This window comes from Plecotus auritus (assembly GCF_963455305.1).
Source record: "Plecotus auritus genome assembly, chromosome: 2".
NCBI lineage: Eukaryota > Metazoa > Chordata > Mammalia > Chiroptera > Vespertilionidae > Plecotus > Plecotus auritus.
The window spans coordinates 974,869-1,041,274 of NC_137771.1; the positions used below are offsets into that span (position 1 = coordinate 974,869).

The window sequence follows — 66,406 nt, forward strand, 5'->3', positions numbered from 1 at the left end:
CTTTGGGGGCCACCACAAATGGCCCCCTGCGTCCTGCTGCGAGGGGTCCCGGGGGGCAGTGAGGTGGGTGCTGGCCTGAGGTGGGTGCAGCCCCCGCCATGGTCACGTTCCTGCCCACCTCACCCTCTGCCTCACCCCTGGGAGCCAGAGTCAGGGCCCATCCCACAGCTCAGGGCCCACAGGGACTGGTGCTCGGCTGGTCCGCCTCCTTCCCCTCCCGTCTCTCCTGGGGCCAGGCTCTGCAGGACGTGGAGGCCAGCAGGTCCTGGGGGCCTCCCCCTCCCTCAGATCCTCCCAGCCGCTAGTGACCGCCCCCCCACGGGAGGTGGCAGGGGTCTCCCCACTCCCTCTCATGAAAGCAGGCGCCTTTGCTGGGGGGAGGGGGTCGCAGGGCAGGCCCAGCAGCAGCCTCGGAGCCCCAGGGCCCTGGCCCGGCTCTGACTCTGACGGTCCTTTCTGCCCCGGCCCGTGTGGCCCTGGGCGCGCTGAGCTGTGGCGCGGGCCGCGTTCCCCGGGGCGTGGAGAGCCAGCCTTGGCAGAGGCGCTCTCGAGGGAGGGCCCGTTGGAGCAAAGTCAGGTTCAGTGTTTGGAGAGCGGACAGCTCGGACAGTGCGGGGTTCCAGACAGGCCCTCGGTGAGGCCCGGAGCCAGCCCGGCACCCCTGCCCTCGACCAAGGGCCTGAGGAGTCGGGTGGCACTGTGCTGGGGGGGAAGTGGGGGGGAGGCCAACAAGAGGCCTCACTCCCCGAACACTGGACCCATCCATCTGTTCTAAACTGCCCCCGCCCAGCCCAGTCCTGCTTCCGAGCCGAGCAGGGGCCCCTGAGGGTCCGCCTTCCGGAGCCGATTCCCCGAGGCCAGCAAGGAAGCCAGCTTCATGGGGCCCACCGCCTCCCGCACGCGGCTCACAACCTCCATCATCCCCTTCACAGATGAGGTCCCTGAGCTCAGGGAGGCTGGTCTCTGGTCCAGGCCCCACGCCTGAGGCTCGCCGGGACGGGGGGGGGGGGGGGCAGTAGGGGGTGTGGGAGCCGGGCCCTGTGGCTCAGGCTCAGAGCCCGCTGCAGAGGCAGCCCCACACCGCTGGCCGGCCCGGCTGTGGCCGCCTCTCAGGCCGCTGGGAATGGGGTCTGATGGCCGACCCCAGGCTTCCTGACCAGGATGCTGGGGTGTAGGGCCCAGCAGGACCCTGGGCCTCCCCTGTCCGATGACGCCCCTGGATTGGGGGAGCGAGGCCAGTGGGCACCTGGACCTGAGTTCAGGCTCCTCTGGAATAGGAGCCACCAGAGGCCTGGCAGGCGCCCCATCCACCTGCCCTGCCCGGACACGCGCCCCGGCCTGGGAGAGGCCCGAGCGGGGGTGGGGGGGTGGGGGGCGCGGGCTCCCACCACCCTCCACCGAGCCCGATAGGCCCACCCCGCCTCCCGGGGGAGGGGGTCCCCACGCTTCAGTAGTTCACAGGCTGTTTGCAGGGCTGGCAGGGGGAGCACAGGTGAGCAGGAGAGGGGGACCTCGCCCAGGTGGGGGAGGGGCGAGGGGGGGCAGGTGCAGCCTGGGTCCCCCCCCTCCCCCACAGAGGCAGCTCCTCCGGCTCACCCGCTGGGAGAGCGCTACTTCCTGAGGTCCTGGGGCCGGGGCAGTGGAAGGACTTGGCTGCAGAGGGCGTGCAATGCAAAGGGCAGAGGCCTGAGGGCTTTGGGGGCACCCGTCCCCTCTTCCCCCGTCGCCCCCACCTTCACCCCACACCTGAGAGCAGCTGTGGGGGAGGCGGCCTGCTGGTGGGAGGCAGGACTATTTGTGTGTTTTTGAAGCGACTGCAGCTGTGCATGCCTGTTCCGCTCTCTGGGGGTGCAGTGGGGCGCTGTGTGAGGCTGTTTGGACTTGGGGTGCTCTGTGTAAGGAAGGGCACCCCCGGGATCAGCAGACTGAGTTGGGACAGCGGGGCCCAGAGTGGCGGAGCCCGGGGCAGTCTCTCTCTGGGGCTGCCCCCTGCCGGCCTGACTTGCAGGGGGTTCCCACAGAGACCTGGGGGCTGGAGCTGGGGGCCCCCCAAGTAGCTGGGACAGGACAGGCTCAGCAGTGCCCACTCCTGGGGGCTTTCTCAGGAGAGCGGGCGGGCAGACAGAGGGATGGGGACTGACGGAGGCCCAGGGAGAGTCAGGCACAGCCACCTGTGGACATGGGGCACAGGGAGCCCCCCACCCCCGCTCACCCCCCTTGGGGTTACCAGTCACTGGAGCAGATGTCGGGGACACTGTCCCCTGAGCTCTGGCACCGGCACGGGACACTCTCCTGGCCGGATCTGATTTGTTCGGGACAGGACGGGAGTGGGGTGGGGGCTGCCAGGACAGGACACCCCCAGTCCCGCAGCAAGAAAGACCCCTGCGCCCCAGGCCAGGGAAGGAGGCCCCTGGCACATCCTGCCTCGGGGGGCACCCTCCCCTGCTCCACCCGCCCCCACGTTGTGCTGCAGCCCCCGTCCTGCAGGGGCGGCCGACGTCACTCGGACCTGCTCTCCGCCTCCTGCTCTCCCGTCTCATCAGAGACCCAAGCTGCCCCTGGGCCCCTGAGCCCCAGAAAGCCCAGGCCGGGCTCAGCCAGCACCAGGCGCTGCTCGGGACCCGGGAGGTACTGGGTGGCGTGGCCAGGTGGGACCCAGCAGCCCGGCAGGGCCTCCCTGCGCTCACTCTGGCTGAGTCTCCGGGAAGGTGGCTTGGCAGGGGGAGGGGGGGTGTCGCCAGGGCAGCACCCCTTCCCCCTGCTGGCCCTCCCTGCCACCTGGGTCTGGATCCCGGGGCCACTCAGGAAGCGCTGAACAAGAGCGAGCTGGGTGCCGGGCGGGACTCGGCACTGGGTGGCAGTGAGAGGCTCAGCTCTGTCCCCAGAGAGTCCTGAGCCCGCAGGCGGGCTCCAGGCATGGCCCTGAGGCTGCGTTTAACTCCCGGCGCCGGCCGCTGTGCTCCGAGTCTTGCTGGCTTTCAATATCTGCGCTTACGCAACCGCCGCTCCTCTGGCGCGAAAGTGATTAAATCCGGGACGTGGCGAGCGCGGTGTGTGCGGCCTCTCCGGCACCGGGCGCCGCTCCCGGGCTGCTTGGCAGGATCACACGGCACCCGGGGTCCCGGCTGCTGGGCGCAACGCCACCCCCGCGGCGGCCCCTTCGCCAAGTCAGCCTCAAGCTCCCTCCTGGGCACCTGGTCCTCCTGGGCTCCTGGTCCTCCTGGGCTCCTGGTCCCTCCTGGTCCCTCCTGGTCCCTCCTGGGCATCTGGTCCTCCTGGTCCCTCCTGGGCACCTGGTCCCTCCTGGTCCCTCCTGGTCCTCCTGGGCTCCTGGTCCCACCTGGTCCCTCCTGGTCCCTCCTGGTCCCACCTGGTCCCTCCTGGTCCCTCCTGGTCCCTCCTGGTCCCTCCTGGTCCCTCCTGGGCTCCTGGTCCCTCCTGGTCCCTCCTGGTCCTCCTGGGCTCCTGGTCCCTCCTGGGCTCCTGGTCCCTCCTGGTCCCTCCTGGTCCCACCTGGTCCCTCCTGGTCCCTCCTGGGCTCCTGGTCCCTCCTGGTCCCTCCTGGTCCCTCCTGGTCCCTCCTGGGCTCCTGGTCCCTCCTGGTCCCTCCTGGTCCCACCTGGTCCCTCCTGGTCCCTCCTGGGCTCCTGGTCCCTCCTGGTCCCTCCTGGTCCCTCCTGGTCCCTCCTGGTCCCTCCTGGTCCCTCCTGGGCTCCTGGTCCCTCCTGGTCCCTCCTGGGCACCTTGTCCCTCCTGGGCTCCTGGGCTCCTGGTCCCTCCTGGGCTCCTGGTCCCTCCTGGTCCCACCTGGTCCCACCTGGGTGCACAGTTCTGGAACCTCGCAGGTGCCGGCCGCTTAGAGCTGCCCCTTCACACCCCAGATGCCCCACGGGGGCTAAACCGTGGCTGTGCCCCCCGTGGACCCTCCCAGGGCGCCTGGCCTTGCCCCGCGTGCGTCCTGGCGACAGAGTCAGTGAGCCCCGGCCTGTGACGGCTGATCCCGTTCTGTTGGAGATGCATGTACCTCCGGTCTGAAGATGACTCGTGTGGACACCGGTGAGGGGCACCCAGCGTAGTGCATTTAGGAATAATTTTACACAAAACGCGTCGTCACGAGAGACCAGGCCGGCAGCGCTGAAGGACGGTGTCAGTGGCCGCCGTGGCCTCCCCTATTGGCCCCGTGAGAGGGGCAGGCGCGGACGTCCAGAGCGGGGCCTGGCGGACAGCCCCTGACCTTTGCCCTTCTCCCCTCTGGCTCCTTCCCAGGCGGGCAGATGGGCCCCCGCTGGCACGCTTCCACCCTTTCCTGGTGCCCTCAGCCCCTCACCTCCTGCTCCGGCCCAGCCTGAGGGAGGGGTCTGCACGCCAGGCCGAGGCCCCCAGCCCCCTGAGGTCCCGGTCCCCGGTGCCGTGGTCTGGTCTTCCCGGGCTTTGCAGATACTGTGACCCTCCCAGGACCCCGCCGCTGCCCACCCCCACCCAGGGCTCCCCAGAGCCACAGGCAGGGGCTGATTGGGTACATCTGCATGCACACGCTTTTGATTTCAAGGATTTATGCTTTTTAATCAGTGCAATGGCCCAGCGGCTTCCCACCCAGTGCCCAGGCGGCACAGCAGGAGGTCAGCGGGGCTGCGGGGCTGCCGGTCCCCGGGCTGCTGTGGGCCCGGGCTGTGGGAAGGGGTGGGGCCAGGTTACGGGCAGCTCCCGACTGACCTTGCAGGGGCACTGAGGGGAGGGTGTCCGTGGCTGGGCGGGGCTGGTACCTTGGGGCTGTGCTTGCCCTGGAATCGGGCCTGCCTGTCTCGGTGCCAGGCTGGCCGTGGTTCTGCTTGGCTGCTGCCCGTGGTGTGGAATCTAGGTCACGCTGGCATAGGGTGGCGGGGCCAGGCGGTGCAGGCAGGGCCTGCTCCCGAGGGCTCCCAGCAATGAGGTCAGAGCGGCCACGGGCTGGGCCCTGATCCTGGGACCTGGCCAGGCCCCTTCGGCTGAGCAGGGGCCTCAGGGCTGGGCTGTGGGGAGGGAGGTGGGGGGGGGAGTGACGAGAGTTGTGGCTGAGGGTGCCACCCGCAGGGTCTGTCCCCGTGGGGCACCCGGTCCCTGGACACCAGGGGAAATGGACATGGGGGCTGTGACCATTCAGACAGAACCTTCCGGAAGCCCTATCCCTCTGGCTGTCTGTGGCCTTCATTCCCTGACCTCTGTTATCCCGAATCACCCCGTTTTCCCAGCCTCCTCCTGGCCTCCTCCTGGCCTCCTCTCTGGTCTGGCTGGGGCCTGGGTCCCTGGGCTGAGTCAGTCACCATGGCGGGGCCTCAGCTCCCCTCCGCCCTGGGCCACCCTCAGGGCAATGACCACCCTGGCCAGTGGGGCTCCACCTCACCTGCTGCCCGCCCCCCCACTCCACGGACCCCAAATCCAACCATTCCTTCTTGCTGTGTCTTCTTTTTAAAAATATTTTTATTGATTTCAGAGAGGAAGGGAGAGGGAGAGAGAGAGAAACATCCACGATGAGAGGAAATCATGGATCGGCTGCCCCCTGCACGCCCCACACTGGGGATGGAGCCCACAACCCAGGCCTGTGCCCTGACCGGGAATCGAACCCTGACCTCCTGGTTCCTAGGTTGATGCTCAGCCCCTGAGCCCTGCCGGCCGGGCCTTCTTAGTTGTGTCTTTATTGCATTCTCTTGGGGAATTTAGCCATTTTTAAAAATATATATATTTTATTGATTTTTTACAGAGAGGAAGAGAGAGGGATAGAGAGTTAGAAACATCGATGAGAGAGAAGCATCGATCAGCTGCCTGCTGCACACCTCCTACTGGGGATGTGCCTGCAACCAAGGTACATGCCCTTGGCCGGAATCGAACCCGGGACCCTTCAGTCTGCAGGCTGATGCTCTATCCACTGAGCCAAACCGGTCAGGGCGAATTTAGCCATTTTTTAAAGCTCTGTGGGGAGGCAGGTTCATGCCCTGTCTGAGGCTGGCCCAGGTCCTGGGGGTGGTCTGAGGCAGGTGAGAATGCCCCAGGGCCGCACCCCTCCCATCCATCCATGGCCTCTGCGTGGGGGGTCCCGCGGCCGTTTGCCCAGCGGGCCATGTCTGTCCAGTTTCTGGGGTTTGCTTAGGTCCCACTTTCTTGGGGCTCTTCCCAGACGCCCCCTCTCTGCAGCTCGGCCTGCGCTGGCCACCCTATTTGTGGTGGGACCCCCTCACTGAACCTTGCGGTCCACCGGGCCTCACGCCGCCTCACCCTCCGAGCTGTGGCCACTCGGGGCGCTGGGACCAGGCCGGCCCCCCTCGGTCCATCCCACGCCCGGGCCAGGCCATGAGCTCCTCTGGGACCTCACCCCTCACCCCCAGCACCGAGCCCGACCCAGCTCACCACTGGGGTGAGTCCACACGGGGATGGCCCGGGGCTACGTCCCTGCCTTGCATGTGCCCCTTGCCGTCCCCTCCCCAGCCGATTCCTGAGGCAGGAGGCTGCTCAGGCCGCAGTGGCCTGTTGGAGTGTGGGGGTTGGGGCGAGGCCCTCCAGAGCGCCCCAATTCCTTGCCAGGAGCCGTGCGCTGCAGAGCTGACGCGGGGCAAGAAAGCAACCGCGCATTGGCTCCGACGTTGAATATTTAATGAGCCTCCAGGCACGCCTCCCTCCCGGGCCGTGTCTCCCAGCGGCAGAGTTGGGGGGGTGGGGGTGAAGGGCATGGCAGGGCTGTGGGTGCCACCTTGTCCCCCGAGGGGCTGCCCTTCCATCTGCGAACACACACTCACCCTTTCGGGGGGTGATCAAGACGTGCCGTGTGCTCTGTGGGGGAGGGGGCGGGTGGGGGGGCCAGTGTGACCCCTGGGTGGCCCCCCGAGGAGGAGCTGTGGTGTTTGTGGCTAGGGATCAGGCTCTGGGTCCTGGCCTTGGCTCTGCCTCTGCCCGGCTATGAACCAGGGCAAGACCCCGGCCTCGGTTTCCCTACCTGACAGGTGAGGAGTGCGGACCCGGGGCCCCCGGCGCAGCCTCTGAGGAGCACCCAGGTGCCCAGCGGGTCCTCTGTCCCTGGCTCTAGCGGGGGCTGGCTTTCCCTTTCAAACTGTGCTGTTCGTTCTGGGGAGGCCGTGCGGGTGGCGCTCCCCCAGCCCCGGGCACACCCATGGGTACACAGATGCACGTGTGCACACACACACACACACACACACACACACGCAGGCCCGGGGGTCCCCACACAACCTGGCCCGGCCCCTCTCCGGCTCCCTGCCCTAGGCGGCGCTGCTCAACAGGGCCGGGCGGCGCGGGGCCAGAGCCCTTCCTGTAAACCGTGACCCGCTCGGGAATCGGACTCGAGTGGCAGGCGGTGGTGGCGGCCAGGGGCCCTCTCACTGCCCACCGAGCCCGGGCAGCCCCTGCCTCTCGGGGCCGCTGTCGCGTCCATGGAGCAGGAAAGCACCTCCGGCTGAGACAGAGCCCGATGGACGTGCCGTGGGTGTTGGCACAGCGCCGGCGTGAGGCAAGCGTGGGAAACGAGGGAGGCCCAGGAGCCGGACCCTCGGGCTCAGCTCTGGGTGGGGAGGGACGGGCTCTGCAGGCCCCACGTGGTCATGGCTGTGGGGACCTGTGCTCCCATTGCACAGGCAAGAACGGAGGCAGGAGGGGGACAAGCTTTGCCACATGCAGGCCTGGCCAGGAACCCGGGGCTCTGGGCCCAAGGTCCAGGCTGGTCCCGTGTCTTAGGGCACAATCTCCTCCGGGCGATGCCTGGGCACAGAAGGACAGGCCCCCACGGAGCTCGGGCCAGACCCGGCCTCAGGCTGGCCCCGCCCAGTCTCAGCTTTAGACGTGGAGGGTGAGGGCTCAGTCCCAGGAGCGGGGAGCGGGGACCACAGCTCTGGGCGCCCTCTGCCTTGGGCACACCCAGTCCGCTCACCCGGGGTGTCCAGGCCTGAGCTCCGTCCCCAGGGATGGGACGCCCCCCTCCCTATAACCCGGGGCTCTGTGCTGTCGCCCCGAGGCAGGAATCGAGTCTGGTCGGTGCAGAGGTGAGGGCACCTGGGAGGGAGGCAGGGGAGAGGTGGCCGCTGCGGAGGGGCAGTGCGCCTGGCGGAGGAGCAGGACCTGGAGGGCAGCACTGGGGCTCCAGGGCACGGGCACCCCCCGCCCCCCCCACCCCCGCCGCCGTGAGGGGCTCAGGCAGGCGCCACAGGCTCTCCCCGCCAGCACCTGACAGGGTCTGTTATTCCTCTTCCAACAAGAAAAGCACTGAACTCCTGGGGCCCAGCACAGATGCGCAGCCCCGCCCACCGCCAGCCAAATGCTCCCAAAGACAGAATTTTGCTTAAATTCCCAGAAAGGAGATTCAGGAGATGAGACTCTTAAGCAAATTAACGCGTGCGGCAGGCGGTTTTTAATCACCGCCTTTAATCGCAGCCGTGGTAACGGAGGGCCTCTCCCGGGGCCGCGGGCGGGCGGGGGGCGGGGCCGCGCACATGGATTATTCATCGGAACTTGAACTTGAGTCTCGCGTCACCGCAGAGGAGTGTGGGGCCTTGTGTCCACGCCGGGGACACGGGCACGGCCCTGTGGTCCCCACACCCCGGGTCCATCTGGTTTCACCCCGCGTCTCCTCTCCCTCCCGGCTCCCTGCCTCAGTTTCTCCTCTCCGGCCCTTTCCCGGAGGGGACTGTCCGAGAGGGCTCCCTGACCCCGGCCCCCTCTTGGCCTGGCGGACTCCACCTTGGCCTCCCGCTCAACAGGGTGCAAGCCAGGCATTCAGGGTGCGCCCCCCCTTCCAGGACGGAGCGGACAGGTGACCAGGGTGGACACGAGAGAGTCACAGGTCAGCTCACGAGGGCAAGGCCCCGAGTCCAGGCAGTGGACGCTCTGACCAAGGGGCCGGGCCTCCACCAGTGGCGTGAGAACAGCTGCCCCTTTAAGGGAGCTGGGCCGCGGGCCCTGGGCATTCCCAGGGCAGGACCCGGGTGTGGTGGTGAGACCTGGCCCAGCCCCGCCCTCTCCGCACCAGGGGCCTCACGGGCAGGAGGCGGGCATGCCTTGGGTGACACCGCCTGCCTGCCCATCTCAAGCTCTGACTCCCGGGTCCCCACAAACCTCCCAGCCGCCCTCCGGCTGCAGGTCGGGCTCGTGGGCAGCGGCGGGCAGAGGTCAGCGCTCCCTGCGGCCCCCGAGGGCGGCCATCTCCCCCTTGGGTGCCAGAGCGGCAGGGCCGCCCAGCACTGCTCCCTGAGGAGGCCGGCGGGGATGGGGGGCTGCTCAGCACACGCTCCCCAGACAGGGAGCGGGTCAGGGGCTCCCCTGCACCTGTTGGGGCCCCTGGACCTGGTGGAGGGACCAGAGGAAGCAGGGAGGGGGCACAGGAGGGACGTGGGCTCCTGGGCCCTGCTTTCCCGCCCTGTGCGCCCTGACAGGCAGCAAGGGGGCCGCCACCCTAACCACCTGACGTGCTGGGTTGGGGGGTGACTTGTCCTGGATCCAGCCCATGGGGTGACTGTAATGATAGAAGGGCCTGCCGTTGAGTGGGGGCTGCCAGCACGGGGGGGAGGGGGGCATGCAGCTCTGGGGGGCCGTGCAGCAGGCAGGGAGACCTGGAAGGCAGGAACGGGGGGTGGGGTTGTCCCAGGAGCCCCAACAGGGACAGTGGCAAGGCCCCCCAGGCTGTCCTCTGAGTGCCCCCACACCCCCCTTGGGCCGAGCTGCCTGAGCGGGCGGGGAAGGGTTAAGGAGGGCGGGGCTCCCGAGGGAGGGGCGGGGCTCCCGAGGGAGGGGCGGGCCCAGCCGCTCAGGCAGCCTGGGATGTTAACGGGCATGGGCACAGGCAGGGCCAGCCTGCCGCCCGGGCCCCCTCGGGCAGTGCCAGCAGCGGCAGGGGTGACACCCACAGGCCATGGGAGAGCCGGGGGACCCTGGTGGGTTCAGCCGGGACCAAGGTAAAGGGGAGGAGAGGGGCTCATGGAAGGGGCTGTGGCCACCCCTACGGGGAGCCCAGGGCGGCCGCTGAGCTGCCCATGGTGACCCACTGACCCCACAGGCGGTGCTGGGCCCCTCCGCAGGGGTCTGGGAGGACCCGTCCGCCTGCACGGGTGGGGACGGTCCTGATGGGCAGCTCACAGGGCCCTGACCCCCAGCCGCCCCCAGCGACACCAGCCTCCGTTGGGGTTCAGATATGGGGTGTCCTGACCTGTGGGACCCTGGGGGCTCGCCGGGTCCAAACTCCCCTCCCCCTAATTCCTGGCGGGTGGAGGTGCGGTGGCTGAGCTCCGGTCAGCACCATGGACAGGGCAGCAGCCGCCTGGCCAGAGCGGGCGGACGCCGGGTGTAGCAGGAGTGACTTGGGCCAGACAAGCAGACGGACTTCCTGGCTAAGGGCTGGGGTCCAGGCGGGCAGGAGCCGGCCTTCTGGCGATTCGTGTGGACCCGTTTGTCCCGGCCCCGGTTTCCGATGCCCTCGGATTGGCGTGGCCTTGGGAGGGGCTCGGAGGCTTGGGAGCGCGTGTAGGACGCAGGGGCCGTGTGCCCAGGAGCTGTGTGGCCTCGAGCAAGGCACCGGCCCTCTCTGAGCCTGTCATGCAGGAGAGGACAGCTCCGGGGCACACGTCCCCCGCCGTCCCCCCCCCCCACCCCCGGCCGAGCTGCCCTCTGTGACCGGGCGGCGTGGCAGCTGTGGGTGGGCTGCCCATGCAGACACTCCTGGCTCGACTGGTGCTGGGAGGTGCGTCCGCCCGCTCCCGGGAGAGCCGGTCTTGGATGTGCGGCCGAGGACGAGCAGATGGCCCGAGTCTTGTCCGGCCTCCATCTGCCCAGCTAATGAGCTGATGACGACAGTCTCCTGCCCCTGGCACCGTCTCCGGAGCCTGTGGACGGAAGCGCTGCTCTCGGGGGCCAGGCGTGTGTCCGGGGGGCCGCAGGGGGCCGCCTCGGTGCCAGGGCTCTGTGCACGCGGGCCGCGGGGAGGGGCGCGAGGAGGGGCTGAGTACTCAGAGTGTCTGTTTCTCCCTGGGTCTGCGTGCCCAGCTGGCACACGTGGGCTCCCGCTGGCTGGACCCGCTTCCTGCGTGGGCTTCCGTGGGCGTGGCCTCCGGCAGGGCCACGGGCACTCCCCTCCCCCAGGACCAGGACAGGGACAGGAGGTTTTCTCAGGTCCTGGGGAGTGGCGGGGAGAAGTGGGGCGGGGAGAGGAGGTCGCTGACTTGGACAGCCCCCCACGGGGCCCCCACCAGCCGTGTGTTGGGCTGGGAGGTTGGCAGAGGGAGAAGGAAGTTCACCTGCTCGAGCCGCCCCAGGGGCCCGAGGGCCCTCGAGCACTGTGTCTCGAGGGTGGGGACCCAGGGGGGTGCCCACGGAAGGCTCCCTCCGCAGGCAGGTCCTGGGAGCCACCCATCCTGTGGGTCCCTCAGGGCACCCAGCTCAGCGAGCCGCAGGCTCACCCCCAGGGACTCAGGGCGCTGTTCGCGGAGATTCTCGCCGGCCTTCAGGCCCCGGGACGCGCACCTGAGCTCCCGGTGGGTGTGTGGGGCGTGGCACCGAGGAGGGTCCGGTGAGGCCCGAGGAGGCCACCTCGGGGCAGGAGGCAGAGGGCGGGCTGGGGTCCTGCAGGAGGGATGGGGACAGCAGGGAGTGAGACTTGGAGGCCTGGCCTGGCCTCTCCCCGCGAGGCCCCGGGCTCCCCAGGAAGCTGCTCTGCGGGCCGCTGCCCCGGAGGAGGAGCTGAGGCTGCGGACGGATGGAGGGGTTCGGCCTCCTCCTGCTTCCTGTCTCCTCGAGGCTCTACCGGCTCTGCCAGGCCAGCTGCTGCCCGAGGGCCCGGTGGGGTGTGGAGCCTGGAGGACCCCTCCCTGGCACTGTGCCCCCCCCCCCCCCCCCGCAGGAGCTTCCTCTCCTCCCAACAGGCTCCATCTGGTGACTTTTCAGGAATGCGCCCCCGCCCTGGCCGCCGCTGAGCCTCGCTTCCTTTCCCGCTGCTCCTGGGGCTCCCTGGGGCCCGTTCCCACAGGCTGGGCAGCTAGCTCCCTGAGGGGCTCTGACCGAGGTGGGTGCCTGTGGGCCCTTCCAGCCTCTGAACTGGGGCCTGGCCAGGAGCCCCCTGAATCCACAGACCAGGGCACCTGCGAGGGCAGAGGCTGGGTAGCTATTAATAGTCTTCCCTGCAGGACTATCACCTGTGATAATGCCATGGAGGTAGTGGCGGGGGGGCCACAGGGGGCAAGGGGGCCGGGGAGGGGCTCTGAGGGGGCCCTCCTGAGGCCAGACTACCCCTGGTGGGGTGCAGGGAGAGAGCCTGTGGGGAAGGCCAGGTGTGGGGCCTGTGGGGGTAGGACAGGTGTGAGGCCTGTGGGGGAAGGACAGGTGGGGGGCCTGTGGGGGAAGGACAGGGGTGGGGCCTGTGGGGGAAGGACAGGTGTGGGGCCTGTGGGGGAAGGACAAGTGGGGGGCCTGTGGGGGAAGGACAGGGGTGGGGCCTGTGGGGGAAGGACAGGGGTGGGGCCTGTGGGGGAAGGACAGGTGGGGGGCCTGTGGGGGAAGGACAGGGGTGGGGCCTGTGGGGGAAGGACAGGTGTGGGGCCTGTGGGGGAAGGACAAGTGGGGGGCCTGTGGGGGAAGGACAGGGGTGGGGCCTGTGGGGGAAGGACAGGGGTGGGGCCTGTGGGGGAAGGACAGGTGGGGGGCCTGTGGGGGAAGGACAGGGGCGGGGCCTGTGGGGGAAGGACAGGGGTGGGGCCTGTGGGGGAAGGACAGGGGTGGGGCCTGTGGGGGAAGGACAGGGGCGGGGCCTGTCGGGGAAGGACAGGGGTGGGGCCCGTGGGGGAAGGACAGGTGTGTCCTCCCTCCCAGCTGCCCCCCTCAACCATGCCCAGGCTGGGCTTTGCAGACCCTTCCAAGCTCCCCCAGGCTGCACTGCCCGTGTGGCCCCTCAGGCCAGCCCTGGCTCCCGCCCCCGGGGAACTGGGTCCTGGGTCCCGGGGTGAGAAGCCGACTCACAGGCTCTGATAAATAAAAGCAGTTGGGGAGGAGGCCCCAGACCAGGAGGGGAGCTGCTTCTCAGAGGTGTGAGTGACCCGGCGTCCGTCCGTCCGTCCGTGTGTGTGGGCCTGTCCCTCCCCCTTGAGGTGCTGGCCAGCGGCTGGCTGGTCCGGCTGATCCGAGCAGCCTCTGCCCTCCCTCTTCCCCACCCGAGCACAGATGAGCGCCTGCTGTATGCTGAGCGGGGCCCACCGCAGAGCCAGAGGAGGGGCCAGAGGAGGGTGCGAGGACGGGGAGCGGGAGGCAGGGCCACGTGTCCCACTGTTGCTGATCATTCCACGTAAAGTGGGATCAGCAAGTGGCCACTTAAAGGTCCGTCAAAGGCCAAGAAGTTTGGAGGAGGAAGGGGCTGGGGATGGGTGAGCAGGGCCGGTGGAGGGGCTGGCGGGGGTCAGGGAGGCGGGAATGTGTGCCTCACGCCGCCCGGGAAACGGCCCCCTCGTCACCGCCGAGCGTGCTGGCTCAATGAAGGCACCAGTGACTGGAGGCGTGAGCCCGTGGTGCCGAGGGTGGGAGGGGCAGCGTGTGAGTGCGACCCGAGAACCTGGGGGTGTCCCCTGGGGCTTTGGTTGAAGATTGAATTGATTTCCCAGCCTCCCCGGGGGCAGGGGGAGGGGAGCAGGCAGAGGTGCTGGCTGCGCTGTCACATGAGGGCGAGCTCCCCGACACCACAGAACGAACCCAACTCCTGGCTTCTGAGCGAGGGCTCCTCCTGCTGGGGCGCTGCGTCCTCGGGGGCTTGGGGAGGAGGAACGAGGGGCCTTCGGCTGCGGGGGGGGGGGGGGGGCCTGAGGACTCCCCTTCCCATGGCCAGGAGAGGGGGGAGGCCCAGGCTGGGACAGAGAGTTGGCAGCAGCCTTGGGGTCCAGTGTGGGAGAACCGTGGGGAGACCGCCCCCAGCAGGGCCTGGGGGTGCACCCCAGAGGGTGCTGTCTGGGCCTCCATGCCCCCCTGCCCCCATCTGTCCTGCCTGACGTTACTCAGCCGGGCTGCGGGGGGCGCGGGGCCGGGGCCTGGAGAGTCCCTGCTGCCTGTTCGGTCCCCTCCCGGTGCCGGCTGGGTGTCCCCTCGGCCCCAATCCTCGGGCCAGCTGGGCCGGATTAGCTCAGGGATCGGACAGAGGCTGGTCGGGCGGGTGGAGGCCAGAGGCTCCCCATCCACGGACGCTGAGTCTCAGCTCTTTGTTGGATCTGTCCCTAGTCCTGGTGGGGTGGCGGGGGGGCTGGCCTGGGGGCCTTCGGACATCAGGTGACAGGCAGGCCAAGGCTGGAGAGGCCTAGGAGCACCGAAGGCCTCTTTGGGGGCGCTGACAGAAGAGAAGGGGGCCTCGGGGAGCCCCTGTGCCTGCCACTGAGGTGCGCTGGGGTGCCGGCCGCTCTGCCCCGGGTGCCCACCCCTGGCCATCACCTGGGCATGTCCATCCCCTGGTCATCAACCTCCAGCCGGACCAAGGGAGCCTGCCTGGCCTGCCTGGCGGAGGCCGTCCTCTGGGCCGGAGGGAGCGTGGCAGCTCGGCCCAGGAGGTAAGGGGCAGGGACCGCCTGCCCGCCCTGGCCACAGCCCCGCCCAGTCCAGGGCCAGCGGGGCCCAGAGGCGGTGACAGGCCTGTGGGTGCCCACCAGCCTTAGCCTCAGACCCGGGGCCTCCTCGGGCCTGGAGGCTGAGTACAGGCGGGCGCAGGCAGGTGGGGGTGGCCCCGGGGAACGTGCTGGCCGGGCACTCGGGCGGCTCTGAAGCTTTGGCTCAGGGCGGGGGTCCCTGGCCCAGTGGAGGCGGCAGTGCCTGCAGCCTGGGTGCCGGTGCCCGAGCCATGGCCCTTCGCAAGCCCCTCTCCGCCGGCCGCCCCCCATCCCCAGGGGGCCCGTGTCCACGCAGCAGCAGCCCTGGTCCTGGGGGTGCGAGCGGCAGGCAGCAGCGGGGTGCAGGGGGAGGAGGGGGGGAGGGGCCGGGGGCTGGGTCGGGGAAGGCTCTGGCTTTAGAGCCGGACCTGTGTGGGCGGGGCCTCCCCAGGAGCAGCAACAGGGGTGGGCAAACTTTTTGACTCGAGGGCCACCATGGGTTCTTAAACTGGACCGGAGGCCGGAACAAAAGCATGGATGGAGTGTTTGTGTGAACTAATACAAATTCAAAGTAAAGGAGCGGAGGGGAGAGCAAGAGAACCCTCCGCTCTTTCGGCTCCGCGGGCCGGATAGAACAGCCGAACGGGCCGGATCCGGCCCGCGGGCCGTAGTTTGCCCACGGCTGTGCTATGCACAGGAGGGCGGCTTCCTGAGCATGCCAGGCGGGGGCGCAGGCGACTGGGAGCCAGGCTGGTGTCGTGAGGGGCCCCTGCCTGTGCGTGGCACCCAGGCTCCTGCCAGGAGCTCAGCCATCGCGTCTGTGTCTCTCCTGCACAGGAGCCTTCGGGGCGGTCCAGGTGGTGGGCGGGGCGTGGGCAGGGGTCCTGTCTGAGGCCTCACGGGGACCACTGGGGGCGGGGGGCAGCAGGCCGGCTGCAGGATCGCTGTGTCTCCGAGGGCTCTGGCCCCTGGGCAGGGTCCCAGGTGGAAATGGCACCCGGTGCCAGCACCTGGGCCACAGCAGCCCTGGGCGTCTGAGCTCGGCCCCGGTGGGCGTTGTGGCGGGTGGATGAGCGGTCGGGGCACCACCTTAGCGCGTGGGGCTGGGGACGGGCTGCTGCGTGCTCATGGCGCCCTGTCCACCTGTCTCCGCCCTCGCCCGTCCACCTCTGCCGGCCGCGTGTCCAGTGGAGCGCTGCATGAGCGCCATGCAGGCGGGGACCCAGATGGTGAAGCTCCGCGGAGGCGCCAAGGGCCTCGTGCGCTTCTACTTCCTGGACGAGCATCGCTCCTGCATCCGCTGGCGGCCCTCGCGCAAGAATGAGAAGGCCAAGAGTGAGTGTGGGGGGGCTCCCAGAGCAGCTGGGAATGGGGGGGGGGCCTGCCCTGGGGAGGCTGTGACGCGCTCCCCGCCCCCCAGTCTCCATCGACTCCATCCAGGAGGTGAGCGAGGGCCGGCAGTCGGAGATCTTCCAGCGCTACCCCGACAGCAGCTTCGACCCCAACTGCTGCTTCAGCATCTACCACGGCAGCCACCGCCAGTCGCTGGACCTGGTCTCGCCCAGCAGCGACGAGGCGCGCACCTGGGTCACCGGCCTGCGCTACCTCCTGGCCGGCATCAGCGACGAGGACAGCCTGGCCCGCCGCCAGCGCACCAGGGACCAATATCCTGGCAGGGCACGGCCGGGGGGGGGGGGGGGGGGCGTCCACCCTGCGTGGGGCCTCCCGCCCGGGGCCGGTCGCACATGGGGGGAGCGGGAGAGGGAAGGGGTGCGTGGGCCGGGGGCTGGGGGCTGGGGGCGTGCGGGCCCTGCGAGACTGTGTGGCCCCCTAACTCGGCCCCAAAGTGGCTGAAGCAGACGTTCGACGAGGCCGACAAGAACGGCGACGGCAGCCTGAGCATCAGCGAGGTCCTGCAGCTGTTGCACAAGCTGAACGTGAACCTGCCGCGGCAGCGGGTGAAGCAGATGTTCAAGGTGAGGGCACGGCGGGGGCAGCGCCCACGTGAGGGCTCCACGGCTGCAGGGGCGTGTCTGGGGAGGGGCGTGTCTGGGGAGGGGCGTGTCTGGGGCAGGGGCGTGTCTGGGGGCAGGGGTGTGTCTGGGGGCAGGGGCGTGTCTAGGGCAGGGGCGTGTCTGGGGGCAGGGGCGTGTCTAGGGCAGGGGCATCTGGGGCAGGGGCGTGTCTGGGGCAGGGGCGTGTCTGGGGAGGGGCGTGTCTAGAGGATGGGCGTGTCTGGGGAGGGGCGTGTCTGGGGAGGGGCGTGTCTGGGGAGGGGCGTGTCTGGGGAGGGGCGTGTCTAGGGCAGGGGCATCTGGGGCAGGGGCGTGTCTGGGGCAGGGGCGTGTCTGGGGAGGGGCGTGTCTAGAGGATGGGCGTGTCTAGAGGATGGGCGTGTCTGGGGAGGGGCGTGTCTGGGGAGGGGCGTGTCTGGGGAGGGGCGTGTCTGGGGAGGGGCGTGTCTAGGGGCAGGGGTGTGTCTGGGGCAGGGGCGTGTCTGGGGAGGGGCGTGTCTAGGGGATGGGCGTGTCTGGGGAGGGGCGTGTCTAGGGGAGGGGCGTGTCTGGGGAGGGGCGTGTCTGGGGGCAGGGGCGTGTCTGGGGCAGGGTGTGTCTGGGGAGGGGTGTGTCTGGGGGCAGGGGCGTGTCTGGGGCAGGGTGTGTCTGGGGCAGGGGCATGTCTGGGGCAGGGGCATGTCTGGGGCAGAGGCACGTCAGCGGCAGGTCAGTCCTGGGGGCTGCAGCAAATTGCAGGGGACACAGCTTGGCCAGCGGAGCTAGGCACTCGGGGCAGGGGCTGGTCAGTGAGGAGACCACCCACAGGAGGCTGCACCCCCTTTCCCACCTAATGGGGTGCACTTTTCCTGGTGGGATTCCGGTGCCACATGCCCCTGATGGACAGCAGGCCTGGTCACCTGCCCTGCGCAGCCTCCTGGTCCCCAACCACCGGGTGTGAGAAGCTGGGAAAATGCACCCTTCAGCCTGTACTGTCTGTAATGAGGGCCTCATTCTCACTGAGCCGGCACCTCAACAGGCCCGTGGGCCCCTCATGAACAATCGGCCTCAGGGGGCATCTCTGCGGGGCCAGGCCCTGGGGACGCCGAGGCCCAGGTGGTGCCATGCCCCAGGGCTCAAGGCCAGGGACAGCCCAGAGGACAAGGGTGCCCAGCGACAGGCCGGGCTGCCAGGACCTGAGGTGCTATGAGCTGGGAGTCCCTGCCTGTGGGTAGGAGCTAGCTGGAGTTTGCAGGGGTGGGCAAACTTTTTGACTCGAGGGCCACAGTGGGTTCTTAAACTGGACCGGAGGGCCGGAACAAAAGCATGGATGGAGTGTTTGTGTGAACTAATATAAATTCAAAGTAAAGGAGCGGAGGGGAGAGCAAGAGAACCGGATAGAACAGCCGGATCCAGCCTGCGGGCCGGATGAGAATGAGGCCCTACACTAGGCCCCACACACATACCCACACAGAGACACATGCTTGCACACACACATGCACACATATGTGCACACGAGCACACATAGGTACACACAGGCAGATGCACATACATGTGCACATCTAGGCCCTTGTTGGCACATGGATGCACACACGTGTACACACATACACATGCACCACTTACGCAGCCTGACCGCTATGCCAGGTGCAGCCCTGGCGCTCCTGCCGGGCTCTCGTGACAGACGGTGGTCACGCTCGGCTGGAGCCGGGGGAGGGAGGCCGAGCTCCCCAGGCCAAGCGGCTCTGCTCGGCAGTGTCAGCATCGCGATGCCCTGTCCGCCCCTTGATCGCCTGATCGGAGGGGAGACCGTGTGGAGGACGCAGAGTGGCTGGGCGTCACGTCACTGTGTCTGAGACAACAGTGGGTGTGGGCAGGGCCAGCAAGCCCTCGGGCCTCAGGGCCTACCCAGCACCCGGCCGGCTCCCAGGCGGGTCCCGGGCGGGTCCCAGCACGGCTGCTGGTCCGTTTGTGGGGAGCAAAGCAGCCGCCTGACCCCGGGGAGGTGGGGGGGCTGTTTCTGGGGCTGGGAAGTCGCTCTGCCTATCAGGTCTCACGGAGCATTTTTATTTTAAAAAATGTGTTTTTATTGATTTTCTAGAAAAAGAGGAAGGGAGAGGGATAGAGAGATACTAGTAAAAACATGAATGAGAGAGAAGCATCGCTGACCGGCTGCTTCCTGCACAGCCCCTGCTGGGGATGGAGCCCACAACCTGGGCATGTGCCCTGACCGGGAATTGAGCCGTGACCTCCTGGTTCATAGGTCGACGCTCCACCACTGAGCCACACGGGCTCATGGAACATTTGTAGTCACTGCTGGGGACAGCAGCTGGGTGGAGAGCAGCCCCCGCCCCCCCAAATCCGGCTGTGATGCTGAGGCAGAGCCCAGTGGACACACGGCCACCCTGTGCGCCAGACAGATGGCCTCTGTGCTCGGCTCCAGCTGCCCCTGGAGGGCTGCCAGACTGGCCCTGTCCGAAGGGGCCTCTGACCTGCACGGCCTGTCCTGGCAGCTCAGACGCCGGGCTGCCCTCAAACCTGCACCAGGCACGCCAGGCCCTTGGCATCTGCTGGGCCCATCCCACGTGGCTCTGGCCCGTCCCAGCCTTGGCATGGGTGCCCGGCATGGGCACTTGGGTCCTGGAGTGAGACGCTGGGGCCCCGCCAGGCGCCCGCCTCAGTGCCAAGCCACAGTGCCAAGGAGGCAGCCACCAGGAGCACAGGCGGGGACCCAGCTTTCCCGGGAGCCCTACTCTCGTTGGGGGCGGGATGTGGGGGTGGCTGTGACCTCCTGGCTCATGGGTGATGCTCCTGATTCAGAGGGGCCTCGGGGACCTGGCCCCCACCCGGGCCACCCTGCCTGTGCGGCCACAGGAGGAAGCACTTAGCCAGCTGGTCTGGGTCAGGCGAGCGCCGCTGTCCATGGTGCTGCCCGTCGCTCGACTGGGGTCACCTCCAGCCGGTCATGTTCCCTTCCTGTCCCCACCTGCACCCCGCTGGGGCAAAGAACCATTTTCAGCACTCAGAGTATTTTTAAAAATATTTTTTTTACTCATTTCAGGGAGGAAGGGAGTGATAGAAACATCAATGATGAGAGAGAACCATTGATCGGCTGCCTCCTGCACGCCCCTTACCGGGGTTGAGCCCACGACGTGGGCATGTGCTCTGACCGGGAATCGAACTGTGACTTCCTGGTTCATAGGTCAATGCTCAGCCACTGAGCCCCGCCAGCCCGCTAGCACTCAGGGTGTGAGCAGCACCTTCTAAGGGTCTAGACCAGCCTTGGGCAAACTACGGCCCGCGGGCCGGATCCGGCTGTTCTATCCGGTTCTCTTGCTCTCCCCTCCTCTCCTTTACTTTGAATTTATATTAGTTCACACAAACACTCCATCCATGCTTTTGTTCCGGCCTTCCGGTCCAGTTTAAGAACCCATTGTGGCCCTCGAGTCAAAAAGTTTGTCCACCCCTGCAAACTCCAGCTAGCTCCTGCCCACCGGCAGGGAGTCCCAGCTCATAGCACCCCAGGTCCTGGCAGCCCGGCCTGTCGCTGGGCACCCTTGTCCTCTGGGCTGTCCCTGGCCTTGAGCCCTGGGGCAGGGCACCACCTGGGCCTCGGCATCCCCAGGGCCTGGCCCCGCAGACATGCCCCCTGAGGCCGATTGTTCATGAGGGGCCCACGGGCCTGTTGAGGTGCCGGTGGCCTTGCTCCTGAGGGTTCCCGTGGGCGCTGTGTGAGCCACTCTCTGCAAAAGGCCGGTAGTGGCCAAGACCAGCATCCTCTCGCCTCTGCTGAGGAGCCGGGACCCGTGCACGCTATGGCCTGGCGCCCGTCTGCTCGGCAGGCACCCATTGACTCCAGGGCTGCTGGCCCTCAGTGCGGGTCACGGGCTGGCTCAGCTGCGGGTCGCCTTGAAAGGCTCGGAGGCGGGGAGGGTGAGAGGGGGGCTCAGTGGTCTCAGTGCTGAGTCAGAGGGGAGCCGGGGAGCAATCGCGGGCCGTGACGTGGGCGGTGGCGTTGGAATGAGGAGGGTGGGTTTGCGGGGACGACTGAGAAGTGGGGGTGGGACCCTAGCTGGTTTGGCTCGGTGGACAGAGCGTCGGCCGTGGACTGAAGGGTCCCGGGTTCAATTCTGGTCAAGGACACGGACCTCAGGGGCCGGCTCCTCCCCAGCCCGGGCCCTGGTCGGGGCACGTGCAGGAGGCAACCAATGGATGTGTTTCTCTCACATGGACATTTCCCTCTGTCTTTCCCTCTCTCTCCCACTCTCTCTCTAAAAACCAACGAAAAACGTCCTCGGGGGAGGATTAAAGTAAAAGAAGTGGGGTGGGCCCGGGGCACCCCTGTGGGAGGGGCAGGGGTGGGCGCCGGGACCCACGGCCTCGCGTTGCAGGAGGCGGACACGGACGACCAGCAGGGCACGCTGGGCTTCGAGGAGTTCTGTGCCTTCTACAAGACCATGTCCACCCGCCGGGACCTCTACCTGCTCCTGCTGGCCTACAGCGACCACAAGGACCACCTGGCTGCCGCCGACCTGCAGCGCTTCCTGGAGGTGGAGCAGAAGGTGGGCCCCTCAGGGGTGGGCCCCTGGCAGCGGGCACCCCGGCTTCCAGAGGGAGCCCCCCACGACCACGGCAGGGTCTTCAGTGTGGGGCCCCGTGGGCCTGGACTTCCCCGTCCGGCCTTCCCACCTGTTCCTGTCCCCACCACGGGGGTCTGGCTGGCTCCGCCCCCCAAGCTGGAGGCCTTGGGTGGCAGCAGGGGGGCCGGTGATGGGCAGGAGCCTGGGCCCTGGGCTCCTCCGGGGGATGTGGGCCGGGCTCTGCTGCACCTTCTCACCCGTGGGCCCTGCTGCTAACACGGCCACGGGGGTGGCCCAGCCGATGGGGCCCAAGAGCCCTTTCCTGCTTGAAGGATCCTAAGAGACAAAACCACATGACCCTCTGGTCTGCTGGCCACCGTCCTGTCACGTGATGCTGGAGGTGGCCAGTGAGCCCCGGGCAGGGGAGCCCAGGGCAGGGCCAGAGCCACGCCTGCTGTGGGCAGCCCTGACCTGGCATCAGCGCCGGGGGGCGGGGGGGGGGGGGAGGCGGAGACCCGGCGGGTGACGCGCTGGCCCGGCTCTGCCCCTTCTCCGGCCCAGATGACGGGGGTGACGCTCGAAAGCTGCCAGGGTATCATCGAGCAGTTCGAGCCCTGCCCCGAAAACAGGAGTAAGGGGGTGCTGGGCATCGACGGTGAGTGGGCGTCCCTGTCCCACCGCCATCCCAGGCGGCCGGGGGGTGTGGGGGCGCCGAGGGGCAGCCCGTGGGCCTGGATGGCAGCCTGAGCGGCTGCTCCCTGCTCTGGGGGGGTGGGGGGGCAGGGCCGGGGGGCGAGGGGGTCCCGAGACGGCCCGGCACCAGGGCTGAGCCCCCCACACGCCCCTAGGCTTCACCAACTACACGCGCAGCCCGGCGGGCGACATCTTCAACCCCGAGCACCACCGCGTGCACCAGGACATGACGCGGCCGCTGAGCCACTACTTCATCACCTCCTCCCACAACACCTACCTCGTGGGCGACCAGCTCATGTCCCAGTCGCGGGCGGACATGTACGCCTGGGTGCTGCAGGCCGGCTGCCGCTGTGTGGAGGGTGCGTGCGGGGCTCGGGGCCGCCACCCCCAGGCCACGGGCCGGCGTGTCCTGGGTGGGGGTGGTCCCAGGAGCCCCGGGGGGGGGGGGGGGTCTCTGGGCAGGGTGTCTGCCCTCGGCCCGGCAGGTTGGTCACGGAGCCAGGAGCCCCCCCCTCTGTCGGAGCTCACGGCCGTGGGGCTCCGGGCACGGCGGCCGGACGCTGACCGGGTCTCCCGCCCACAGTGGACTGCTGGGACGGGCCCGACGGGGAGCCCATCGTGCACCACGGCTACACCCTGACCTCCAAGATCCTCTTCAAAGACGTCGTTGAGACCATCAACAAATACGCCTTCGTCAAGAACGAGTGAGTGGCCCTGGCTGGGGCGGCTCGGTGGATAGAGCGTCGGCCTGCGGGCTAAAGGGGCCCGGGGTCGATTCCGGTCAAGGGCACGTACCTCGGGTGCAGGCTCCTCCCCGGCCCCGGCCCTGATCGGGGCGTGCGCAGGAGGCAACCCATTGATGTGTTTCTCTCGCATCCATGTTTCTCTCTGTCTCTCCCTCTCTCTTCCACTCTCTCTAAAAATCAACGGGAAAATATCCTCGGGGCAGGATTAACCAAAAGAAAGAAAAATAAGAACGAGTGAGTGGCAAAGGCAGGCCCCGGAGGTGGGCCTGGATGGGCTGCTCCTGCCCCTGCCCCTGCCCTGCCCACACCTTTCCGGACTGTGGTTGGAGTGGCTGAGCGGCTGGCTCCTGGGTCTCTGCTGAGGACGCCCCAGAGAGAGGCCAGCGTGTGGGTGGGGCTGTGTGGGTGCACATGCACACACACACACGCACACACACACACACGCACACACATGCACACACACACTGTGACTGCCAGCGCCCACAGCTGCATGTCTCCACACTAATTAGCCAGCCCAGTGGCCAGACTCCATTTGCTGTCACTCAGCGGTGGCCACAGACACTGTTGACAAAATCCCATCTCATTTCTGGAACAGCAGCCGCCTCCCGGTGCCGTTAGCGTTACCTCCGAGTCGAGGCCACGGAGGCTGGCGGGGAGGAGAGAGGTGGGCGGGGGGCGGGGGGACGGGACCCGGGGGGGAGCTGGCCCCTGGATTGCAGGGGAGGGCGTCTCAGGCGGAGCTGGACACACAGGGGCCCTGAGGCTGCCCAGGCGCCGGTGCTGCGGGGTCTCAGGACCGAGCCGGCACCCCACGGGCCGGCAGCATCTTTGCAGACTCAGGGTTCTCCCCCTGCCCCCCCCAGGCCCCGGCGCAGGCCCCTCCTTCGCCCCAAGACCTGCTGGCCGTCTCCGCTCACAGGGCTTGCCCATCTCCCGCGCTGCCTCACGTCCTCTCGGTCTGAGTGACCTACATTCTCTGAAAGGATCGTGTTGTTTTTCTGGCAAAAATCCAAGTAGAATGTGTGCTTGGTTTTTTTTTTTTAAAAATCAAACAACGGAAGAACATAAGGAACAGCCCGGCTGCACCAGGCCGGCCCCGTGTGCGGGTCCCGTCCCCACCCTCGGCCGCCGCTCCCTGGCGCCCTGGCTCCCTCTGCTCCTGTGAGCCGGGACCCGCGACCTGCTGCCCCTGCTGTGTTCCGGGAGCTCCCAGAGCCTTCGTTTTCGCCTGGGGCAGGCGCGTATGCCTTCTTTTTTCTCTTCTTTTCTTTTTTAAAAATGTCTTTATTGATTTCAGAGAGGAAGGGAGAGGGAGAGGGAGGGAGAGAGAAACATCCATGAGGAGAGAGAATCCTGGATGGGCTGCCTCCTGCACGCCCCACCCTGGGCATCAAGCCCACAACCCGGGCAGGTGCCCTGACGGGGAATCGAACCCTGACCTCCTGGTTCCTAGGTCAGCGCTCGACCCCTGAGCCTCTGGGCCGGGCAAGTGCGCGCCTTCTCCACCCTAAGGCCTCCCAGCTGCTCTCACACCTGCAGGTGCTTTTCAGAGCTGCTGGGGGGGGGGGGGGGGCCTGCCCGGAGCGGCCGGCAGCCCCGTGCATCCCGGGCTCCCAGGGGAGACCCCTCTCGCTCCGTGCAGCAGGGCCCCTGGGTCTGCACAGGTGGGCCCACCCCGCCCCCCGGCCTCACTGCCCCCCCCCCCGGCCTCACTGCCCCCCCACCCCCGCAGGTACCCGGTGATCCTGTCCCTCGAGAACCACTGCAGTGTGGTCCAGCAGAAGAAGATGGCTCAGTACCTGACCGACATCCTTGGGGACAAGCTGGACTTGTCGTCCGTGAGCAGCGAGGACGCCTCCAGCCTGCCCTCCCCACAGATGCTCAAGGGCAAGATCCTGGTGAAGGTGAGCCCTGCCTGCCTCCCGGGGCTGGGTGCATCTTGCTGGGCCCTGACTCAGGGCAGGGGCAGGGCAGGGGCAGGGCGGGGGCAGGGCGAGGGCAGGGGGACGGGGCCCCACTCCACGGGATGGGGCTCTGTGCCACCTGCCCCTGACCTGGCTCAGTCTCCCCACGGTGGCCACGCCCTCTGGGGACCTCCACACGCACACACAGGCGTCCCCTCCCACATGGCTGCCCCGGCCGGCCCAGCCCCGCCGCCTGGGACCCCGCGTAAGCTTGCGAAGCCCTCCCCGTGCCCCCGTGGCTGAACCAGCCCCCACGGCCCCTCCTCCCCCAGGGCAAGAAGCTGCCCCCCAACATCAGCGAGGACGCGGAGGAGGGCGAGGTGTCGGACGAGGACAGCGCGGACGAGATGGACGAGGACTGCAAGCTCCTCAACGGGGATGTGAGTGGGAGGTCAGGGGGGCCCGGGGGGCGGCCAGGAGAGAGGGGCGCAGACAGGCTGGCCACTGGCTGCCGGGCAAACGCACGGCCCGAGGCCTCGGAGGCCCCCCCACAGCACTGGAGCCTGGGTCCCCAGCCAGTGTGTGACCCGCTCGGCTGGCTGCGTGCTGCCGTGGCCTGATGTGGTTCCCATTTCTGAGCCAAGTCTGGGGGCGCTGTTCGCGCAGCCTGCGTCCTCGGGGTGCCCTCAGCAAGTGGGGGCGACGCTGGGGGACGGGGTGCTCCCACCCCCACCTGCACCTGCCTGGGCGCGGCCCCGGACGCCCCTTCCTTGCCTCTCTCCAGCCCACCCCAGCGCCCGCCTGGGTGCCCAGGGGTCCGGCCCCGCCCCCCCAAAACCAGCACCAGCCCTGTCTCCAGGCAGCGCCAACCCTAATGCTGAGAACCGAGCGGGAAGAGCCAGCCTGCCCCACAGGCACTGCCCACTCCTCACGGCAGCTCTGCCGTTGGCTCAGGGCAGCGCTGGGCCGGGCTGTACCGAGAGGGCGGCGGCTGGGGAGCCAGGAGGCTGTGCTGTGGGCCCACAGCCTCTAATTAGCACCCCCTGTCGGCTGGGCCCCACCCAGGCCACACCTGGCTCCCCAGGCCCCCGTGGGTGCAGCTGTTTCAGGAAGCCCGGTGGCTGCCTCCTGCCTGCGAGCCCGCGTGGCCCGAGGCGATGGCGAGCCCAGTGCTAGGTGGTCGGCCTGGCATCCCGCCCAACCTGTGCCCGGAGCACCCAGAGGGCCACAGCCCAGGCCCTGCCCGGGGGTCAGAGTTCATCAGGGCCCCCTGGGGACTGCCCGGCAGAGAGGGCACGTGGAGGTGACACGGACCAGCCCCCTGTCGTGGGCCAGGCCGCCTGTCCCCACCCCTCCCGTCTCCTCAGGCGACTGGCGGGACCCCAGGCCCAGAGTGGCTGAGCGGGCGGGCGCTGTGCTCCCCGGCTTCCTCCCTGCAGGCCGCGAGCAGAGCCGGTGGGGATGGCCGGCGTCCTGTGGGCGTTGGCCGGTCCGAGGGCAGCGTCCTGCGGCTGAGGGGGGCGGAGCTAGAGTCGGTGGGCCTGGGGTCAGGGCCTGCCGATCGCTGGGGGGTCGGGTCAGGGTGGTGAGGACCCGCGGGTGATGCAGCAGTGCGCGTGCGTCCGGCACCGAGCGAGAGGCTGAGCCGGGCCCCGGCTCCCTCCGGGCCTGCCCAGGCCCCGGGCTGGTCATCGCGGCTGCCCGAGCGGCTGGGACTGATGCCAGGCCGGCCTCTGGCTGCCACAGGCCTCCACTAACCGGAAGCGGGTGGAGCACATCGCCAAGAGGAAGCTGGATTCCCTGATCAAGGAGTCAAAGATGCGCGACTGTGAGGACCTGAACGACTTCGCGGTGTCCGCGCTGGCTCTGCCGAGGAGGCCGGGACACAGGGCCGAGGGCCAGAAGGTGAGCCCTGCAGGTGCCAGCGTGCACGTGCGGACACCCATGTGTGTCCGCGCACACCTACACAGGTGCACACCTGCACGTGCATGTGCATGCACACATACACGTGTGTACAACTGCACACAGCTGTGTATATAAGGCCATACACACCTGCATATCGGTACACACATGCACACACCTGTACATGTGAACCCATGCGCAGGAAACCTGTGCACACATGAACCTGTGCACACATTTGTGCATGCCTGCACACCCAAACCGGTGCAAACATGCACACCTACACGCACACCTGTGTACACACGCACACATGCACACACACATGCACACACACATGCACACATGCACACGACCACAGCCTTCACCATGTTATGGGGGGTAGCTGAGTGCCGGTTTGCCCTTTTTGTGTGGCTGCTCTGTCCCTTTGAGGCCTGGGCCCCCTGTCCCTTGTCCCCTGTCCCCTGCCCCCTTCCCCTGCCCCCTGCCCCCCTGCCCCTGCCCCCTGCCCCTGCCCCCTGCCCCTGTCCCCTGCCCCCTGCCCCTCCCCCCTGACCCTGCCCCTGCCCCCTGCCCCCTGCCCCTGCCCCCTGCCCCCTGCCCCTCCCCCCTGACCCTGCCCCCTGCCCCCTGCCCCTGCCCCCTGCCCCTGTCCCCTGCCCCCTGCCCCTCCCCCCTGACCCTGCCCCTGCCCCCTGCCCCCTGCCCCTGCCCCCTGCCCCCTGCCCCTCCCCCCTGCCCCCTGCCCCCTGCCCCCTGCCCCCTGCCCCTGCCCCCTGCCCCCTGCCCCTCCCCCCTGCCCCCTGCCCCCTGCCCCCTGCCCCTGCCCTTGCCCCCTGCGGCTCCTCAGGGAGCCATTTGAGCGTTGCCTGGGGCTGCGGCAGGCCCTCCCACTGTAGGGTCTCCTGAGGGACAGGGAGGGGCAGGCCGGATCTCAGGGCCAAGCCCTCCCCGGGGGAGCTGCCCAGAGCCCCCCACAGCCTCGTGGGAAAGGGCAGCTGAGCTCCGAGAAGGGTCCTCGGTGACAGAACAGGGGTGGCTGTCACAGCAGGCATGAGGTGCGGGGGGTGCCAGCCTGGGTCGGCGAGGCTGAGCAGCCGGGGTCCCTTGGGGGCAGCGAGCCTGGACGCAGCAAGCCCCCAGGGCCGTGTGGGCAGGGCAGCTGGCCTCGGGCAGGTGGGGTGCAGGCCTGTCTCAGGGGTGGGGAGCACCGTGTCTCCTAGTTTCTGGAGGGCCCTGCCCACCCCGCCACAGACCCCACCGCCCTGCCAGCCCGGGGGGAGGGGGCGGCTCCCTGCCACGGTGAGGAGGGCTGGTCCCTTGGGCATATTCAGATGCGGTGCGTGTCCCACCCCCGCCCGGGTGCAGGGGCAGCTGGCACCACTGCAGACTCGAGGGTCGCTCCGTGGCCCTTTATTTTCAGTCTCAGGATGTCCGGGGGGGAGACAGTGCCTGAGGCTCCAGGGGGCGGGCGGGCAGCGTGCCCAGCCGGGCAGCGATGTGAGGTCCCTGCCTTTCCTCAGCCAGGCAGCCCCTGGGCACACCTGGGGGCACCTGGGGGCACAGGAGGGCAGCTGGCCCTGGGGCCTTGGTCTGAGCAGCTTCCCCATGGGGTGGAGGGGAGGCATTCAGGGAAGGCTTCTTGGAGGAGGAGGGGGGAAGCGCGGGCTGAGCCTCCCGGTGTGAGCACTTGGGGGGCAGCACCTGGTCTCTCCTGCTGAGGTGACCGGATAGAGCCACAGAGAATCTGGGGGGGACCCAGGCAGTGGGTGGGCATCTGGGCCAGCGGGTCACGGACACACCTCAATCAATGTGTTTGTCCATCACGGGCCCTGGGCCTCAGGTGCACCCCCACCCTGGACACAGATGAGAGGGGATGGGGTCCCACATCCCGAGCAGAGCTGGACCAGTTTGATCAGCCTCTGGAGGGGCTGGGGCTCGGGGTGCTGGGCCTGTGCGTGAGCTTCGGGAGGGATGGGTCGGCTGTGCCTGGGGCAGGGGCCCGGCAGGGAAGGGACCCCGTTGACAGTGCGGCTCAGTCCTGTGGAGCCGGGGTCACTGCGGCCGAGGTGAGCGGAGCAGCTGTGGGGGGCAGAGCCGGGGTCACTGCGGCCGAGGTGAGCAGAGCAGCTGTGGGGAGCAGGGCCAGGGTCACTGCGGCCGAGGTGAGCAGAGCAGCTGTGGGGGGCAGGGCCGGGTCCGCCTTATGAGATGGAGCCATGGCCAAGGCAGGGAGCCGGCCGCGCAAGAGGCGTGGGGCTGCCTTGAGGTCACACAAGCCGGCTTCGCCGAGGGCTGTCCCTGCCGCAGACGGCATTCGTTATGCGGCCGCCACCTGCGGAAAACACTCAGAACGGCACGTAATGAGTTTCAAGCAGCCCCCCAGGAAGGGGCCGCAGCCGGCTCACCTGCTACCCCCTCCCTCAGCCCCCTCAGCCCCCTCCTCCGGGAAGGCCGCCTGGCTCCCTGGAGAAGCTGCCTGCCCCACCCGCCTGCCTGGTGCTGGGCTCACCCGTCCCTGTCTGCCCCCTCCTCCCCCAGGCTGAGGAGGACGCGGAGTCCGGGGAGGACGCTGGAGCCAGCAGACGGAACAGCCGGCTGCTCGTGCACAGCCTCTCCAAGCGCAAGGTCGGGGGCGGGGAGGGCTGGGCTGGGGTCCTCCTGCCCTCCGGTGCCCGCTGTCCCTCCTCCAGCCCCAGCGCCCTCGGCCCACCTCCCAACACTACCCTCTGAGCTCCTGGCGGCCTCACCCGCTGCAGGTGTTGGGCCCGGACCCCTGGCTGGGGCTGACGGAGCAGGGGCCTCCGTGGCCATCCCCGACCCCCACTGGCCAGTGCCCCGAGCTCGGGTCACCCTGCCCCGGCTGACAGGGCACTGCAGGGGCAGAGCAGCCCAGCACGACTCCCGCACCTCTCGCAGGGCCTGACTGCCCTCCCTCCAACAGAAAAGGAGCCGCAAGCTGAAGAAGGTGGCCAGCGTGGAGGAGGCGGACGAGGACCTGGACCCGCAGGGCAGCCAGAACCGAGGGTCAGGGCCCGCCCCCCAGACCCTCAAGTAGACAGTGGCCATTGTCCTGGCCACGGCCCAAGTGAGATGTACCAGCCACGGAGGGCTCAGGGCGGGCAGAGGGGCGGGGTGTGGCCGGGAGGAAGGGCGGGCTGGCCAGGCAGGCCCTGTGCTTGCTCCCAGAGCACCATCGGGGTCACAGGTCAGAGAGGTGTCCTCTGGGGGGCTCCGTGCCGCCCCCCCCCCCGCAGTGTCGCCTCCCAGCGTGTCCGCTGTGTGTCCACTGCACGTCCTGGCGCCTGGAACACGGGCCGACGGACGATGGATGGACGTTCTCCGTGAACCAGCCAACCTGGCGGATCCGGGAGCCGCCTCTTGGCCCCGGAGCCCAGCTGGCCCCGAGCGGGAGGGGCTGACCCAGGTCCTGACCCCCCACCCCTGACCCCGCCCCCCCGCCCCGCAGGGCCGCCCGGCAGAGGAAGACCATGCAGCTGTCGCGGGCCCTGTCGGACCTGGTGAAGTACACGAAGTCCGTGGGCTCCCACGACGTGGACACAGAGGGTGAGGGGCGCCGGGCTCGGGGGGCACCGGGGGGGGGGGCGGGGTGAGGGGCGCCAGGGGGGAGGCACCGGGGGTGAGGGGCACCGGGGGGAGGGGGCCAGGGGGGGGCACCGGGGGTGAGGGGCACCGGGGGGGAGGGGGGCCGGGGGGGGCACCTGGGGGGGGCCGGGCTCGGGGGCACCGGGGTGGTGAGGGGCATCGGGGGGGCACCGGGGGTGAGGGGCGCCGGGCTCGGGGGCACCGGGGTGGGGGGGGGCGGGCTCGGGGGCACCGGGGGGGGCACTGGGGGGGCACCGAGGGTGAGGGGCGCTGGGCTCGGGGGCACCGGGGGGGGGGGCAGGGGTGAGGGGCACCGGGGGGGGGCACTGGGGGTGAGGGGCGCCGGGGGTGAGGGGCGCCGGGCTCGGGGGCACCGGGGGGGGCACTGGGGGGGGGCGCCGGGGGTGAGTGGCGCCGGGCTCGGGGGCACCGGGGGGGGGCACTGGGGGTGAGGGGCACTGGGGGTGAGGGGCGCCGGGCTCGGGGGCACCGGGGGGGGGGCAGGGGTGAGGGGCACCGGGGGGGGGGCACCGGGGGTGAGTGGCGCCGGGCTCGGGGGCACCGGGGGGGGGCACCGGGGGTGAGGGGCACCGGGGGTGAGAGGCACCGGGGGGGCACCGGGGGTGAGGGGCACCAGGGGAGGGGCACCGGGGGTGAGTGGCGCCGGGCTCGGGGGCACCGGGGGGGGGGCACTGGGGGGGGCGCCGGGGGTGAGGGGCACCGGGGGGGGGGGAGAGGGGGGCAGGCCGACCCAGGCCCTGACCCCGCGTGGCGCCCGCAGTGGCGTCCAGCTGGCAGGTGTCGTCGTTCAGCGAGACGCGGGCGCAGCAGGTCCTGCAGCAGAAGCCGGCGCAGTACCTGCGCTTCAACCAGCGCCAGCTGTCCCGCATCTACCCCTCCTCCTACCGCGTGGACTCCAGCAACTACAACCCGCAGCCCTTCTGGAACGCAGGCTGCCAGATGGGTGGGTGCGCAGAGCCGCCCGGGGTGCGAGGGCCAAGGGGCTGAGGCCAGGGGGGACGTGGAGGCCAAGGGGCGCCGAGGTCAGAGGGGCATGGAGGTCGGGGGCACGGAGGTTGGGGGGGCACGGAGGTCAGGGGCACGGAGGTTGGGGGGGCATGGAGGTCAGGGGGGCATGGAGGTCGGGGGGGCATGGAGGTCAGGAGCACGGAGGTTGGGGGGCACGGAGATCAGGGGCACGGAAGTTGGGGGGGCACGGAGGTCAGGGGCACGGAGGTTGGGGGGGCACGGAGGTCAGGGGCACGGATGTTGGGGGGCACGGAGATCAGGGGGGCACGGGGGTTGGGGGGGCATGGAGGTCAGGGGGGCACGGAGGTCAGGGGCACGGAGGTTGGGGGGGCATGGAGGTCAGGGGGGCATGGAGGTCAGGGGCACGGAGGTTGGGGGGGGCATCGAGGTCAGGGGGGCATGGAGGTCAGGGGCACAGAGGTTGGGGGGGCATGGAGATCAGGGGGGCACGGAGGTTGGGGGTCACGGAGGTCAGGGGCATGGATGTTGGGGGGGCACGGAGGTCAGGAGCACGGAGGTTTGGGGGGGCATGGAGGTCAGGGGGGCATGGAGGTCAGGGAGGCATGGAGGTTGGGGAGGCACAGAGGTCGGGGGCACGGAGGTTGGGGGGCACGGAGATCAGGGAGGCACGGAGGTTGGGGGCACAGAAGTCAGGGGGGCCCAGAGGTTCGGGGGGCATGGAGCTCGGGGGGGTGCACAGAGGCCTGAAGGGGTGCGGCCTGTGCTCTGAGCGCCTCTGCTTGCTTTTCTCTGCAAGACGCGGGCACAGGGCGGGCAGAGGGGCGGGCAGAGGGGCGGGCAGTGGGCTCTGGACCTGCCCACTGTCCTGCCAACCTCCCCCGCCTGGCGCAGGGCTGGGGTCCTTGTCCTCGGGTGCCTGAGGGCTGGGGGGCCGTCTGCCTGGATGGACGCACGGCCCTGGCTGTGCACCTGTGAGCCCCAGGGCCCCCGCCGCGTCAGCGACCCCCGGGCTCACGGGCACCGTGCGGGGTGGGCGGGAGGTCACGGCCGGGCACAGACCCGCCCCTCTCGTCCTGGCCTGCAGTTGCCCTGAACTACCAGTCGGAGGGGCGGATGCTGCAGCTGAACCGCGCCAAGTTCAGCGCCAACGGCAGCTGCGGCTACGTGCTCAAGCCCCAGTGCATGTGCCAGGGTGAGGGACGCGGGGGCCCAGGGGCGGGGCGGGCTGCACGGCAGGGGTCCCGCTGGCACCTGCGCCCTCCTCCTCCGACACCTCGGTTTCCTCCCCCCAGGCACCTTCAACCCCAACTCCGAGGACCCCCTGCCCGGGCAGCTCAAGAAGCAGCTGGTGCTCCGGATCATCAGCGGGCAGCAGCTCCCCAAGCCGCGTGACTCGATGCTGGGGGACCGCGGGGAGGTAGGAGGGCGCCGGGAGTGCGGGGCGGAGGCGGGGCGGGCCGGCCTGGCGTCACCCAGTCCTCCGTACAGATCATCGACCCCTTCGTGGAGGTGGAGGTCATCGGGCTCCCGGTGGACTGCAGCAAGGAGCAGACCCGCGTGGTGGACGACAATGGTGAGGGCATGCCGGCCCCCTGCCCGCCGGGCCTGGCAAGGCTGTGCTGACTGGGAATGGAAGGGGCCAGGGCCACTCCTGTCACCCAAGTAACCATCCAGGCTGGGCCCCCCCCCCCAGCTGGAAGCCCAGGACGGCCCCTCCCTCAGCAAGCGACCCCCGTCCAGGAGGAAGCTGTGGGCCCAGGTGGCCTCCGGGCTGGAGCTGGGGCGGAGGTGACACCTCCTCCTGGTGGCCTCCAGGGTTCAACCCCATGTGGGAGGAGACCCTGGTGTTCGTGGTGCACATGCCCGACATCGCACTGGTGCGCTTCCTCGTCTGGGACCACGACCCCATCGGGCGGGACTTCATCGGCCAGAGGACGCTGGCCTTCAGCAGCATGATGCCAGGTGGGCCAGGGTGCCAGCAGGGCGGGGGAGGGCAGAGCCCCGGCCCACGTCCCCACGGAGACCGGTCCCTGCCGCCGCTGAGGGACCAGGGCCGGGTGGGGCTCAGCTTCCCCTGGGAGTTGGCTTCGGCCACGGGTGGCCCTGGAGACCCAGTGGGAGCTGTGGGAAAGGCCACGGGTACTATGTGGACAGGGTCGGGGAGGGGCGCTCAGGCTGGGGAGCCCCCCCGCCCCAAGAGGAGGAAGAGGTCCCTGTGGGCAGGCCGGAGCCCAGGCCTGGGCTGTGGGTTGTAGTAGGACCTCGTGGCGTGGAGTGGAGTGTGGGGGCGGGGTGAGCCTGACGCCGCCGTTTCAGGCTATCGGCACGTGTACCTGGAGGGCATGGAGGAGGCCTCCATCTTTGTCCACGTGGCCATCAGTGACGTCAGTGGTAAGGTGAGTCCTACCCGCAGGACCGCCTGCGCACCCCAGCAGGGACCCGGCCCTGAGGTCGAGGGGTGACCTGGCGGGCCCCTCTCTCCACCTGTGACGGGTGATGAGGGCACCTGAGCTGCGGGCCCCGGCGGCCACGGGCACCAGGAGGTGGACATCCTGGCCCTCCGAGAACCCTCCGAGGGCCCCCGCCCCGTTCCCGTCTGTCTCCTGAGCCCCCACTACCCCTCAGGGTCCCGGCTCTTCACCCTCCTCAGCAGGCGCGGCCTGGCTCTGCCCCCCGCCCGCCCCCCCCAGCACACCGCCTCTGCTGGGACGGGTCTGGCTTCACTTTCCCGGACATCAGGGTTCGGGGGTCCCAGGGCCGGTGTCAGGGCCAGGGCAGCCCCAGCGCTAACCGTCTCTCTCCCGCCACGCTCCACGGGGCCGAGCTGCCGGCTGGACGCGGGCTCCGCAGGCCTCCCAGCGCTCTGCCGTCCGTCCGTCCGTCCGTCCGTCTGTCTGTCGTGTGTCTGCGGGCCCCGCGCCCGCCGTCCATGCCTCACCGCCGCCGCTCTGTCTCTTGGTCTTGCAGTGTGCTCTCTAGGTCCCCGTCCACCCTTAGGAGCGAAGCCCCTTAGGAGCTCGCAGGTACCCGTTGCGGGGCGCGGGGCGCAGCGCCCACCCGCATGCTCGGGCGGCCATTAGCATCCGTGACCCCTGGTAGCCTGTGGGGGCTGCCCGCTCATGGGACATGGACCGTGGCGGGGTCTGGGTTCCGGGTCCCTCGGGCCATCGTCAGCCACAGAGCAGCATTGAGAAGCAGGTCCAGGACTGGCCAGGCCTCCCGTGGGCCCCTCCGCCTCGCCCGTGTCCCGTCACACTGCAAGCTCTCCCCGCACCCGCACCCTCTCCAGCCCTCCCCTCTCTGCACCCCTCGTGTGTCCCCCGTGTGCTCCCGACTCCCAGTGCCGGGTGGGGAGGTCCCCGGGACCAGGTGCTCCGAGCTCGAGTCCTGGACCTTCTTCTAAATGGCTTCCCAGCCAACGTGGACCCATTGCTCTGCATTGGGGACCTTGAATCCAGAAGCTGATTCAAGTGCTGGCTACTCAAACGCCTCTGCCCGGAAGGGCCCCCGCGTCCTGGGTCTCTGCATGTGAGGACCCTCCGGCCCGGCCTCTGTGCCCTCGAGCTGCAGCTGCTGGCCTCGCTGGCACTCGCCCGCCGGTCCCGGGGACCCCCGCTGCCCTCCTTGGGCCAGGGGCACCGAGCTGGCGTGAGCCCTGCCCTTGGGCCATGTGTGCAGGGGGCAGGGTGAGGCTGGGAAATGATGGGTGGGCAGGGGCATGGAGAGCAGACCTGGCCTGCACCTGGCTGTGCTTGCTTCTCGGCCTGCAGTGCCCAGCGGGGCCCCGGGAGCTGGGCCGGGCCTACTTCACCTGGTTCTCAGCCCGTCGTCTCTCCACATCGGTACCCACCTGCCAGTCAGGGGTCCGGGGGCTTGAGGCAGGTGCACATCGAGGTGGCACAGGGTCCAGGTTCCGAGGCCTTTGCCTGGGAGAGCCCTGGGGGTCCTGTCTGCCCTCGGACCTGCAGACCCCACCAGCTCCTGCTGGCTCCACCCGTGCAGACCTGGTCAGCGCTGAGCCACAGCAGCCTCTGTCCCGGGCAGAGGCTCCCGGAGACCCTTCTCCCTACACAGCCCTGAGCGGCCCCATCCTGGCGTGCCTGCGGTGCCCCCTGAGAGCTGACCCTCCGCCTGCCCGAGTGCAGCTGGGCTGGGCTGGGCTGGGCGGGCAGGGCCGTCCCTGCCCCAGGGCCTGGCTGCCGGCTATGTGGGCGCCTTCTCTTGCAGGTCAAGCAGGCTCTGGGCCTAAAAGGTCTGTTCCTCCGAGGCCCAAAGCCCGGGTCTCTGGACAGTCATGCTGCTGGGCGGCCCGTGCCCCGGCCCTCCGTCAGCCAGCGGCTCCTGCGGCGCACGGCCAGCGCCCCCGCCAAGAGCCAGAAGCCCGGCCACAAGGCCTTCCCTGAGCTGGTCCTGGGCACGCAGGACGCGGGCTCCGAGGGCGAGGCCCCGGACGTGGCACCCCCCAGCCCCGGCCTGGCCCCCGAGGCCCTGGCCCGGGAGGAGCCCGGAGGCCCCAGCCCCCGAGGTAAGGTGCCGGCGGAGAGGAGCCCTGGGCAGGGGCGGCCGCCGCGTGGCCCCGAGGGCCCCGGGCCCGCCGGAATGGCCGCCTCCTGCATGAAGTGCGTGGTGGGCTCCTGCGCCGGCGAGGACGCCGAGAGCCTGCGGAGGGGGCGGCCCCCCAGCCCGGGGCCCCGGGGCGAGCACGAGGCCATCGGCCAGCAGCCCCGTGCCCGGGCGGACTTGCTGGGGGCCCCCCATACTGCCCCAGGCAGAGGCAGCAGAGGGTCCCCCCCGGGCTCAGGCAGCCCCGGCAGCCCCGAAGGGGCCCCCCGCTGGCCCGAGGGCACCCGCAGGCAGCCGGGGGCCCTGCAGAGGGAGATGAATGCCCTGTTCGTTCAAAAGCTGGAGGAGATTAGGAGTAAATCCCCCATGTTCTCCACCGGTAAGACCTGGAGCGCCCCACACCCCCGTGGCGCGCCCTCCGCATGGCCTGGCCAGACCTCGCTCGCTGTGCTTCGCGTCCGACTGCCGCCCCGCTGCTCCGTACCGCATTGCCCGTGCTCCGACGGCTGCCCCTCGGCCCCGCCCCACTGCTGCCTGACCCAGCCTGACGCCCGGGCCTCTCGCTCTTGGGGGCCCCCGTCCATCCCCGAGGGCCCCGGGAAGGGAGAGCAGTCCAGCCCCAGGCTCTCAGCCCAGAGTGTCCCCTGGGCAGGGACTGACGCCAGGCTGTGCCCAGAGGCCTGCAGCCGGACCAAGGCCCCTGTGCCCCTGCCGGTCCCCTCGCTGGCCTGGCTGCTCCTGACGGCCTTCCCAGGACTTGGGCAGCGTCCAGCCACAACCACCCCCGCCCCGGCCGCCCTCCAGGGTCAGGCTGAGGTGTCCTGCCCCTGCCCCTGGCCCACAGTCCCCCCGGGGAGTGGGCCCCGATGCCCCTGACTCCTGGCCGGGCCTCCGAGCCCTGCCGTGGGGCCCACGTCGCAGCTTCCACGCGCACCCGGCCCTGAGGTGCATTCACGGCCTGGACTGTGAGCGGCCCTGCTCCGGAGCCCCCTCCCGGCCGGCTGGCGACAGCACTTTGCCGTGGGGGGCGGATCATGGGCTGGGGTGGGGGAAGCTGAGCTGTCCTGCTCCCCTCCCTGCACCCCGCCCTGCTGTCCCTTTGCCCACTGGCCAGCCCCGCCCCCACGCTGACCACCCTATTCTTTCTGTCCCCATGCGGCCTCCGTAGTTAGGGACTGAGGCAGCCAAGTGCCAGGTAATGGGGCAGTCCCCGTGTGCCCTGTGGGACCCGTGTGCCCTGAGGGACCCGTGTGCCCTGTGGGACCCGTGTGCCCTGTGGGACCCGTGTGCCCTGTGTGACCCCGCCTGGAGGCCCCGTGTGCCCTGTACAGTCCCCGTGTGCCCTGTATAGTCCCCGTGTGCCCTGTGCGGCCCGTGTGCCCTGTGCAGTCCCCGTGTGCCCTGTACAGTCCCCGTGTGCCCTGTGTGGCCCCCGTGTGCCCTGTGTGGCCCCGTGTGCCATGTGGCCCGTGTGCCCTGTGTGGCCCGTGTGCCCTGTACAGTCCCCATGGTGCGACCCGTGTGCCCTGTGTGGCCCCCGTGTTCCCTGTGTGGCCCCGTGTGCCCTGTGTGGTGCCCGCCTGGAGGCCCCAGTGGCAGCGGGGTGGAGGGCAGGGTGCAGGCCGCCATGTGCCCCGGAGGGGCCTGGTCACTGGGGGCCTGTGGGCATGGGCTGCGCCCGACGCCCTCCTCTCCCTCTCCCCGCAGATCCCCGCCCCTTCTCCACGCAGAGGTCGGTCTCCTCGCTGTGCAGCCTGGAGACCATTGCTGAGGAGCCAGCGTCGGGCCCCGGGCCCCCACCTCAGCCGGCCACCCTGCCCAGCCCCGCCCAGGGGGGGCCCTGGTGCACCACGGGCCCCGCAGCCAAGGCTGAGCACCCCCCAGGGGTGCCCCTCCGGCTCAGGACCGGGAGCCAGGGGCACGCAGAACCGGTCCCCCACAGCAGGCGGCAGGCGTGCCATGGTGGGGGCCCCGGCGGAGCATGTGAGGGCGCGCCCGGCAGCCAGACGGACAGCAGGGGCCACCCCCGGGCCCTGGGCCACCTGCCCTTGGTCAGGAGGTCCAAGAGTGAGGGGCAGGCGCCCTCGGAGGCCCTGGGCGGACGCCGGTCCCTGGTCGGGCCCTCCCCGGCCCTGTACTCGGACGCCACGGCCGGAGACCGGCTCTGGCAGCGGCTGGAGCCCGGCAGCCACCGCGACAGCGTGTCCTCGTCCTCCAGCCTGTCGTCGGGCGACACGGTCATCGACCTCTCGCTGCCGGGCCTGGGCCTGGGGCGGGAGAGCCTCCTGGGGGCCCCGGCCGGACGCCGGCCCCTACGGCCCTGCTCAGCCTCGGCCGCCCGCCTGGACTTCCTGTCGGTGACCAAGAGCAAATCCAACCCCAACCTGCGGGGTGCGGGCCAGTTCCCTGTGGCCCCCGACGAGCTGCGGCCCCGGCCCCTGGCCCCCCGGGCCCCCCGGGGCCGCCTCCCCACGGCCGGCCTCAGGGACAGCCCCGCATCCACCAAGTCCAAGAGCCTGGGGGACCTGACCGCCGACGACTTCGCCCCCCACGTCGAGGGCCGGGGCAGAAGCCTGGGCCCCAGCCTGGGCCCGGCAGGGGAGGGGGCGGCGGGGGGCGTGGCCAGGCGGGACCCCCTGACGGAGCAGCTGCTCTGGCTCACGGGCTTCCAGCAGGCGGGGGACATCACCTCGCCCACCAGCCTGGGCCCGGCCGGGGAGGGGGCGGCGGGCGGCCCTGGCTTCCAGCGCCGCTCCTCCCGCAGCCAGAGCCGCGTGCGCGCCATCGCCAGCCGGGCGCGCCAGGCCCAGGAGCGGCAGCAGCGGCTGCAGGGCCCGTGGGGACTCCCCGAGGAGGAGCGGGGTGCCCCTGAGGGCGCCTGCTCTGCGGGCCAAGAGGGCTGCGGGGACGTGCCCGCCCCCAAGGGCGCTGCTGGCATCCTGCTCAGACTGTGACCAGCCCCCGCGCGGGCTCCCACCCCCTCCCCGCGGCCAGTGCCCAGTGGCCACCAGGCAGAGGCACTGGCGGTGTTTGCTCAGGACACGGCACGTGCTGGCCCCGGAGCTGTGTGCCCTCCGGCGCCCGCCCTCCGCCCAGGCCTCTCCTGGGGGTGGGGGGGGGGGGGAGGGGAGGAGGCAGCCCCACCCCCGGCAACGTTGTCACGGCGTCTTACCATGCGTGCGCAGAGATATTTACATTGAGACAAAGCTTCTGTGACATTAAAATGGGGCTGAGTCCTTCCTGTGTTTCCCAGGTCTTTGCCGTGTGGATGTGTGCGGGTGCGTGTGCCCAGCCCATGAGTGCCCAGCCGCCTGCCCGGGCTTGCTCTGCAGGGTCCCTGTTCTGTGCGGACAGGGGTGGGCAAACTTTTTGACTCAAGGTCCACAATGGGTTCTTAAACTGGACCGGAGGGCCGGAACAAAAGCATGGATGGAGTGTTTGTGTGAACTAATATAAATTCAAAGTAAAGGAGCGGAGGGGAGAGCAAGAGGACCGGATAGAACAGCCGGATCCGGCCCGCGGGCCGTAGTTTGCCCACGGCTGGTCTAGACTGTAAATTCCCGAACACGACTCCAACAAACACGCTCCCACTCGCTGTGTGGGCAGCCCTCTGTGGCCTCCCGCTGAGTGTCCTGGTGTGCAGCGTCCGGAGCAGCGTGACCTCTGCTCCCAGCGCTGAGCGGACTGGCTCCCGCCCCGTGCCCTGTTGCCCTGGGGCAGCGCAGGCGCCTGACGGCCTGGCAAAGCCACCTGCAGGGCCCAGGGCCCCGGCTTCTGTGGCGGGGCAGTGCCCGGGTATCTCAGTGGAAAGGAAGGAAAGGGTGGGCAGAAAGGTGGACACACTGAGGGCCCTGGGGGGACAGCCAGGTGACCTTGCCCCCGAGCCCACCCAGCCCTCGTTTCTGGTTCCTCCAGGGTTGGGGGGGTGGCAGGCTCCCCGCAATCCTAAGAAACAGATGCTGTAGACTCAGCCCTCCTGCCTGGCGCACGCGCAGGGCCTTGCAGGTCGCCCCAAAGGCGTCCTGCGTGACGGCTCCAGCCTGCACCCCAAGGACACGTCCCGTCGGGGGAGCAGCCAGGGAAAGGGGCTCCTGCCACAGGGGCCACTGCCAGGGCCGGGCCCAGGGAACCCCCACGCGCCCCGGGCAGGGCTGTGGGCACAGGCTCAGGCCACGGCGACAAAACCCACAGGTCCGATCAGCGCCCGAGAGCTCTCCAGGGTCCTTGAGGCCTCCGCTCCGCCTGCTCTCGAGCCGGGAGCGCTGCCCCGCACCCCGTCTGTCCCTCCCTGCACGGCAGCGCTGGGAGGAGCCGTGTGGGGGCAGCAGCCACGGCCACAGGCCGGGGGCCCTAGTTCTGGGAGTGACTGCGGGAGGGAGGGGCGTTGGCGGCGCCCTGGGAGGGTCGCAGGGCTCCGGCGACCACGCCACGCAGCCAAGGCACAAGCTCCGGTCTCACTCTAGAAATTCTATTGGGTGCGTGCCTCGCGCCTGTGCCCTGTCAGACACAGGCATATATATATTTAACATATACAAAAGGTTATTTAACAGTTAAATACATTCCAATGCGAATGTCCCGGGGCGGGCAGCGCCTCCCAGCACGGACACGGCAGCGTGAGGAACGCGCCCGACGTCGGGAGCAGGCCGCCGCGCCCGCCTGAGTCACAGAAGCACAACATAAATATCGGACGGTGCGTCCCTGCGGCCGTCCCAGTCCATCCCTGATGCCTGCTGGCCAGCGGCCGGGGCCTCACTCAGCCGGGACCTCGAACTTGAAGATGACGCTGAAGAGCCGGCCGCCCAGGCGCGCGGCCAGCCAGGGGTTCTTGAGCACGGCCAGCTTCAGGCTCTCGCAGCGCAGCGCCGCGCCGTAGTTGGTGTGCACGGCCCGGCCCATGCCCTCGATCACCACCAGGTCCGTCCCGCGCTCCTGCACCAGCACGGCCAGCCCCTCGTCCAGGCGGCTGTGGGAGGAGGGCAGTGAGGCGGGCTCCGCGACACGGACTGGCTGCCCCCGCCCGCCCCTGGGGCAGGGAGACCCCCTCCGGACTGGACTCCCAGTCCAGCCCGCGAGCAGTGGCTGCCACGTCCCAGCGGGCGGCCCCTCTGGAAGCGGCAGCAGCGATGCCGCCTACTCTGAACTTTAAAGGACCTGGTCCCGCCCCGGCCGGTGTTGCTCAGTGGTTAGAGCGTCAGCCTGCAGACTGAAGAGTCCCAGGTTCGATTATGGTCAAGGGCACATGCCCGGGTTGCAGGCTCCATCCCCAGTAGGGGGTGTGTAGGGGGCAGCCGATGAACGATCCTCTCTCATCATTGATGTTTCTAGCTCTCTCCCTTCCCCTCTGATATCAAAAAATATATATTTAAAAAAAAGATTATACAGGATCTGGTGCCACCGTGGATCTGCCCTCCTGCCCTGTGGTCAGCAGTGGCCTGGGCCACGGCTTGGTGACTGCCGGGCGGACTGAGACGGACAGTCCCGGCCACACGCCCGCTCAGCTGGGGGGTCTCTGTGCTCAGACCCGGGCGGAGCATGAGCGAGGACCAGCTGCCGAGGGGACCCCGCTACAGGCGGGGCAGCCCCTCCCGGCCTCGGAGCCGAGCGCCCAGTGTCCACGTCTCCCGCCCACACGAGCCAGAGCGCTCGCGATGCCGTGATGGGGCCCGAGGACAGAGGGCTGACTGCACGGGGTCGGGAAGGGGCCGGGACCGGGGGGAGCGGAGCGGCCGGTACCTGAGGTCCAGGCAGGGGGAGCTGGAGCCCGTCTGCATGAGCAGCAGCCTCTCTTCTCTGAGCGCCGAGCTGTGGGCACAGGGGCGGTGCCGTGAGCGGGGCCCAGGACACGCCCAGGCCCCGCCTCCCGCCAGGCCCCGCCTCCCGCCTCCGCCCAGGCCCCGCCTCCATCCAGGCCCCGCCCTCCCGCCAAGCTTACTGGACAACGGGGTCCATGGCCGCGATGTGCTCGGCCACGAGGAGGGACTCGCAGTAGGTCACATCGTTCAGGGCGGGGCCCGAGTTGCACGCCAGGATGACCTGCAGCAGACACCCCGGGCGTTTGAGGGACCCCGGCCGCGCAGCCCCAGCCCAGCTGCGCCCCGCCCCGCCCCCCGAAGCTGCGGGGAGTGCGTGGCTGGGACACCCGGCACCGCCCGGCGGCCTGCGGAGGAGCGGCCCCAGGTCCGATGCAGACGCCCGGACACGGGGTCGCTGCTCGCCCGCACCTACCTGCCGGCACGGAGCAGCCGGGCAAGGGTCCCGCGTGCAGCCCCACACTCACCTCCGTCCCTCTAGACAGAAGCTCCCTGACAAAGGGGAAGACTCCCAAAATGACGTCTACTCCACTGTTATCTGCGAAAATTAAGGCACATTTGTGAGGGGGCCCCTGCAAGACAAAACCAGGACGTTCAGTTGGGCACAGGCGCCGCCAAGCGTTTCAGTCCCTCCGCACGCCACGCCCCACCCGCACGCCGCTCTGCCCTGCGGGCCGCCAGGCTGCTGGGCCCGTGGGCGCTGGGCCCGTGGGCGCTGGGCCCGTGGGCGCTGGGCCCGTGGGCGCTGGGCCCGTGGGCGCTGGGCGGGGCCGCCTGAGCTTCTTTCAGAGCCGCTGCCGCGAACGACCTCTGAACTGTGGTCAGTGACCTACTCCATGGTCCCCGCGGAAGTCAGGCTCAGGACAGGGAATGGTCAACTTGGACTTGCAGCTGGGGTGTTGGCGAGACTTAGGGGCCCCGGGCAGCCAAAGGCCCCCCAGCCCCCCTCCTGTGACCCCAGCTGGTCCCGTGCGCATGTGGTCCTGGGACGGGGGCAGCTGCATGTACCTTCAGTCTCTGCAGCCACGTGTCGTAGGAGTCCACCAGCCAGGGCCGCTCTGGGGGACACAGGGGTGAGGTCAGCGCTCTGGCGCAATCACCTCACTCCCCTTCCCCCCCCCCACCCCCCCCCGCCTCCGCGCGGCTCCAGGAAGTGGTCCTTCCACCTCCACAGGCCACCCCACCCCAGGCCACCCCAGGCCGGCCGGGAGGCGCCCTACCTTCCAGCTTCCTCTTCGCCTCCTCAAACCCAAACTGGGGGTCAGACTCGAGGACCCTGCACGGGGAGGAAAGAGCAAGTCTCACACCCAGGACTCAGCCTGCCGGCTCATCATCAGCCGCGCCGCTGGTCCGAGAGGTGCAGGCTCCTCCCACTTCAGACACAGACGCCGGGGCCCTACTCCCCTGCTCCACGCGGGGCCCTACTCCCCTGCTCCACGCGGGGCCCTACTCCCCTGCTCCACGGGGGGCCCTACTCTGCGCGGCGACCAGCACCGTGACGTGGCCAGTGGGAACGTCAGCCCAAGGCCACACCCCTAGCCCACAGGCACCACCTGGGGACGGGAGGGGCTGCCAAGGGCACGGGGCTCCCCCAACCCCCAGCAGCCGAGCCGACCAGGACCCCGGTCCCCTCCCTGCTGCCTCCTCATGGCCGGGCCGGGGGCTGGGCTGCTCCGTGTGACCCATCCCAGGCAGTTGCTGGGACCTGGAGCCCTGAGGGCTGTGGGTGAGGGGGCCCAGCGGGAGGGCGGGCTGGGGGCAGCGGGCACCTACTCGGACACGGCCTTGGCTCCCCAGTCGAAGACGTTCCCGGCCAGCAGGCCTCGCACCAGCGCCAGCTGCCGCTCCTCCCAGTCCAGCGCGTCCAGCGCCTGCACCACCCTCTGGAAACACCGCAGCGCCACGCCGTTCTCCTTCTGCTTCACCTGCGGGCGGAGCTGAGCTGGCGGCGGGCCGCGCCCCCAGGCCGCCGGTGCCCCTCCCAGGGCAGGTGCTCAACCTGACCTCGCGCTCCAGCTCCCACACCCCAGGTCGGGCCCCGTGAGCGGTGCTGCCGCGGTTCGAGGCGCCGTGAGAGTGCAGGCACCCGGGCCCATTGAACTGCTCAGTGGGCTCAGGCGGCTGGGCCCGGCGTGATTGAGCAGGCAAGAAGGGCCAGGACCCTCACGGGCACTGCTGCCCCGACTGGCAGATCCCGGCACACGCGCCCCCAGGCCCCACCTAGACCCTCCCGTGCGAAAGGTGGGTAGGGCAGGGGGGTGGCTGTGGAGTGGTGCCTGGACCTGCCCGCCAGCCCTCACCCTGCCTCTGGCCGCGGTCCCTCCTCAGAGCAGGACAGACGTCCACAAACACCGACTGTGAGGCTCCGGCGGCCTCCGGAGGCCAGGGAGGGGCGGGCACACGGAGAACCCGCTCTCTGGGAGGCCGCACCCTCCTGGTCAAAACGCAGGAGGCCACACGTCCACAGCCCAGTCCTGGCGCCCCCATGACCCCCCCTCGCCACCCGCCACTGGCCGAGGGTGAGAGCCCCAGCAGAGCTCTCTGCCCGGGTTCCCACAGGGCCTCCGACCTGCGGCTCTTCAGCGGGTGCTGCTCCAGATGCAGCCCACCCCGGCGCTGGGGTCGGGGCGGCGACCAAACCCCGCCCCCGGCACTCACCTGGGAGTAGGGGTCCGGGAAGTTGAACTCGTTCAAACAGTGCTCCCTCGTGTCCAAAAGGCTGCGCACCGTCAGGGTCCCGTAAGCGCTGGGGACAGAGCCAGGCAGGAGGGGCTGAGCGGGCGGACGCCCCGTCCAGGGCCACCCTCACAGCGGCCGCATCGGCCGCAGCAGAGAGGGGACGGCCGGGCTCGGGGAGGGGGGCGCGCGCCAGGGCTTCACGGAGCTGGGGGCGCGGCTCTGGGCCGCCGGAGGCTGCTGCAGCTGGCACGGGGGGAGGGGGCGCGGTGCTCACAACGGCTGGTGTCGCAGCGTCTGCAGCTTGTCCCAGTACTTGTGGCGGAACTTCTCTGCCCTCTCCGCCGCGTCCGCAGACCCCGGCTGGCTGGCCACGGCTCGCTTCACCACCTGCCGAGGTCAGGGGTCAGCAGCGCCCGCAGCCCCGCGCATGGACGGGGGCGCAGACGGAGCGCTGGGGGCCAGGCCTGCCTGTCTGGCAGGTCCTCCAACTGGGTCTCTGCCAGGTGGGAACAGGGGTCATGGCTGCCGACCCCAGGCTCAGACCCATGTCCTCAGGCTCCGCCCCGAGAGGCCAGGAGGCTTGGACCGTCTTCAGCGCCCATGTGGGTCCCGGGCAGGAGGGGACCCCAGGGGCCCCCGAGGGGCCGAGGGAGGGCCGGTTGCTCCGGCACCTGAGCCACGACCCTGTGCCTCCTGAGGAAGTGCAGTGACCAGCCAGGGATTTATAAACCACGAGCCCCACTGATGCCTCGTCCCAGCTCACCGTCCCCCCGAACCCCGGGAACCACTGCCCCCCAAGGAGCAAGGCGGCCCTGCCCTCAGGGGACCCGCTCCCGGGACGCCTCCCCCTCCCCAGGGTCACTGCCTGGGACCCGAGGGCTTTCGCAGCCACACCAGCCCCCGCGCTGCGGCCCCTCACCCCGTCCAGGGCCTCCTCGAAGCAGCTGAGCCAGTACTTGCGGGCCAGGGCGTCGTCCGTGAGGTCCACCGTGTCGGGCACGTAGGACGCCGGGTCCAGGAGCAGCGGCAGGTTGACCAGCGGCCTCTCCAGCCGGTCCATTTCCAGGAGGTCGAACTGCGGGGAGGGAAGCGGGCTTGTCACCTGTGCTTTTTCTGCGGCTCACGAGCTGCCCCGTGGGAGAGGCCGGCAGAGCCTCCCGCCTCGGGTCCCACCCGCCCGCCAGGTCCCGCGGTGCCCTCCGTCCGCTGGATCCTGTCTGCTTGCACACGAGCTCAGGCCCCACCGGTCAGGTCACCCTCCTGGCCGCCCACCTCTCCCCGCCGCTTTCCTGCCAGCGTGACGCCCAGGGCCCCTCCTGCATCCACTGGCCTTTGTCTCTGCGTCCATGACCCCCCGGCTGGCCCGTGCTTCTCTGGCCTCGCTTCCCTGCGCAGGGCCCCGTGGACGCTGGCCCACGCAGCCTCTGCCCGGTGCCGGACCCCTGGCACGGCCACAGGATCCCGTGGGGACAGGCAGCCGGCTCCCTTCTCCCCACAGCACGTCTCTGCTGACCACACGCCAGTGTCCAAAGCTGCTCCCCCAGCTACGCCCCGCGGGGGCCAGGCCACCGGGCCCAGTGCCACCCGCACCTGCTGGCCTCTGAGTGAAGCCGATGCGGGCCCAGCGGGAAAGGCCCCTCCTCCACAAACTGGGGGGGGGGGGGGCTGCAGGGCTCCCGGGCACCTGCCCACGTCTGAGGACGTAAAGGCAGGAAAGGAGGGGAGGGAAGCCAGCCACGTCTGCCTCCTGCCCTCGGTGCCAGGAGCCGGCACCACGGCCCCCCCGCCCTGAGCTCGGACCCGGCCAGGCAGACCCCCACTCACGGTGCCGCTCTTCGCCCCCTGGGTGGGGCCGAGCTCGGGGGACGAGCTCATCAGCCCGGAGCTGCCTGCGTAGTTCTCGCCCCAGCTGTACTGGTCGGGGTCTGGGAAGGAGAAACGGTGTTACCCGGGGCCCAGCCGGCTGAGAGGCGTGAACCTCAGGACGCCACCGCCCCGGAAGGCCACGCGCAGGGAAGGCCCGCCCACCCCCCCCTGCCCCCCACAGGTCTCGCGATCAGGGGCCGGAGGTCCGAGTTCCTGCCTCCCTCTCACTGGCAGCGCGACCTATGGAAGGGCCACTGAGAGCTTTAAGCTTCTCCAGAAACCCTCCCCGGTTTCCTGAGACGAGAGCGACCGAGGGACACAGCGGGGTGACAAGCACCCCGGGACCTGCCTGTGCGCCGGCAGGGCCCCCCCGCCCCCCGCCGGGACCCCCAGTTCCTGTTTTTACTTATGTATTTAATCCTCATCCGAGGTGTGTTTTTATTGACTTTAGAGAGAAACAAAGGGAGAGAGACAGACATCCATGTTGGAGGGAAACCATCGCTGCCTCCCGCGTGCACCATGCCCGGGACCGGCCCTGACACCGGGGCACGTGCCCTGCCTGCTGGGAGTGGAAGCTGCCGCCTTTGGTGTACGGGACGCTGTCCAGCCAACCAAGCCACCCGGCCAGGGCCCTTGGAGTTTCTTCAAAAAGGACAGAGAGGAAGGCCCTTGGCCGACAGCGATGAGGCGGGACGGGGGGGGGGTGGGGGGGGGCCTTCGGAGGTGAGACCATGCTTGCAGCGCCTGCCTGGAGCCCCGTGTCCCTCACTGGGACCCTGATTCTGTCACACGCAGGCCCACAAGTCGCTGTCCACCTCCTCAGGGCAGTCACAGCCAAGGGCTAGCCTGGCCCCACCCCAGCACAGATGGGATGAGGGAGGGCCATCTTGTGCCACGCAGGCCACCATGTCCGTCAACAGGGGGCGGCCAGAGGTAGGGCCGGGGACCCACCCCGCAGCCGCCCTCCCCCTCCGCACAGGCCAGCCCCCCGCCGCACCCCACTCACTGTCCTGCTCGGCTCCTTTGAGAAACGCCCCGATGGCACCCAGGTAGCCTTCGTGTCTCAGGAACAGCGCCTGGACCTCCCCCTGCAATGCAGACCCACCCCTGAGGCGCCTGGCTGTGACGCGGCTAAGTCCGCCCACTTCCCGCCCGCCCCCCCCAGACGGCCCCTCTGCCGCGGGGGGTCCTGAGTCATCCGCGTGATGTGCCAGCGGGACTGGATCAAACGCAGAACGAAAAGCTGTCCTTTGGGAAACACTGCGGGGGGAGTGACTTCAACAGGATGGACACCTGCCCATCCTCCGCCTGCCAGCGGTGCCCCCACGGCGGGCCCAGCCCTGCCAACAGGGGCCCGGAGCTCGTCTGATGTTCTCCCAGGGAGACGGCCCCTGGAACGCGTGCCGTCGGTCACCTGCCCAGCTCAGACTCCGCAGGTGCCCGGGCTCAGGATGCAGGCGTCACGGGGGGGAGGGGCAGGAGGCCAGGCGGGCAGGCGGGCAGGGGCGCCCTCCGCCGGGCGGCTCACTTGAGGGCCCTGAGGGTGCGCACTGGGGGCGGGGAGCGCCAGGGGGCCGGACCTTGGAGAAGAAGCTGATGCTGTAGGTGATGGTGCGCATGGTGACAGGGTGGCCGCGGATGAAGAAGCCGCCGAAGTACACGCGGTCCAGGCCGTGCAGCTTGGCGTAGAGGCAGGCGAGCTGGCCGATGTCGTTGCTGATCATGTGCAGCAGGCTCTTGGCCATGTCCTCCGGGGAGAACTCTGGGGCAGGACAGAGACCGGCGCTGCTGGGCAGGGAGCCCCGTGGCACCGGCGGAGGGGAGGGCGGGAGGGCGGGAGCGCGGGCAGACGGTACCTTGGTCGGTGGTGGCCGACTTCCCAAAGCTGCTGGCAATGAGGTTGCCGCTGAGCCCCAGCGTCTGGTGGGCGCCGCCGTAGATGTCCTGCACCAGCATGTCCACGTTGGCATGCTGCCCCCTGGAGGCCAGGTGCAGCAGCTCGTCGAACTTCTGCAGGGACGGAGCAGAGGGGAGCCGTGAGGGGTGGGAGCGGGAAGGACCCCTGGGGCCCCGAAGCCAAGCCCGTGGAGCGAGGGAGACAGGCATGTCTCAGCTGTGTGCTGGCCGACTGGATGCACGCCCTTCGGGGACCCAGGACAGTCGGGGCGAGGCCGAGGACGGAGCCCCGTTTGTAACAGCCCCAGCCGAGCCCAGCCTCCGTCCGGCAGGTGGCCGCCCCGCCCCGAGGAGGGGAAGCCCGCAGCCAGAGCTCTGCCCGGGCCCCAGTACCTGTGTCTTGGTGAGCAGGGCCCCGAGCCCCCAGAAGGTGCCGCCTCCTATGGAGCTGCCGCCGATCCACTCGAACCTGTCCTCCGTCTCCACCTGGGCCGAGGGGGCAGGTGCGCTAGCGAGCGGGCCCAGCCACCCAGCAGGTCCCGGGGACACGGCGGCCAGGGCGCCCCCAGACACGGAGACCGTGTTCTTGACGGCCGCGTCTGGGAGGGCTCGGGGGCACCAACGCTGGGAGCGTTCTGCATGGGGCTCGTGCCCGTAACCGCGAGGGCCAGGCCAAGCCACTCGCCCGTCCGTGTGTCCCCTGCCCTGGCCAGACACCCAGCGCGTGCCGGACAAACCGGCCCTGTGCCGCCTCAGCCACGGAGCCCAGCTCACCTTCACTATGGACACGCCCGAGCCGATGCTGACCAGGAGATAGGGGAAGATGTGGGGGTGGTTTGTCTGAAATCGGAACTCGGGGTCGGAGTCTTTCTGGTACACGAAGGCCTCGTGCGGGATGTTCTTCAGCACGAAGTTGCAGCCCTTTATCAAGCACGTCATCACGTCCTCCTTGGCCACTCTGCGAGGGGAGGCGGGCCCTGAAGCAGCCCAGGCCACAGGGACCCACAGCCGCGCCCGCGTCTCCTGGACACTCTCCTGCTGCTGGGCGCAGCTCCTCGCCCCAAAGACACAGGGGTCCTCGGCACAGCAGCCGGAAGGTTAGCGGCCCTCTGTCCGGAGGGCACCTGCGTGCTGGCCCCTGAGCCGTGAGTGCGCCTGAAGCCCCGCCCCCACCCGTGGCCCCGCCTCCACCCGTGGCCCCGCCTCCACCTCCGCCTCCGCCCCAGAGGGCTGCAGCCCTGGGGGCCTCTGCCCAGCAAGACAGGCCGTTTCCTGCACCACCTTCCGTCCTCCTGGGGTTCGGCCACCGGGACCCTGCTGCAGCCCGGCCCGGCGCCCTGCCCCAGAGGCCCCCACCTGCTCCCAGGCCCGGGGCGGGTGCAGGAGCCGGCTACCTCGGCTACCGCCACTTCAGAGCCGACCCCGAGAACCGAGGCGCCCACCCCACGCCCTTGGGGCCTGCGGTCCCCTTACCGCAGCCCCAGCTTCTGCTCGATGAGGTCCTTGAACTTGTAGGCCCCGCCCCCGGTCGCATGGATGACCTTGGTCTCCGTGTTGACCAGGTGGTCCCGGACGAAGTCCAGGCAGGCCTCGATGTAGCTGTTCTCGAACTTGATGAAGTGCAGCCGGGCCGTCACCTCCTCCTGGACGGAGATCTCATAGGGCGACTCGCGGTCCTGCTCCACGTCCTGGGGCAGAGAGGGGGCGGTCTGTGTGCCGTGCGGGAGGGGAAGACCCCGGGACGAGGCCGCCAAGTGCCCACACGGCAGCGCCAACCGTTTCCGTCATCCCAGAAACGGGCGGAACTCTGGCTGCCAACCTCGGGCAGGAGCAGCTGGGGGGCAGGTTCGTGTGGGGAAGGAGCTTCGCGTGGAGCGAGAGGAGGCGGGCAGGGGCACGGGCACCAGAAAGCCCCCTGGGGGCCTCCGGAGCCGAGCGGACCTGGGGGAGCGGCACGGGAACAGCAGCCGGAGGCCAGGGGGGGCCTCTGCCTGGGGCTGGCGCCAGAGCCCGCCCACTTGGACGCCCGGCTCACCTGGCCCGCCTGGTCGAAGGACCTCACCCTGGCGACTTTGTGCTGGACCGTGGAGTAGTAGGCCAGCTTGGTCAGCGACCCGCCTGCGGGTGAGACAAACGCGGGCACTGAGAAGCGGACGGAGGGACCGAAGCTCTGCCCTCCACGCGCTCTCCTTCCCGGACTTGGGTCGTGGGCAAAGGCGTCTGCTGCCACTTGAACGTGAAGACCCGGCGGGCCCCACACCGAGGATGGGCTCCGGCACCCGCACCTCTGCTCCTCCCGGGCCCGGCCAGCCCGGCTGGAGCTGCCCCCAGTTCCCTGGGCCCCGGCCCCGGGGAAGGAAGCGGCCCCGTTTCTGGGCAGCCGTGTTGCTTAGCAGCGGTTTCAAGCTGATCGGGAGAGTGACCCACAGAAAGAAGATGACAAACCCAGTGTTTCCACCGAACAGCCCCGCGTGGCTGCCGTGGAGACCGTGGGGAAGGAGGCGAAGGGAGGCGTCCCAGCAGCCGGGGGCGCTCACCAGGACCACCCGAGGCCTGGGGCCGGAGAGCAGCGTCCTGCCCCCCACTGGCTCGGGCTGGGGCGGCCCGAGGCCCAGAGAGACCACGGGAGGCCACCGAGGGCGGCAAGGTCTTGTCCCCACGACCAGGCCCCGGTGACACGGCCAGAGACCACATCTCAGGAATAGGAGAGGCCTGTGTTTGCCTGACACACAGTCAGGGCAGGTGGGAAGGGCCCCGGGGCACCGGTTTCAAGGCTGTGCCCTAGGGAGCACTCAGGGCAGACGGGCGGCGCCCCGGCCACGGCCACAGCCACGGAGGGCAGACAGGAGGGGAGTGACCCCTCGGAGCCACGAAAGGCCTCTGAGGCAGAGGGTTTCTTACGAGGCCACGAAAGCAAGGCAGCCTGCGAGCCCGCAGCGCTTCCCGGCCCAAGGCTCACGCTGCCTGCCCCGTCCTGGCCGCCACGATGGGGCCTCTGGTGCTGCTGGGCCTGCCTCCTGCTCCCCCCAGGACAGAACAGCGGGGGCCAGGGCGCACGTGGGGGGTGCAGGCTGTCAGTCTGGAGCAGGGGGCTCTCAGAGCCTTCAGGGAGCAGCTCAGCGCCCAGGATCTCCCCACAATTAAGAGTGAATGCCAGCCCTTCCGGGGCCGTCACACCGACCATCGCAGGGACCAGCCTACGTTCCACACGGACGGAGAGGACCCTTCCGTTCACCCAGCCTGTGGGCCGGTACCGCTGTCCACCCTGGCGCCTCTGACCTGTCCTCGCTGGGGCCGAGGGGGCTGCACACCCGGTGCACACGCCACCCCGCAGGCCCTGCCACCTCAGCCGTGTGCGGCGACAGGTACAACGTCCCTGGTGCTTTCACAGGGAACCTGCTCGCTGAGCCGGGTGCCCCCCAGGGAGGGCCGGTCCGGAATAGAGCCCGAGCTTTCCTGGAGGAGGCGAGGGCGAGGGCAGAGCAGACAGATGAGCCAGGCTGTGAGCCCACGGGTCGGACCCGGGCAGGGGCTCCGGGCTGAGGCCTGGCCTGTGCTGCGCTGACAAACGAGGTCTGTCCTTGCTGGCGAGCACGGCACCCAGCACCGAGGGGCCTCCTGGAGAGGACATGCTGACGGCGCTAAGAATACCGAGGTCCTCTGCCAAGGAGCCCACGGGGCTGGCCCAGGGCGGCTCCAGGCCCCCGCAGCAATTCCTCCTCCCAGGGCCACCAGCTGGGCCCCGGGGGCCACACCAAAGGTGCGCGGTGAACCCCGTGGCAAGTCCATTTGCAGAAACGTCAAGGGCTGACCCGTTCCTCGGAGCAGAACCCCCCGTGGAGGGAGGCAAAGTCGGAACCTCAGAGCTCCCACCCGCCCGGACCACGGTCATTCCCACCGCGGGCAGCACTCCCCAGAGGAGCTGACCGGGACCACGGTCACTCCCAGCGTGGGCCACGCTCGGAAGACTGTGGAGCAGGCCCCGAGAGACTGACCGGGCCCCTGGAGGCCCGGTGGTGGGTGACCCCCTCGGCTGGGCTTCCAGCCGCATCTCCAGCCCCCCATGCAGGCGGGCACCGAGTTCTGGTCCGCACTAGCCACCCCAGCTCCCACCTGGCCTCCAACCATCTCACACCTGCCACCGCCCAGCCCCTGGTGTGCAGGGTGGGAACTCCGGCCCGCCCCACTCCCCTGGAGGACCTGCGCCCCAGGCCTGTGCCCCAAGCAGAGCGGTGGGACCCATTAAATGCAAAGGCCCACCTTCTCTGGGAAAAAAGGTGCGGTCCAGCATCTACCGAGCGGCAACTGTGGGGCAGGGACAGGGGCAGGGGCGGGAGCTAGGGGGCAGCGGACACTGCCCACTTGGAGCTGGACAATCACAGACAAACTCAGGCCGCAGGCCAGATCTCGCCGAGCGGGAGGTGCAGAGCCGCTGTGGCCTCCACGCCGGGCCTGACCCCGGGAAGCCGCCCCCAGGAAGCCCTCTGTCCTGATAGGTGGGCAGAGCAGCAGCGTGGCAGGCCGAGGGCTGGCTGCCTACCAGCGAGGTGACCTCCCCGCATCGTGTCCGGTGACAGCGGGATGCTGGGAGGGAGCACGGGGCCTGGTGCAGGGAGCGGGGCAGGGCCTGGGAGAGGCGGGGGCGAGTGCGGGCCTGGGGCTCCCCTGCAGCCCGCGGGAGACGCGGAGGCTCTGGCCAGAGGCCGGCAGAGGTTCCAAGCTCCCACGTCCAGGTCGTCGAAACTCCCGTCAAACGGCCACCGGCTGAGATCAGGGCCTACAGGTTTGGGCTCCGAGCGGCCGCCAAGGCTCCCCGTGGCCAAAGCTGGGGCTCCCGCCCGTCCACATCCCGGCCCAGACCCGCCGCGGGCCGGGACAGCCACCCCAGGCGGCAGGAGAGGCCCCACCGCGCGGCTGACCCTCCCCAGGCCGGACTACAAGGCCCGGCATGTCCCGCTCCTGCCGCGCGGAGCCTGCCGGGAGCTGTAGTCCGGCCTCCGCGACGAGCGTGCGCACCGCCGGTCCTATGACTACAAGGCCCGTCAAGTCGTGCGCGCCGGCAGCCCGCTGACTACGAGGCCCGGCAGGCCGTGCGCGCCCACGGCCCGCGCCCCGCCCTTCGTCCTTGCCACCGCCCCCGGCCCGCCAACCCCGCCGCCCGCGCCCACGCCCGCTGCGCGCCGCCCCGCTCTCCGCTCCCGCCCGCGGCTACCGATGTCTATGGCGAAGCGCTTGGCGTTCTCCAGGTTGCGGAAGATCTCGTCGGGGGGCAGCGTGATGCTCTTGTCCAGGCCGTCCCCGCTGCTCCCGCTGCCGCTCGCTCCACACTCCGCCATTTTGAATGTGCCCGGCCAGCCTCATCAGCCATGGAGATATATGCGCATATATTTGACTGCTAAACGCCTCCCGCGCATAGATTATGCTAATGAGGCTCCGGGCCGGCCCCCCGCCCCGCTCGCCTCTGTGATCTGGGCCGCTGGAGGGCCGACTCCGGGGGGCCCAGGCGGCCCGGGCGGGGGTCCCAGAGGCCCGGGCCGGAAGGGAGCCCCACACAAAACCTCTGCACTGTGGTCAGTGCTGGCCTCAGTGCTCCGAGCCAGGGCAGAAGGGCACTGGGCCTTGCAGGCCACCGGAGACCTGACTTCCCGCCAGTGGGCTGTAAGCCTGGCATCTGCATGGGGAGGCACGTGTGACCCCCCCTCGCCGGGGTCTCCAGGGATGCTGGGCTGTGGGTGCTAAAAGGCCCATGCCCGATGGGTATTGGGGACCTTGCCCTCGAAGGCAGAGCAGACAGACATGCCGGTCTGTGAGCCAGAAAGTGAAGGGCTCACAAGTGGGGAAGCGGTGTGCTCTGATGACCCAACCGGCAGAGAGGGCAGGGGAGCCTGCCTGGAGGAGGCTGCCTTCTGCCAAGAGGGGGATCAATGGGCGTTTGCAAGGGACAGGCTGAGAAACCCCCCAACGCTGGGACGGGAGCACCGGTGCTGTTGCTGGGAAGCCCGCGCTAGCTCGGGGACCCGGCTCCGATGTGTCCCCTTCAGAGACACCGGGGTGCTTTGGGAAAGAATCCAGTGTTGGGAGCAGACAGAGGGCCCCTAAGTGGCTTTGATGCCTGCCTGCCAGGTGACCCTCGGTTGGTCACTTCATTTCTCGGGGCCTCGGCCACCTCCTAGCATGCCCGATGCCCGATGCCTGGCAGGGCTGCAGGACAGAGCTCAGGCCTGTGGAGCAGCAGAGAGCTCCAGGCTGATTCACAGGAGGGGCCCGCGTCGGGCATCGGGCCAGGGGGGGGTGGGCAGCCCGGCAGGTGTCTTCCTGGGGGTGGGGGTGCGGCTCTAGGTGGGGAGGCCTGGGTGGAAGGGAATTAAAAGTTTCCCCCCCCCCATGTGGAAGGGTGCAGGGGTCTGCTCCCAAGAGGCTCTCCTCAGACATCCAGGACCCTGGGCAGGGGGGGTGCCTGTGGGCAGACGTGCCTGGTGCCTGCGCAGTAAAAGGCGCTCCCTGTCCCTGGCTCACTGCTCCCAAGGCCGCAGCAGGGACCCCAGAGACCACCGGCAGGCACTGGGCTGGCCGGGAGGGGGCGCCATTGGACATTCCCTGCAGAGTAGATGGACAGGGACGGAAGATGGCAGGGAGGGAAGTGCTGAGCAGGAAGGAGGGGGGGCCGGGCTGGGCCCTGCAGCTCTGAAAGTCATGCCTCCCGGTCCCACATCCAGCTCATCCCCATAGCGAGTCGGGTTTTGCCCCTTGGTAAGTCAGGACGCCTCTAGATTCTTGCAGACTCCGTCAACCTGTAGCCTGCACTGCCTGTTCCACCAGCAGGGAGGGCAAGTGCCCCCGGGGGCCTGTCCAGGGGTGGGTGCTGCTGGCCACGCGGGAAGGGTCAGGGGGGACAAACATCTTTCCCTGTGTGTTTGGCCCGGCTAACCCCCTTTTGTGGCAGCAGGCGAGCGCTCCAGTGCAGGCTGTGGTCTTCGGGGACAGAGCTGGAAGGTCCTGAGCGGTCACTGCTCTCAGGGAGCTGGGGAGAGGCTGGCGCAGAGATCCAGGTCTCTGGCGTGTCCCCTCCTCCTGCCTAACCCTCCCAGCTTCTCCCTTGCCTTCCCTCCTCCCTCCCAGCTTCTCCCTTGCCTTCCCTCCTCCCTCCCAGCTTCTCCCTTGCCTCCCCTACTCCCTCCCCGCTTCTCCCTTGCCTCCCCTCCTCCCTCCCAGCTTCTCCCTTGCCTTCCCTCCTCCCTCCCAGCTTCTCCCTTGCCTCCCCTCCTCCCTCCCAGCTTCTCCCTTGCCTCCCCTCCTCCCTCCCAGCTTCTCCCTTGCCTCCCCTACTCCCTCCCAGCTTCTCCCTTGCCTCCCCTCCGCCCTCCCAGCACCCAGCCCTTCTTCCTGTGACCCCAGGGTCCCACCCACGGTTGCACTCACGATCGTGCCCCTCCCCCTCCCCCTCTCCCTCCCCCGTGGAGCTGGTGGCTGCGGAGGAACGGCGAGAAGGACAGCGGAGGACCAGACAGCCAGATTTTATTGCAAGTCCGAGGAACAGGCCAGTGGCTCCCACGTGACTGAGTTCAGATTCTGAGTACAGCGTCAAGCCCACGAGCACCCACCCACCCAGGGACCCTTTAAGGATCACGGTGGAGACCCGCACTCGGCCCGCTGTGAGCCCTGACCCGACAGCCAGGCCCGCGTGGGCCCTCCCGCCCCTCCGGGCTGACACTCTTCCTATGAGGACGCACCTAGAGTTCCGCCTTCACAAAAGGCAAATGTGCCCGCCCGCCCGCCAGGCCGGCCCAGCAGCGGCGAGCGCTGAAGAAAGTCCTCTACAGGCAGGACACGCGTCCCCCTACAAACGTCATAGAACCCCGTGGCGCGGGGACTTCCCGGAAGTCACTTGCTGAAATGCAAACACAGAACAACCCGTGGGGTCGGACGCGCCAAGGCGGCCCCGGCCGTCCCAGACGCGAGGGCTCTGCAGCGCGTTCCCTGCGGAGGACCCGCCGCTGGCCGGGCCGGGAGGGAGCCTCGGGCGCGGCCGGCGGGACGGGCGGCCCTTTCCTGCGCACCAGGCCGGCCCTCCGGTCCCCGGCGGCAGCCCGCACGTCCGCAGGGTCACCAGGGCCGCCAGAGGCCGCGGGAGGGCTGGTGCGCCGCGGGGCCGGCCTTGGCCGCCGGCGGTGCGGCCGCCTTGGGCTCCGTGGCGGGGGCGCCGGGCGCGGCCGGGGGGCGCTGGAAGTGGTAGAGCAGCTTCATCTGCGTGTCGCCGGCCGCGTGCAGCGTCAGGAACTGCACGGCCTCCTGCAGGCACCACGCGTAGCCCTCGCTGAAGTCCTGGTGCCGGCTCTTGGGGCCGGCGGCGGCGAAGGCTGCGGGGAGGGGGGGGAGGCGGTGAGCGCGGGGCGCGGGCGGTGAGCGCGGGGCGCGGGCGGTGAGCGCGGGGCGCGGGCGGTGAGCGCGGGGCGCGGGCGGTGAGCGCGGGGCGCGGGCGGTGAGCGCGGGGCGCGGGCAGCTGGGGACGCGCGGGGCGGGCGGTGAGCGCGGGCAGCGGGGGGCGCGCGGGGCGGCGCGGGGCGGGCGCGGGCTCACCCTTGGTGTGCTTCAGGTAGCTGACGGCCATCTCCAGGATGTCCGCCTTCTCCAGCTTGGAGTTGGGCTGGTGCCGCGCGAACTCCTGCTCCAGCAGCAGCTTCAGCTGCTCGATGCTGCTGTTGATGCGGTCGCGGCGCATCTTCTCCACCACGGGCTTCCGCAGCTGCGGGGGAGGAGGCGTCAGGGCGCGGGGCCGGCGGGGGCGCGGGAAGGGGAGCGCGGGGCGCGGCGGGCGGCGCACTTACCCGGTTTTTCTCTTTGGGGCTCAGCAGCTCCACGGCCGCGGTGCTGGGGGCCATGCTGCGCGGCGAGCGGGCGGCGAGGGGGCGGCGAGCGGGAGCGGCGGGCGTCCAGGCGCGTCCAGGCGGCGCGGACCGACCCCTTTATAGGCGCGCGCGGCGGGCTGGCGCCTGGGGCCCGGGCGCCGCGGCCGTTCCCACACTCGGCGGCCAATGGCGCGCGGGGCGCACAAAGGCGCCGGCCCATTAGCGCACGCTGATTGCCTGTGAATGGGCGCGGGCACAAAGCGCTCCCCGAGGAGCAGGTGGGCCGCGGGCACAATGTCCGGGCTGTGGGAACGCGCTCGCCCTCATTAGCATCCGGGCCTGATGCTGGGAGCCCGCGCCTCAATATGCTGCCTTTTCCCAGGCCGTGGGGGGGGGGGGGGGGCGGGGGCAGGAAGGAACGACCTCTCCCCTGCCCTCCCCTCCCCTCCCCCTCCCCCTCCCCCTCCCAGCGGCTCCCGCTGCTGGCTGGCAGATAAGGGACGTGCGTTCTGATGAACAAATGCAGTGGCTTCCAGGGCTGCGGGCACCCTCCCCACAGGGACCTGCTGCCCCCCGGGGAGGGGCGGGGCCACCCCCCATGCACAGGTGGAAGAGGGGCCCACATTCAGGGTCGCACCTCCTGCCCCTGTGGCAGGTCCCAGGGTGTCACCTGGGACACAGGACTTCTCCAGACTGGAACATGGGCTGCCTGCCTCCATGACTGGCTTTAGGGAGCCAGAGGGAGTGAAGTGCCCCCCAGCCAGTGCCCCCCCCCCCAGGAGCAGCTTATCAGGCGTGGCATCTCGGGTGCTGTGAACCCACAGGTTTCTCCCCGCCCCCCCATGTGGCCAGAGTCCTACCGGGGCTTGCTCACTGCCCAGGCTCTCACAGTCTGGCGGGCACTGCTAGGGCTGGCTTTGCTTGGATGTTTTGAGGGTGGGGGTGCCAGGTGGCAGGCATGAGGGTCAGAGCAGGGCAGGCCTGGAGCCCCCACGAATGTGGTACCAGCTCAGACGGGCCCTCGGGACCCACGGGTAAAAACTGATCATCCTGGTACCGACCAGCTGAGGCCCCAGGAGAGGGCCTGCCGGGAGCGCCCCTCTGCCCAGAACCACCTCCCTCCTGGCTGTCCACAGCAGGAGCCCAGCTGTCCCGCGGGGACTGGGAGGGGCCCAGCGGGGGCGGGGGGGGCGGGGGGGGAGGAGGCAGGGCCTCCGCTCGCTCGGGCAGCCATGGCTAACATCGGGCACGTTAGCCCCATTTTAAATCCAGGGGTACAGTTGGACGGCAGCCGCCCGAGTGTGGCTGGAACTCCAGAGCCCTCACAAGGGGCCATCAGACCCGCCCCGCCGGGGTGCTGGCAGCCACCAGGGCTCTGAGTAGAGGTCCAGCCCCCACTGCGCGAGGGGCCTTTGGTGACCCCAGAAGACCCACTGGGGAGCAGGACGGTGTCAGGGCTGTGGGGCCAGCTTGGCGGGAGCCAGCACAGCGTGGCCCATGGGCAGCTGTCACCCCTGGGATGGGCTGGGCTGGGGGTTCCCAGGGTGAACCCTCAGGTGGCTCTGGAGGAGGAGGAGAGGCAGCCCCTGCCCACACCTCCCCTCTGGTGCCCGGTCCTCCCCCCGCCCTGCCCACACCTCCCCTCTGGTGCCCGGTCCTCCCCCCGCCCTGCCCACACCTCCCCTCTGGTACCCGGTCCTCCCCCCGCCCTGCCCACACCTCCCCTCTGGTACCCGGTCCTCCCCCCGCCCTGCCCACACCTCCCCTCTGGTACCCGGTCCTCCCCCCGCCCTGCCCACACCTCCCCTCTGGTACCCGGTCCTCCCCCCGCCCTGCCCACACCTCCCCTCTGGTACCCGGTCCTCCCCCCGCCCTGCCCACACCTCCCCTCTGGTACCCGGTCCTCCCCCCGCCCTGCCCACACCTCCCCTCTGGTACCCGGTCCTCCCCCCGCCCTGCCCACACCTCCCCTCGTGCTGTGGGGAGGCGGGCACCGCTGAGGGCTGAGGGCCTCGCTGTGAGCGGTTCTCCCCCAAGCAGATGGGACCCCACCGCAGAGATGGGCTCTCGTTTGATGCCAAAGGGCAGAAGGCACCAGGGTGGGCTGTGATGGGCCGCCAAGCCACATGCTCACCCCCTGCTCACAGCCTGGGCGCGGGCAGGGGCTGGCACCGTGGGTGTGGGCTGGCAGGTGCCGCAGGCTCTGCGGGTGCCCAGTGGAGCCGTTCTGCAGCCAGAGTGAGGCTGTGCCGGGCGTGTCCCTGGGGGTGGGGTCCAGCCCCCAGGGGTGCCTAGCCCAGGGCGGAGGGTGTGGGAGCAGGGGCCCCGGTACAGCCTCCACAGGCTGAGCCTCGTGTGGCCTGACTGCCTGGCTGCTGGCGGGGAGGGGGCCTCAGGGCTCTCCCTAGAGGGGCGGGCTGCACCCAAGTGGGGCCCCCCACCTCCACCCCCACCCCCAGCTTTGGAGGACGGTTGGCTGGGGCTCCCTCTGCCGAGCCAGCTCTCAGCCCGAATGAGACACACGTGCCAGGAGTCACGGTCCAGCCCCCACGCTGCCCAAGTGCGCGCCCACCCGCGGCGGCAGGGTGGCTGGCCCAAGGCCAGGGAGGGCCACGGGGCGCCTCCCCCTCCCCCTGCCCCGCTTCCCGGGACCAGGGCAACTTTGATCCAATTTTCGGTTGTGGGAAATACGGAATGAATGGTGTTAAATCCCCGCCGGCGATGAAAGGCCGCTCCCTCCCCGGGTGTAGGCCAGATGGCAGCTCGGGCCTCCAGGCACACGCCCGGCCTTTGTGGGCCGTTTAACGCTGTGAATGGGGCCAAAGTGTGGGAAACTCCCGGGCTCTCGGCTCACGCCGTCCAAGGTGAGTGGCCGCACAGCTGGGGGGAGGGGCCGAGCGGGGGAGGGGGTGAGAGGGAGGGGCAAGGGCTGAAGGCTGCTGCTCCGGCTGAGGGCTGGCGGGCTGTGCACCCAGAATGTGTGGGGGGGTTAGATCCTCTGCCTGGGCCGCCCCCCAGCAGCTGGAGAGGGGTCCTTCCTCCAGCGGAGGCTCTGAGGACAAGGGGTGTCTGTCCTGCCCGCGCCCCCAGCTCTCGGCAGGCCCGGGTGGGGTTCCAGAGTTAATGCCCCCCAGGAACAGCCGCGGTTTTTTTTCAGGCAGGGCCCCAGGAGCCGGGGATCCCTGCGCCAGAGGCCGGGGATCCAGGGCCCGCCCCACTGCTCAGCAGCCTCCCCCCCCCCACCCCCCCGCCCGGGGTGACTGCAAAGCGCCAGGCACGTAGGGGCGGGCATTTGTGCCGTGTGCCAAAGGGGGGCTGGGAAGCCAGTGCGGAGGCCCCGCAAAAACTGAACATGGAGCCCAGCCAGCAGGGCTCAGCGGTTGAGCGTCGACCTATGAACGGGAAGGTCAGGGCGCCGGCCCGGGTTGGGGCTCCATCCCCAGTGTAGGGCGTGCAGGAGGCAACCGACCCATGACTCTCTCATCACTGAGGTTTCCCTCTCTCTCCCTCTCCCTCTCTCTCTCCCTCTCCCTTCCTCTCTGAAATCGATAAACATATACGAACAAAATTTAAACACGGAGTGACCGGGCGTCCGGCAACCCCACCCCCAGGGTTTCCCCAAAGGAATCAAAAGTAGGGCCTGGCTCACAGCATCACTCACACACGCCAGAGGGGCAGCAGCAGCCGGGGCGGACGGACGGACGGACGGACAGACGGATGGACGGACGGACGGATGGACGGAGGGGTAAGCAAGGGGCCCATCACTCACAGGAATGTCACTCAGCCTTAAAAAGGAAGGCGTTCCTTCCGACGTTACAACACGGATGCGCCTTGGGGACGCTGCACTCCTTGATGTAAACCAGACTCCGAAGGAAGAACAGAGGCCGAGGCCGTGTGATCCCGCTCCCAGGGGGCCCTGGAGGAGTCAGGCCCGGGGACAGAGAGTAGCCGGTGGTGCAGGGGAGAGGGGAGAGGGTTGGAGGGAGGGAGTGTTTAGTGGGGACAGAGTGTTAGTTGGGAAGATGGAAAGTTCTAGAAAGGATGGAGGTGACAGCTGCAACAGTGTGAAGATGCTTGATACACCTGAGCTGTGCACGCAGAAGTGGTGAACAAGGTGGGTTTTACGTTGTGTGTCTTTCTCCACAATAATAATTAAAAAAATAAAATTAAAGGGGGCAGCCCCGGCCAGTGGCTCAGCGGTGGGAGCCACACACTCCCTCCCCAGCCAGGCAGCCCCGCCTCCAGCGGCCATTGGCACCAGCTCCCAGCGCCCTGCAGCAGGCGGGTCCGAGGGGACTGCCATGCCCAGCCTGCCTCTGCCCGGATCCACCCCGGATCCACCCCGCATCTGGGACCGGATTCTCCGGACAAGGCTGTGCCCTCAGCAGGGTCCCCAGAAGCCCGGCTCCCTGTGTTTGGGTGTTCCTGGCTCCAAGGGGTTTCCGGCCCGGGAAGGGCGGGGGGACGGGGGTGGGGGGGAGGAGGCAAGCTGTGGGGGGAGGCAGGCTGGGGGGGAGGCAGGCTGGGGGAGGGGGAGGCAGGCTTGGGGGGAGGCAGGCTGGGGGGAGGCAGGCTGGGGGAGGGGGAGGCAGGCTGGGGGAGAGGCAGGCTGGGGGAGGGGGAGGCAGGCTGGGGGAGGGGGAGGCAGGCTGGGGGAGGGGGAGGCAGGCTGGGGGGAGGCAGGCTGGGGGAGGGGGAGGCAGGCTGGGGGAGGGGGAGGCAGGCTGGGGGGGGAGGCAGGCTGGGGGGGAAGGCAGGCTGGGGGAGGGGGAGGCAGGCTGGGGGGGAGGCAGGCTGGGGGAGGGGGAGGCAGGCTGGGGGAGGGGGAGGCAGGCTGGGGGGGGAGGCAGGCTGGGGGAGGGGGAGGCAGGCTGGGGGGGAGGCAGGCTGGGGGGGAGGTAGGCTGGGGGAGGGGGAGGCAGGCTGGGGGGGAGGCAGGCTGGGGGGGAGGCAGGCTGGGGGGCGGGGTCAGGCTGCGGGGTGAGGGGGAGGCAGGCTGGGGGGTAGGCAGGCTGGGGGAGGGGGAGGCAGGCTGGGGGGGAGGCAGGCTGGGGGGCGGGGTCAGGAGCCAGGCTGCCTTTCTGGGAAGAGGAGTCTGGACAACCCACAGTGCAAGTGGCCTCAAGTTCAGGGCCACCTATAGACCCCTGGCTGCGTGGCACAGAGACGGGTGCCCCCTGCAACTGTTGGGCACCATGGCCCTGGCCCTGACCCCCCCAATGCAATGCTGTCCCCCCGGCCTCGGTGACTCCCGGGTGGGGGCGCCCAGCCCATCAGCCAGGCCCCTGCTGTGGGCTGGGGAGAGCCTGGCCTGTGAGCCGGGACCAGTCACAGGGCGGGAAAGGGACCGGCCAGACCAGTGCGGCTCCGCCTCTGCCCACCAGCCCGGACCCCGAGGCATCGGACGGGAGGCCTGGCTGCCTGGAGGGGGTGGGCCGGGGGGTGCTGGGTCTGCCTGGGGGTAGGGGGTGGGTCTCTCCTTGGGGGCCCCGCAGGAGCTATAGGGTGAGAGTCCCGTGTCTGAGCAGGTACTCAGCCCCGGCGGGGTGCCAGCAGTCTGACCACTGAGCACAGCTCTGCGGGGCAGAGCCCCTGCGCCCGCCGACAGGCAGGAGCCGGGTCACCGAGGCTGGGCAGCCTGGCCTGCGCTGTGCCCTGACCAGCGGGCACCGTGGCGATGACAGCGGCCCATGGTTTGGAGCTCGGGCACAGGGCGGGTCAGCGCGGAGCCGGGGACAGCAGGCACGGGCCCCCCATCCTTGGCGCCGGGCGCAGCGAGGCTGCTGAGGCCACAGCGAGGCGGGGAGGGTCGGAGCTGGGACTCGAACCCGAACCCATGGAGGCTGCCTTTCTCCTTCCTGAGCAGCCAAGGGAGGCGGGGGAGTGGCGGGGGAGGGGTGCGCCGAGCCCAGGCGGTGTGTGTGTGTGTGTGTGTGTGTGTGTGTGTGTGTGTGTGTGTGTGGTGCTCACTGAGTGGGGTGCATGGAGGGCTGGGTTCCCAGGAGAGCTGGGCCCCTGGGGACCCCTGACTGCCTCTCCCCAGCGGGCTCAATCCCGGGCAGCACACAGGGAGCGGGCACAGCCAGGGCCAGGCCCAGTTGCAGACGGAGGGGGCGGGGGGGGGGGGGGCGGACAGGACAGAGGCGCAGGCGCAGCGGCTCCACGGGGCCTGCGAGGCCCGCCCTGCCTCTGGCTGAGCCGCTGAGCAGAGAGTGGGAAACGAGCTGCTCAGCTCCCGGCCGGTGGGGGTTCTGGGGGGCCACCCACAGAGAGTCAGGAGGAAGCCCGGCCTCCACCCCCAGCCCAGCTTCAGCCTTAGCTCCCTGCACCCCCAACCAGACCTGGGGCTCTGGGACCTCCCTCTGCCCCCCCCCCCCGTGGGACCCTGTCCCCTGCAGCAGGCACCTGGCTGCGAGGGGCTGAGGCCGGGCCCTGCCTGGGGCCTCGACGATGGGGCTGGGGAGACCCTGCCTGTGGCGAGGACGGGGTGTGGGTTGGGCCACTCTGCCCAGGGCGCCCACCTGAACTGGGCAGGGGAGGTCCACGTGCCCACAGTCCTGGGATGGGGGTTTGGTTGTTTTCCTTCTGCCGCTCTCCAGAGGGGCCGCGGTTTCTGGGGGCACAGCCTCGGTTAGGCTCCGGCAGGGCCCCGGCCAGGCTGGTATCTCGGGGGCTGGAGGCACTGCCGTTTCCAGGAGGCGCTGGATGGGGTGAAGGGAAGGGGCTGCCGGGGAGGCTTCCTGGAGGAGGAAGGGCAGGTGTGGTCCAGGGAGGGCGCCGGAGGGGCTTTGCCCAGCGGAGGGAGTGTCCCCCGGGCCCGGGGTTGAGCTGAAGCAGGGCCCATGGGTTTCCGGGTCCAGCTGAGAGGCTCCCGCGTGTGTGCCTGTGTGTGTGTGCCCATGTGTGCATGTGTGTCCATGTGTGCCCATATGCATGTGTCCATAAACATGTGTCCCTATGTATGTGCCCATGTGTGCATGTGTGCCCATATGCATGTGTCCAGGAACATGCGTGCCTATGTATGTGCCCGTGTATGTGCATGTGTGAGCCAGTGTGTGCCCCCGTGTGTCCATATGCATGTGTCCATGAACATGTGTCCATGTGTGTCTGTGTATGTGCCCATGTGTGTGCATGTGTGCTTGTGTGAGCCAGTGTATGCCTGTGTGTGCCTGTGTGTGTGCCCATGTGTGTCTCTGTGTGTGCACCTGTGTGTGCACCTGTGTGTGTGTGACCATGTGTGTACCCATGTGTGCATGTGTGTGCCTGTGTGTGTGCCTGTGAGCGTCTCTGTAGGAACTTGTGCGTCTGTGACATTGCGTGCCCCCTGGGCTCTGAAGTAAGGACCTCACGCGCCCTCAGCAGGGGCCCTGCCCGGGGGTGGGGGAGGGTGTGCACCCGCTGGGGCGGGGGAGGGCTGGGTCCTGGGCCCGGGGGTGGAGGGAGACTCGAGCAACCCCGCTCCAGGGGACAGAGGCAGGCGGGATTCCCCCCCTTTCACAGGGGGGACCCGAGGTGCTGAGGGTAGCCACTGCCTCCAGCAGGGAGAGGCCTGGGCCAGGGTCACCCAGCTGCTCAGTCAGCAGCAGAGCCCAGAGGGGACGGGGCCTCCGGGGGCTGATAAGGGCCCCAGTGCTGGACTCATGGCGGGGGGCCCGCTGGGAGAACCGCAGAAATGGAACACTTGGGGTCCAGACCTGTGACTCAGGGGGGCCTGGCCCCTGGATGGTGGCCCAGCTTTGCACCCCAGCCCCACCTCCTACTCACAGGACCGGGCGCGCCAGGCAGGTTCCAGAGCCAGGCTGGGTCCCCCCACCTTCTCTCATCCCACCGTGAGGAGGCCCCCCTGGGGCGGGCTGTGGTGTAGCAGGGTGTCCCACGACCAGCGAGCTCCTGCCCTCCAAAGCGGGGTCACCCATGGGCCACATCCCCCCACAGCCCCGCGGGGTCCAGGGCCAGGCTGGGACACCTCCCCTTCAGCCCATCACACCAGGCCCCACGTTCCCAAAGGGGCGCTCCGCCCCGGGAGCAGCCAGGCCCAGACCCTGGGCTACAGCAGCCCGGCCCCGGCCTCAGTTTCCCCAGGGGCCCGGGGCGGGCGCTGATGGGCGGTGGGAACGCGCGGGGCCCGCAGGTCCCACCGCCCCCCCCCAGGCCTCACCCGCCCACGTGGCCGCCCCCGCCCCCTCGCCCCCTCCCCCCGCGCGGGGCAGGCGGGTCGCCCCGAGCTGGTTAAAACCCCGGGAGTCAGAGAGCAGCGAGTTCCCAGCCCCGGGCAGCCCAGCCCCCCGCGCTATTCTCCGCGGGGCCAGATGGTCTTTTGGGAGGTGCCCCCCCGCGCCCCCCGCGGCCGCCCTCCTTCATTCAGAGGCAGAGGCGGCACTAATGCCGGGGCCCAGGCACGCTCCGCGCCGCCCAGCGTGGGAACGGCGGCCCCCCGCGAGCCACAGCCCCGCCCCGCGCCCCCGCCCCGCGCCCCCGCCCCGCGCCCCCGCCCCGCGCCCCCGCCCCGCGCCCCCCTTGCCAGCTCGCCTCCAGGGCAGGCGGTCCATGCCTAGAGCCTGGGGCAGGGGCGGAGGGGAGGCAGGGGGCACCCCCAGACAGTCTCCCCACTGGGTGACCTAGGGCAGGGCACCTACCCCTCTCTGTGCCTGTTTCCTTGTCTGTAAACCGGGCGACGTTGGTGCCCACCTGCTAGGTTTGGGGGATCGAAGGCGTTAGCATGTGCGCGGAGCAGGGGTGAGCAGGGGCCTGACTCTGTGCCCCAGACGGCTTTCACTTTTTCTTTATTATTATTATTATTATTGTTATTATTATTATTGTTATTAATTTTAATCCTCACCCGAGGCTGTTTCTTTCTTTTTTTTTTAATATATTTTTATTGATATTTTACAGAGAGGAAGGGAGAGGGATAGAGAGCTAGAAACATCGATCAGCTGCCTCCTGCACACCTCCTACTGGGGATGTGCCCACAACCAAGGTACATGCCCTTGACGGGAATCGAACCCGGGACCCTTCAGTCCGCAGGCCGACGCTCTATCCACTGAGCCACACCGGTTTCGGTCCGAGGCTGTTTCCCACTGACGTTCAGGGAGAGCGGAAGAGAGGGAGAGGCAGAGAGAAACATCCGAGTGACAGAAACACCTTGATGGGTGGCCTCCTGCCCGCGCCCTGACCAGGGTCAGGGAGGAGCCTGCAACCGAGGTTCGTGCCCTGGACCGGAATCGGACCCGGACCCTCTGTCCGCAGCCGACGCTCTATCCACTGAGCCGCCCTGGCCGGGGTGGTTTTCACCTTTTCAAAGAGTTGAAACAAATACCCCCCCCAAAGAAAACACTCCTGTGCGTGGTGGGATGAGATGAAGGTCACACGTCAGCTCCAGAGATCGGCCGCCCCTTAGCCTCCGGGACGGCTGCCTTCCGAACACGAGGAGGGTGGTGGGCCGGGCCCTCAGGCCCTGAAAGATTGACTGCTGGGACCCTTTCGGAAACCCCGCCTGCAGCTGGGGTGGTCGGACCAGCCACGCTGTCGGCTGTGTTGACTGCTGGCTTTGCCACCTCCCAGGGGCGTACCCAGCCCCTCCCCCCAAAAGCGGGTCACTCACCCCCCGCCTAGCCCCTGTGCTTCCTCCCGGGTCTGGGGGACCTTCCCTTTCACACCCACAGGGCTCCGCACCCTCAGAGAATAGCGGGCCTGGCTGCTCTGCACCTGGAGAGACTGGTGTTGTCCTAAAAGCACCCAGCTCCCTCCCCCCACCAAGTTCAGCT

The 66,406-nt window shown here is 69.5% G+C and overlaps 3 protein-coding genes across 3 annotated transcripts; 1 reads left to right on the plus strand and 2 right to left on the minus strand.

Annotated features, from left to right (window-relative positions):
* The first annotated feature begins 9,788 nt into the window (after nt 1-9,788).
* On the plus strand, nt 9,789-38,686 carry PLCH2 (phospholipase C eta 2). Its single transcript, XM_080656459.1, has 22 exons — nt 9,789-9,926; nt 15,765-15,911; nt 15,997-16,241; nt 16,424-16,552; nt 20,959-21,129; nt 21,709-21,802; nt 21,996-22,199; nt 22,424-22,544; nt 24,319-24,490; nt 24,823-24,930; nt 26,237-26,395; nt 28,928-29,014; nt 29,331-29,413; nt 29,856-29,953; nt 30,774-30,956; nt 32,067-32,174; nt 32,275-32,399; nt 32,471-32,555; nt 32,798-32,944; nt 33,299-33,378; nt 35,210-35,924; nt 37,253-38,686. The coding sequence occupies exons 1-22, from the start codon at nt 9,884-9,886 to the stop codon at nt 38,497-38,499; spliced, it is 4,551 nt and encodes a 1,516-aa protein (XP_080512585.1). The 5' UTR covers nt 9,789-9,883; the 3' UTR covers nt 38,500-38,686.
* A 1,313-nt stretch (nt 38,687-39,999) lies between these two features.
* On the minus strand, nt 40,000-53,194 carry PANK4 (pantothenate kinase 4 (inactive)). Its single transcript, XM_080656460.1, has 19 exons — nt 53,009-53,194; nt 49,832-49,914; nt 49,270-49,484; nt 48,571-48,754; nt 48,190-48,282; nt 47,757-47,910; nt 47,481-47,662; nt 46,907-46,988; nt 45,859-45,959; nt 44,954-45,109; nt 44,309-44,421; nt 44,014-44,101; nt 43,129-43,280; nt 42,576-42,631; nt 42,364-42,413; nt 41,823-41,927; nt 41,478-41,578; nt 41,279-41,347; nt 40,000-40,508 (listed from the first exon to the last, which is right to left on the minus strand). The coding sequence occupies exons 1-19, from the start codon at nt 53,130-53,132 to the stop codon at nt 40,295-40,297; spliced, it is 2,322 nt and encodes a 773-aa protein (XP_080512586.1). The 5' UTR covers nt 53,133-53,194; the 3' UTR covers nt 40,000-40,294.
* A 2,699-nt stretch (nt 53,195-55,893) lies between these two features.
* Nucleotides 55,894-56,675, minus strand: HES5 (hes family bHLH transcription factor 5; the record flags this gene model as incomplete). Its single annotated transcript, XM_080656096.1, has 3 exons — nt 55,894-56,153; nt 56,374-56,539; nt 56,622-56,675. The coding sequence occupies 3 exons, from the start codon at nt 56,673-56,675 to the stop codon at nt 55,900-55,902; spliced, it is 474 nt and encodes a 157-aa protein (XP_080512222.1). The 3' UTR covers nt 55,894-55,899.
* Nucleotides 56,676-66,406: the final 9,731 nt, after the last annotated feature.

Coding starts and splice junctions, on each gene's coding strand:
- PLCH2 (XM_080656459.1), top strand. CDS start 9,884: ATGGGAGAGCCGGGGGACCCTGGTGGGTTCAGCCGGGACCAAG. Junction 29,015..29,330: donor ACAGCCTCTCCAAGCGCAAG/GTCGGGGGCGGG, acceptor TCCCTCCAACAG/AAAAGGAGCCGCAAGCTGAA. Junction 30,957..32,066: donor GAACGCAGGCTGCCAGATGG/GTGGGTGCGCAG, acceptor CCTGGCCTGCAG/TTGCCCTGAACTACCAGTCG.
- PANK4 (XM_080656460.1), bottom strand. CDS start 53,132: ATGGCGGAGTGTGGAGCGAGCGGCAGCGGGAGCAGCGGGGACGGCCTG. Junction 49,915..53,008: donor GCGCTTCGCCATAGACATCG/GTAGCCGCGGGC, acceptor TCTCACCCGCAG/GCGGGTCGCTGACCAAGCTG. Junction 47,663..47,756: donor GTCGGCCACCACCGACCAAG/GTACCGTCTGCC, acceptor GTCCTGCCCCAG/AGTTCTCCCCGGAGGACATG.